We start from the raw sequence: 72,089 nt of genomic DNA, 5'->3' as shown, positions 1-72,089 counted from the left end.
AGCTTTAATTTGCTCATTCCACTCAGCAAAGGGGATGAATAGATTTTATTGTATCATAATTTACATGAAATCAGAGTTAGGAAAGTTTAATTATCCTCCTGCATGAACGATGCTGACATCCTTGTGAGCAGGGGGAAAACACAGGGACGTTTGTAGAGCCAGGCTTAGTTGATTAGCTTATTATATATGCCAGCTATGTAAGTTCCTATGAGCAAGCACAGACACGTTCATCTGAAAGTCACCAGTTAATGCGGTTAGCAGACACTGAGCTGCTACGACTTACCTCCATAACAATTTACTGACAAGTTATGAGAGTTATGAGTTAATAGAACGTCTGTGTACATACGGTATGTTTACTAAAAGTAACATGATTTCTTAACTTTGTCTTACTATTTTACTTGATCAAAAAGTTGTAGGCTTCAGAAAGCAAACATTTTTGGGGAATATATCTACTAAATCATAACTAATGCCTTTTTTGTAACATTAATTGTTTATTGAACAATTAAACAACAAATAAATCTGGAATAATAAAAAGGCTACAATCCAACTAAGGCTGTTATATTTAATGTATGAAAGAGGAGGGCTTCAACTCCCCAATTAAAAATGGATTTACTGAGCTGCCCAGTTAAGAACAGCAATGTATGTTCTCTCTATGGCCCTCTCTCCAGGTAGGTGACTATAGAGCACATATCAACTTGTTAGTGACACATCTGTATTGTCACTGTTCCCCCTTTAAACAGCTGTTTTCTACCCGGGAGAGCAGATGGTGAATTTAAGATGTGCTTTCACAAAAGCAGTGAGCATTTCAGATCTATATGTAGAAGGGAATCTACTGTCATACAATGAGATGTGCGATCCACATGATCAATTGTTGTCTGGACCTCCATTGTCGAACACTAAAGAACTAACTCTCACCCACATAAATGTCAATAGTCAATTTGTTGTTTTATGAGTAATTGCTAATTATTCAAATGAACAATTTTCAAAAAATCTATAGAGGCTTGAAGAATGAAAGAATGATACTGTGAACAGCTTGTTTTAGGTCCCAGACCCAGTCTATTAATAGGAAATACAGGTTACATTACAAATGGTTCATGCAAACATATTTTACACCTAGCAGGTTAAGTTAAATGTTACCTAACGTTCTGGAAGTGCAAGAGAAGTATCTGAATGCATTGTTTATGGGAGTGTACAAAGCTGCAACGATTCTGGATACTAAGACGTAACTGTGCAGCAGTCACTGCTCTATCACTTTGGACTTTTACAAGTCAGAAAGATAATTGCACTATTGTAGAAGAACGTGGGTAAACCCTTAATGGAACATGGATAATGGGAGACATGGTAGTGGTTAGCACTGTTGCCTCACAGCGAGAGGGGCCTGGGTTTGAGTCCTGGGCTGGACGGCCCCTTCTGTGTGGAGTTAGCATTTTCTCCCCCTTGTCTCCCCCTTGGCTTCCTCCAACAGTCCAAAGACATGCAGGTTGATTGATGACTCCAAATCGCCCGTAGGTGTGAATGTGATCCTGAATGGTTGTCGGTCTCCATGTGTCAGCCCTGTGGTAGTCCAGCGACCACAGGGCTGACCTGTCCAGGCTGAACCCTGCCTTCACATACATATTTTAAATACAATGTCATGAGGCTCAGCTAAATTTAGAATCTCAAATGAAAATGAACACAGTTTGACATAGTGTGTTATGTAATTGTATATAAAAGTAACAATTTGTAAAGTTAAAACATTTTCCTTGGAGTAAAATGTAAAACTTTACGAAAAGCCTTTTGTTTGCTTGTTTGCTTTTGAGAAACATTTGGGGCTGGAGCATAGACTGTATATAAGTCAGCAATTCAAAATTGATGGGTGACAGGTGGTGTTGATACATTGGGACCTGGACTGAATCTATTTCTTGTTTCTGGCAGGACTACAGTCACTACATTGAAGGTCCAACACACAGTGTAAACATTCACGCACCTCTCAGGTAGTCGATCCTGGTCTGATGTCATCCACTCCTCTGCTGGGCGGCCTCGCCTGTAGGTTTGCAGACAGTTATTAGTGGCAGCAGCAGCAGCTCATATATCTCAGGACGTACATGTGTTGCAGTCGGTCACGGCTGCGAGTGGGAGAGAGTCAGAGGCTCAAGAGCAGAGGAGGAGGCACATCAGTCTTCATTTGTTCAGCTGCTCACTCACATGAAGAAGTGGCTCAGATAAGACACACACACACACACACACACACACACACACACACACACACACACACACACACACACACACACACACACACACACACACACACACACACACACACACACACACACACACACACACACACACACACACACACACACACACACACACACACACACACAAACACACGCACACACACACACACACACACACACACACACAAACACACATACCACAGCGATGTGTCATTACTTCCAGCAACATGTAAAAGTATTATAATAAATAAACAAATAAATGAAAACATTTAGTACAATTAAATAGTTTTAATTAGTTACTTGAATCCTATTTTTTCTATTTTCCAAAACTCTATTTATATAAAAATGAAATATGCAATTACATTTCCCCACCTTGCCTGTAATGTGGACATGGTTTAAAAGGTACCGTTCTCTGATAAGTGATCGGTTCCTAGTCATTAATCTTTGATGTTGATAACTGATGCTTTATAGATGTAAGCCATCAATAAGAACAGCTTTTGGGTTGATAGGTATGTATGGGCACTTAATCAATTTATTTACACCATATTAATTGTTTAATAAGTATTACTAACATCTATCTTTGCATTCTTACTAAATAGAAAGATAAAAGAAAATAGTATTTGCTTTAATTATGGTTTATAACTTATATAAGCAAAAATCATTGGTTGTTCTATAGTTATACGACAAATAAACTCTAAATTAAAGAATATGAAAGTTGTAAATCTGTTTATTTTTCCCTGTTTTTTGTACTTCGAATTGAAGGTCATTTAACCTTTTTAATCATTTTTTTTTCATTTGGGTTTAAATACATCTGAATGGTGAGATCACTGGAACAATTTGCCTGCAGAGAACACTCCAGGTATAACCTGAGGGGTCAGATTACAGCGCGCCAAACAGGACAAAGCTGGTGTTTGATTGATTGCTTGCTCACTCCGTGCTGCTGTCATTGTTGGAGCAGCTCTGTCGGCGAGGGCCACAGCCCCTGACTTATGACCACCATCTCCTGCTTTAATGGATCCATATTATTTTAGTGGTGTATATATTTGCTTAGGAAGGCTAATACTGGCTTCTCAAATTTAATATACGGAAGTGTGTGCGTGTTTAGGGGGGGGGGGGGGCACTGACCTGGTGGCTGAGCCTTGCCAACACAAACTGACTCACTTCTTGGAATCTTTCGATTCCCCTAATAAATCAGAGCAGAGGAAAGAGCCAGCCAATCATGAAAACACTACACTGAGTGTGCGATTGTAAATATTTGTGCATTCTTATTGACAATGTATACATCATGGAGCTGCGGATACAGACCGTGTGTGTGTGTGTGTGTGTGTGTGTGTGTGTGTGTGTGTGTGTGTGTGTGTGTGTGTGTGTGTGTGTGTGTGTGTTGATTTTTCTAAGTGAGAGCATCCTTGCTTTAGCTTTATGGTTTGATTTAGTATTCTCTGGGTCTGCTGCCAGAAAGCTGCAGTAAAGGTTAACTAGCATGTTTTGACTCCTTTTCCCGTTTACTTCCATCTTACTCTGCATCAAGCAGCTGGGTATTCGAGTACACAAGCGCCAGCCAGCCTACATCAGAAATAATACCTGAACAATAGAATGTCTGTGGCATTTCAATGACTAACCCGGGGACAAGAAACCAGCGATGCAAAGCTAATCACAGATCAGAATTCATCCAATTGTTAAACAAAAACCAGCTATACTTCTTATGTGTTATGGTTTTGCCCATCACTTTTGTTGTTTTGATAATAATGGTTGGGTGTTTGGCATTTCGAAAACAACATGCAACACAAATTCACTGCTCAGTCGCTTGTTGCACACAAAGGGAGGTTATATTAATTTAAGAAAGTAGATTTTTAGTTGAAGACTAAATCATTTAATGACTTTATTCCTGTAGTAGCTAATTTTTTATTTCACTCTTGGCTAAATAAGCGTGCATCTTGTACCAGCATCTCTCTGCATTATACAGTTTGAACATTTTCTTCTTCTAAGTGAAGAAACTGGCAACGACAACAATCACACTGTGCCACCTATTGAACGTGTAGACTAGCATTAAATAAACGCCATTTTATGTTGACAACAATTTCAATTGAGTGTTTTATTCAAGATTTTTCTGATTATTTGTTCTTGGGTGAGGTTGTCATAAAATATGAGCAGACATTCAAACCTTCATTTGAAAACCTCAATGGAAGCTTCAAATGTAAAAGAAAAAGACGATCGGTCCAGCCATAACTAGTACTGTTTGTGCTTTGTGCATGGAAACATGTCCATCTCAGATTTCTGAAGGATAGGTGTTTTCTTTTAGTTTTTTGTACTGTTTTTGAATGACTGAGGGAAAATCTTCAGCACCAAGATATTTTACTGTAATTACCTATATTTACTGTGATACCGTGGTATGGTTTGTAAAAGGCAGGTAATGGAGTTTCAAATATATATCACAGATTATCCTGCAATGAGTTTGTGTGTTCAAAACATGGTGGTAAAGTTTGCATTTGTTAGTATGGCTTCATGCTTTGTGCGTGGCTTATAACAGTCCGTCTAGTGGTCGGCTGTTCGCAGTGATGCTACCTGACATTGCTTTAGAGGCACTATACTCTAGTGATGTATATTATTTCCACGCAAGTTTCAAAATGTACTACAAACATCTGTCAGTTGTTTGTATATAAATTGTTATGTACATGAGCGTAACCTGTCCCCTGCTGAGATCTGGGAAGCCGACAACATTACTGTCACTATGTCCAAAAGGAAGAGGTGAACAAGCAGTCGGACTATCATATACATTGTAATACAATCCTTTAATCCATTAATCAGGATTATTGAAAACACTTGAGGTCAATGCTGAAACCGGAGGTGGATCTGTTAATTGTTATGGATGTTTACAACAGGGTTCAGGGTTTTCCAACCTCTCTGATCATCTGATTTCTCCTGACCGGTTACAATCACTCTAAGCCTTGTTGCCACATTGACTAAACTTTGCAGTGCTCTCATTTCTGATAGGAATGATTGCCAAACGACCTCTGGTTTTGTCCCCAAAACGTAGAAAAGTTCTTCTCAACACACTTTGAAAGTCAAATGTTGATTTTCCCCAGCTAGTAGTACTGATAAGAGAATAATGAACTGTACAGAAGCTGGTTTATCAGAACAAAGCTCAAGTGTTGTTGCTGTCATTCACATTTGAAAGCCTGCCTGAACATGGACTGAAACAGAGCTGGCAGTGAGTGAGCGCCTGACAGGTCCCACTGAAACGGGGTCATTATAAGTACTGCCAGCATGGCAGAATGAGCTAAAAGTCTTAAGTTTTGACATTGCTTTTGTCAAGTTTCTCCAATTTCCATTTGTAAGAGCTTTTAAACCTCTTACTGTAACTTAAAGCACACAGCTAGAGTTTCATGTTTTGGCTGGAGGCGGTGGGGGAGCTGGCCTCCGGCCTGGAAGCTACAAATTCCAAGTTACAAGCGGCTGTCAGTCGTGTCCAGGTTCAGTAAAAGTCTGGAGAGCACAGTGGAAAACCTGCTGGGAAATGCGTGAATGCTGAAGGAAAATGCTCCTGTTAATGACAGCTGGGAGTCTGTGGCTCTACAGAAGAGGTGTGTGTTTGCGTTTGTGTGTAAGTAAACCACTGTACACCAACAGAATGATGTATAGGTGTCATTGTAGGAGGGCCTCTCCCATTAACCAAGCCATCCCGGCTACATAACCTTGAGACGTTGCTCAAACTGTTTGGAGAGCGTCCAGGATTGTGGATACAGGGTTTGACGGGTATAGCATTCCATAATCCATAAAACATCCGTTAATGTTGTGTTTCCTCTTTGGAAGCTTCCTCTCTGAGCTCTCCTTCAGTCTGAAGAATCAGTGAGTTGTGGTGGACTGAAGTCAGGAATGCACCAGCTAGCTTTACTCAGTAAACAACACAATAATCTGTCTTTACCAAAGACCGGGCACACTCTATAACAGTCTGCATGGGCAATGAAGTCAGAGCGCAGTAATGTATGTGTGGAGCTGCAGGCAGGTTGTGTGGGTATGTTTTTTTCCCGTGCTGTTTGCTTTAGAGTGGGTAATGCGGTCGTCAATCTCAGGGCCAGGGAAAAAACAAGTGTCGGCCAACAATAAATTATTTTTAAGAACTTCCTGGGCAGCAGGGACTGCAGTCAGAAAAAAACCAACACATTCTGTTGAATATGAATCATTTTCATTTCATGTTTTTTTCATAGTCATTTTAAAAATGGGCAGATTCAATCACAGAGCATAAATGTAAGCGTATTCTTATTGTTAGAAAGAAGGCTTTCTGAGCAGGTACAGAGTTCTGAATCAAAAGGCTTTCACTCACAATACACTTCTCGAACCACTAACTGAACCCTGTTACGAACTGAAAGTATCATTTCAAAGAATTATAATAGGCATGTCACAAAATAGACAATACTCTACCAACATAAAAAGTGTAAAGCCATGACAGCGGCACCTGACCAAGCGTCCGCAGTGACCAGTTTGGAATGATAACGGGCTGCTATTTATATTTTATATTTAATTATAATAATCTGGTCACATCAGGTGTCCAGGAGCTTCACTGCCTCTTCCTCATCTTGAATTTCGTTACTCATAGGACATACACTTTTTTTGTTTTTGCCATTGCAGCCCAAATTGTGCTTGGTTATATTTATAAAAATCGCTCTGTGCATTAAGCATTGCAGTGCATCACGGAAACATTGATCTCAAATCAGCAGACAGGAAAAACAAGGCATGAGCCCAAGTGCAAAACTTCGAAAAGTTTTCTTGTGACCTGACTGGAGTACAACAGCACAGCCCTACATTGTGGGTAATGTTGGCACCAAGTTACCACCAAACCACAGTGGGGGTTTCTGGCACAACTTCACCTGCTTCCAAGGTGTATGGAAAAGGGAAAAAGTCTGAAGAGGTTACATCTCCAAACTTGTAGTACTTAACAACTTTATTGTTTAAACCAACGTTTGTCTATTTGATGTGGCATACTTTAAGAAACGCAATTTAAAACGTTTTAATAAAGTGCTGAGAATAGGAGGACAACTAGATACATCATAAAAAAATGTACATAATAACAAATACATCATAAAATATCATCATAAGAGAACCATTACTTAACCACAGTAAGAGATAATAAAGAAACACCATAAAACTCATTAATTGAGAAGTCCTCCTTCATGCCCCTTTGCATTATCTTGAAATTAAGTCCAAAATGCTTCTCTCTTTTCCTGAGAAATTTGACATTACCACCTCTTAGGATGGACTTTATCACCTCTATGCCTATAAACAATAAAGATGAAATGTGGTATTGCTTATCATTAAAATGTCTTGCAACAGGACTGATGACATCATTCCTCTTGATGGAGCTCAGCAATGTTCAGCAATACTCAATTTCTCTCTCCCTGTAAAACTCTCACAGGTTGGTAATGGTTAGGCATGGGCTTCCAATGGGAACCCTTGGGTAGTGACTGTACCTTTTGAGGTAAGGCATTCATCTCGAATGGTTAAGATCAGACATTGACCTTGAATGGTTCAAAACCCCAAATAAATGTTGCTATTCACATTACATTTTTGCTATATCATAGCAAAGAAGAATCTACATACTTAAATAGTTGGATTGAAATACTCTTCTATGCTGAAGCGAGCTAAATGTGGTGTAACCTTATAAGGTGTCTGACCTTTACACTAAGCCTTGTCTGCTGCAATGCTAGATCATAATGAATCAAAGGAGGAATGCAACATAAGGCTCATGGGCGAGGGAGCCACCACCAAACTCCTGGCAGTGTTTAGGTGATCCAGAGCAGAGTGCAGATATGGAGGTGCAGGGCGTGGACAGCTGTTGGGTCCACGGGGCTTTATATGATAAGAGCACTCAGTGAGGGAAGGGGCTATCCATGTACTGTACCAAGCACCAACAAGCGTGCACTAGAAGAACCTGAGGGGATAAGAGATAAAGTCTAAACCCACATGGATGCTACTATCACAAGAGCAGGCCTCGTTTTTTTTTTTCATTAATCATAGATCTGTTAGCTTCCATTTTACGTTGGAATTGAAATATTCCTGTGGCAAAATAGGCAGGAATGTGCAATAGCAAACATTGAAGAGGAACAGAACACAAGTGTGTTTATTAGTGTAAGATAGTCAACGCCATGCAGAAGTAATGTAAATAGTAAAACTCATGTTACGTGTTGCCTGATGAGGAGAGACCAACTTAGACAGACGAAGGAGTAGTAACTAAAAATCATGATAGAAGATGTGCTTTTTATAGAAGATATGCTTATTATACTGTTTTGACATCTTGGAGTCTTCAGCTTTCAGAATCCCTAAACCAACTGTATCTTTTCCGAGGTATGTCTTATTATGAAACAAATTTAACCTCCCTAAATATACACGCAAGTTGAGTTCAAAAAGTTGGCTTTGATATGTGAGGTGATTGATAATTTTAGCATCAATCTACAATTACATGCTTGATATCGTTAGGACTAGAAATTCAAAGCTTTTTAATACACCTATAAGAATCTTGCATCAAAACACAAAGCAGCCGCTTCAAAGAGGAAACCAGGCAGTTAAACTTCAATTTTCACATTTTGAGGGGACCAGAAATATGTATAGATTGTCTTTATGCCTACTTACATTAATTTAATTGATTTAATTAACTTTCTCAATATTGTCCAACGTGACAGAAATTTACAATTTCATCTCATACAGGTGGAAGCATTAGCAGCTTGACACCAACACCAATCAGCACACACCTGTGGACAGTTAGCGTATAATGGTAGCTACATACATGAGTGATTCATGCTTAACTGCATTACTCTGCAGCTTGTTGAAATAGCTGCTAATGAACCAGTCTAGCTTCTGAGCATGTGTGAATGTGACAGGTTTTATTTAAGTCCCAGCAGCCTGGTTTTAGGTACGTCTTTGGTTAAACCCACTCAATATTTATTTATCTTGTTTTGCAATCATTTTATTCATTGAAGTTCTGTAATCGTAATCTGTTTTTATGTGCCAATGAGGTAGTTAATCTGATTTATTACGAGATGGCACAAGTTTGCATTATACATAAATTGCATATACAGCGGGTAAAATAAGTATTGAACACGTCACCATTTTTCTCAGTAAATATATTTCTAAAGGTGCTATTGACATGAAATGTTCACCAGATGTCGGTAACAACCCAAGTAATCCATACATACAAATAAATTCAGAAATTAAGTTACGTGTAATAAATGGAATGACACAGGGAAAAAGTATTATTTGTATGTATGGATTACTTGGGTTGTTACCGACATCTGGTGAAAATTTCATGTCAATAGCACCTTTAGAAATATATTAACTGAGATAAGTGGTGACATGTTCAATACTTATTTTACCCCGCTGTATGTATTGGGGGGAAGCTACGGAAGTGTGAACCTGCCCTTAGTAGAATATATAGACTTTTATTTAATACGGTGAAGATTTCCATTTTGCATGATATTAAATCTAATTAAACATCTTCTAAACAAAGTATACCTTCACAGTGACTTCCTGAAGTCTTATCATCACAGTGAGGTTGTCAGGTGTGCCTGAGCAGATATCAGAACCAAAATGTTTGCTTATTGACTGTATCTAGAGCTCTTTTGGTCAATAAATATCCCCAACAAAAAAGTTACATCCCATATGTATATATGTATGTGTATAGATTACCAAACAAAATAGATAAGAGGTTTTTGAGGTGTATCCAAACTCTGAACTAGCTGCAAGGGGAGCCTTTGATGGGGGAATACCTAACTGTCACTTTTCCTCATTTGTCCTCCTCACCCCATCTGGCCTCCACTCTCTGTCACACACACACACACACACACACACACACACACACACACACACACACACACACACACACACACACACACACACACACACACACACACACACACACACACATACCTCATCCACTCCAAATTCTCAAAATACAATACCTGTGCTTGTTTAAGGAGTGCGGATTCCTGTGGTGAGAATAATGATAACAATGGGAGTATGCCAGCTCTGGAGGCAGTAATGCTCACCCCCACAAAAGCCCCCCGACTCAGGTCTGACCATGGAGGAGGCCAAACCCTCGCTCTGCGTGCAGACACACAAGAAAGAGGGCATTCATTACAACAAGTCCTTCTTTTATGCGCTCTATCAGTGGATCTGGACCAGAGCCAAGCCATGAGCCTGCAAGGAACAGTTCTGCCTGCCGCTGGAATGTGTGGAATAGTGTGAATGTGTATTCAGGTGTTTTATGTGTGTGTAGGTGTGTGTGCACATATACAGCAGGTATGCTGTATTTGGACCAAAGTTGTGGACCGACAGACGTCTCCAACTTCAACATCTTCAGTTGAAATCAGTAGGAAGATATTTTAATGCTTACTTCCAAATCTATAAATCCCCAGAAGGCACCCGTCTACACACTGTCTGTGTGTGTGTTATTTTTCCACCAAAAAAAAATCCACAAGTCTTAATGAAGACCGAGGAAACAGAGAATAAAGTAAACTGTCTATACAGCTAGAAACGTCATCAAAGGAGCCTATACTATCATTTATTATGTGTTGTTGAACAAAATCTAGGGGAAAAAGAAGTGAAAATACAGTTCTGTTATTTCAATCAAATAATGATGTGACCTTATGCCAGTATATTGTTATCTCAAATACCAGCATCTACTATCAGTCGGGCTACAGTTTCTACATCTACTACGTTCCCTTCCACGACACATACTGTAAAGTTTGGGAAAGTCACTGAACCTCCAACTGCAAGAACTTGACAGTAGAATACTACAGTTATGCAGCGTAGTTTCCTGTGTGAATGTGTGAAACTGTCATGTGTAATGTGCAGTATATGCTTCAGTCATATCAGCTCTCCCTGGAAACAACAAATTGCACTGAAATATGCCACATTGAATGCAGGGATCACATGATACAGCAGAACATGTCTTTTTGGACTTAAGTGTGATATAATATATAGGGTTTGGATCAGATGTGAAGTGACTCTGATGGTTCATATCTCACAAACGTCAGTTGAGCTCCTGCTATCAACAGAAGAATGACTGTACTGTACGGAGACAGACAGCTCAGCTGCTGTCGGAATGGTGTGATTGTTTTTATATTGTCCTTTTCAACACGAGACACAATTCATTTCCTAAAATAAACCTTTATAGTAATGCGATACCTTGGCATATATATTTGAAGCTGCTCTAATCAATATTTTATATCAACAGTGGATGAAGTTACTCTGAAAGGGGCCTCTCATGACAGAGAATTGTCATCAACTCTGCAGTTCCCCTCAACTCCACTGAGCTTCTTAGCATCTACAGCACAGTTGGTTTTGGTTCTGTCTTGTAACTCTCAGCATTGTCTCTGCCTCTGCTAGACAGTCAAGTGACAGTTAACATCTGTTCGTCAAAATGTCATCACTTCATTGCATTCCCCATGTGTGTGAATTGTTATAATAAGCGTATTCATTCTTGAGTTATGGTCAAAATGTGTTTTGTGAGTTCACAGTGACCTTTGACCCCCACATTCTAATAGGTGGATGTTAATGCTAACTTGGGCGACCTGAGAACATGGGCAGGTGAACAGAAAAGTTACAACCACCTTGTGTGATCTATTTATTTTAAATGTCGCAATACAATAATGTGGTAACCCTGCTGAAACAGGATGAAGTATCAGTGTGAACAAAAGGACCAATGATACATGTATGCCCACACAGAAATAGACAAGGCGGATGTAAAGCCGCATTCATAAGTCCAACATAAAGCGAGAGAGTGCTATATCGCTGTTGTTGCTAGGCACCATGACATCTATCAAAAGCATGTGGTATACCCAATTAGCCCTCTGATCTCTTCATGTGCCAAAACACTTAAATAAATGCCTTTACGTGTTGATTGTTTAACGAGCTAATAAGTTTCACATTGCTAACCAGGATCCTTTAGGAGCTTGATCCCTGTAGCTGCTGCAGGTCAACTTAATGTTAACATCACAGTGTGAAATGAACTTGTACTGACGGCCGTTATCCGCCGAAATTCAGTAATACAATACAATACAATACAACTTTAAAGTAAAGTATGCGATCAGGACATCATTAATGCTTTTTTAGTCGACGATCTCTCATAATGTTATATTGTAAACAGCCAATCTGTGTTTAAATTTACAGGAGAAAACCAGTTAACGATGGCAGAACCGCTAACACCCAACTCACAAAGGTTCCATTTGGTTACATTATGATGCCTTCAGGCTCTGTTCAGTGAAAATAAGAATTGGGAAAATTAAATTGTAACATTGTCAATATGTGCTCGTAAAATGTAGTGTTGGTGATAAACTTAAATAAATCCAGTAGTTTAAAGGAGATGTTTTCAGATTAATATAAAATAGACATTAGAGATGAATTATGAGCTGTTTAACTTCCTAACACTAGCTCTAAGCAGATTATAATACATCATTAAAATTACTAATGACAATATTTGTTTGATCCATAAAAATATGACCTTTTATTTCTTTATCATTTGAATTGTGTTTCTTTCAATATAATCTTTTACTATAACAAAGTAAAAGATAACATTTAAAATTGTGGATGGTTTACTGACTTCAAAGCCTTATTTATAATCGTTTGGACTGTGGTAAAAAATAAACACTCTGGAGCATTGCAGACTAGCTGCTATAATCAAACAACAAAGGGAAATGTATCTGACAATATAGATCATCAAATACGGCTATCAGCAATTAGTATTGGTGGCAAAACATTTTTATCAGGTATCTCAACATTGTATTTGCTCCCTTTTTCCTTTTGGGCTGATCCAATCTCTAGTACATAGCAAAGGAGGTGCATTGAGCTTGTAATGTTCATTTTTTGAAAACAAAAATAAAAAAGCAAATTCCACTCTTACATCGCAATCATCTACGTTGATTAAACATGTTAAATGTATCCTGAATTATGAAATGTTTTATCTCTTTTCATTGAGTCTCGGCATGTTAAATGCACCCCTCTCTCCGGAGCTCCATGCTTTAGTCTGAGGGCCGCGGGGCATTTATCCGGGCCAGATAAATAATGATCACAGAGGGGCTGATTTCCTAATGCTGATATATGGCTGTGACAGGACAGGTGCTGGCTCCACAGCTTCTCAGAGCCACGTCAATTCATCTACGCTGTCGTGTGATGAGCCAGCCGTGAATTACCCAACACTTCCTCTACGGCACAGTCCATAAACTGCTGATACCTCCGTCTCCTTCTGGCAGGATAGAAGTATAGGCTGTAGGAACTTTTTTATATCACCTCTGTGATTCCTGGGAAAACTGATTGGTGATAGGTGTGAAAGAGCAACTTCCTCTTTCACACCTTTCACATCTGAGACAAAGGCTGATGTAAGATCCAATCATTTCTCTGTGGCCATGGAAGGCAACTCGGCATGGAATGGACCCTTGAAAGTTGTAATAATTCAGGTTAAAACAACTTCAATCTGATTTGAGTGAGTTTGGCCAGAGTTTGGTGATATTATGACAAAGAAAAATGCCCCAAATGATCTAAAACTGTATGTTTTTAGACCAACTTGATCAATGGGCCTCGCCTTCTGCTCCAGATGCACAGAGGAACCCTTTGGCGTCAGTATGGGATGCTCAAGATTCCAATGTAAACCCATCTGCATCATCATTAGACGCCAGAGCAACTGTTGGGTATGAAGACCACGAAAGTATGCGGAGGTTGGATGGGTCAAACAAACACAGGACTTTCACCCAGAAGGCCGCTGTTCATGTCTCTGTGAGACCATGTCAACGTTGAGTTATTTTACCTTAGTTTAGTTGTTGTTGTTACATAACTTCCAGACATTACAGTTATGTAACAAATATACTTATTTGAACCCAAACCTTCTTTTTTCCTGAACAGAACCAAGTACTTTTGTCTCGTAGGTAAACCTAAAATCTAAGTTAACCTATGTTAGAAGTTTTTTGTTTTTTTAAAGTGACTGTATGAATGGAACAAGCAGCAACTCACACAGAGTCCCTGACACATCCAACACTGATATTAGAGGGGTACACAGAGCATCCTAGTTGGAAGTGAAGGGCCACTGACAAGGCGTCAGTATTTGACAAGTTTGGAGTGAGAAGGTATGAACACTGTTGTCTTGAATACAACTGATTTTGATGTCTGATCATCTGAACTTAATGATGAAATGTCTTGCCTCTGTGATTATCTAGCTTCAGCAGTGCCAGCATGTTGTTTCCTGATTCATTTCCTGAGTCAAATCAGGAAATGAATCCAAATTTTTCCTCCGGCCTCTAGGATACCCATAAATACATATGGGTTTGTGGTCCAGGTCAAACCGTTGCTTGGCAGCACCTGGAAGTTGCCCAATAATCTTTTCAGATCCACATTTGTTTGTTGTATGTCTGTCCTTCCTGGAAGAGGGACAGACAGTGTTGCTCTTCCTGAGGATAAGATATATTTTACTTGATTGTCTAAGGAGAGTGGGTTTTGTATGCTGTACAGATTGTAAAGCCCTCTGAGGCAAACTTAGAACTTGTTATTTTGATCTATATAAATAATGTTGACAATGAAAAAAATAAATTGGTCTACATTTTCAGTTACACATATTCAATTTCAACTCTTAACATAATCGGAAAGTTCACCCTAGTGAAACAACATTTTCTTTGGTCCAAACCAAACTTGTCACTGCAGAACTACCTCTTACAAACCATATGTGATTCATCTGAGGGTGCAGAGCCTCCATTAATCCCATTAATCGGCCCGGTGCCACCTCACCGAGAGTTATAACGCCGGGTACAACCCGCTGGTAAATAATTGGAGCAGAAAGTGATCCTACCTCATTAATACAGCTTGAATTAGCATCAGTCACTGGCCTACTTAACGTAGAGCTATGCAGCCTGGTGCGATGCAGAGGTGTGAAGGAGACAATATAAGAAAAGGAGAGCTTCTGAGGAGCTGAAGGGTACAGGTAAGCTGCAACATGTGCAGAAGCCTAGTGAGAAAAGAGAAAACTAGTTGCTCCAGAGCAAGAAAGCTCCACTCTGCTTCCTGACCCCCCCACCCCCCAGACCCTTTTTCTGGTGCAACCATCAGGTTTAAATAGCTACTTAAGCAAAACTTGAGTTTTTTTAAATATGGAAGTTTTTAACAAGCTTTTCCCAGTCTACTTTGCAAGCGAAAAATATGTTTCACACTGTTTCAAGTGATTTTATCACTAGTCCACAAAATATGAAAAAAAGAACGAAATTGTATTGACAGTAAACACGTTAGATTTAACAAATAATACAGCAACCACAATTTTGCTCTATATATCTCTATAAATGTTTTGTAACGCTGTCTTCAACAAATTCATAATTTTTCATGCCTTGTTGTACATTCTGAACAAATAATACAGAAAGTTATTTCTTTGTTAATGTAAAAAGTATCAAAAAGGAAATAGTCTGCTTTGGACTGTTAATCCATGATGTGGTCTATCAATATGATGTGTATTGAACCTTGTTCATAGTTATTTTGACAGTAATGCATGGGGAAGATGAACCTCCTCTGTTGGGCTGCCAATAAGGCTAAAAATATGTTTGGTAGTGCATAAGATAATCTTTTTAGTCAAAAGTTTTCTTTGGCTGATGTGAGCAGAAAGAACGACAGTGATTGGAGGAAAGTAACATAATGCACTGTGGGGACAGTTGTGGCTCCCCTCTTTCCCACTCTTCCTGTTCACTGGTGCTGGTCGCTCCAGCCCTACTTTCTCAGAGTCTCCATCTGCCCATGCCTCTGGTTCAACTTTCTTCCCATCCTCTCTCTTCCTGCGTTTCTTCTGCTTTGGGTTTTGGCCAAAGTCTGAGGCTCATCTGGATGTTAGATCAAGCTAGTCTGGGCTCCAGCCCTGAGGCTTTCTCCTGGCCAGATCCTCTGAAGCAGACCAACAGATTGCTGTCACCTATAAATGACCCTACCATACAACAAAACGGCAATGTGAAATTTGTTTTCGAGGGAAGTAAATTATGCTGCTCTTGACATATCTCAAATTAGTTTTTAATGAGTCTGTGGAAATCCCCATAAGGAGGAGGTCCAGGTCCTGGTCAAACAATAACAGGCTTTCACTCAGGACGCTGCTGTTTGTGTTCCATGAGAAACAAAACATAATGTTGCCTAAACAGAACTAAGTAGTAGTTTTGTTGCTTAAAAAACCTAACCAAGCTCTTTTTTTTTGCGTTTTTGATTTGTTTTAGTTTGGTAGTAATTTTAAGCCAAGCCATGATTTGTTTTACTAATCCTAACCAAGTAGTTTTGATGTCCACGTTTGAAACAACCACATGTTTCAAACTGTTTCAAACTGTGTCTGTAATACAGGAGAAAATGTTTCCCCATGAAACTTAATTGAGAGAGCAGCTTAGTTATCTGTCTTGCTTTCCTCTCTACTCCTTATTCTCCTCAGGAGGAGGGGGAGGATGACAATGGAGTTCACAGTTGTCTTCATTCATCTGTGCTCATTTTCCATTTAATGTGCCATTAGCCAGTCTTTTACAGTGACCACATTCTCTCCCTGTACTGCTGTGATGATACTTTCACAAGCATGTATCTTTGTGTGTATTGTCATCCAACCATTTGTCTGCAAGTTCTTAAAAACTCAACTAAATGCTAAAATTATCTGAAATCAAAGCCATGGAAATGTTTAAAGGGCTAACTTAAAGCACTTTTGATAAATTGTTTAATACAATTGATGAAATTAGTTTAAAAAGAGTTTTGGACTACTCGTGTTCCCAGCTTATTTTGCAATGCAAAGCAGAAGTAATTTGTTTTGTCATTTTTTCATGTGGGCTGGTTGCCAAGTTCTGTGTGTGAAGCACTAACATCAAAACTAGCCTTGTTTCCATAAACATATTTTAAGCACATTTTGAAGTATTGCATTGTAAGAGCTGTATGGAACTACAACATTTATTAAAACTTCCTTAATTGCAACAGTTTTACGCTTGTTTGAGGTGTTTTCTGCCTTTGTCTTAACAAGTTGGTGCGCTTGATAAGAATTGGTAATCCTGACATAGAGAACATTTAAACCACAAAACTGATAAACTGATTTCACACCCTTGCTCGTGTATTAGCATTATAGCATTCATCATTTTTTCGTCTCCAGTCAGCATTACACATGGCCAATACTAGCTTATATAAAATAATAATTACAACTTTTTTGTTTCGTAGATGGTAAGATGGGGGTCATGTATTTGCCATTGTAGGGAAAAAATTGGGAAGGTCCAATGAGTCATGTTGGATCTTAATTAGCCAATAGCTTTTGTCTGTTTCAGGGAGAGTGAGTATGTTTGTTTTCAGGCTGTCAGACAAATGGGCTTCTGGTCCAATTGGATATTTTTTGGACTACTGGGGAAAGTAGGGCTTTCTGATGAAACTAGGCATTGCATAGCCGAGTTTGTTTGCTCCAAACCAGTTGATGGAAACGTGGCTAATGCACAAATCTTCTTTCGAAAGATTGCCTTAAATTTGCTTGAAAATTGAATGGAAACAAAACTAGTAGGAAGGACAGATTAGGAATAGTTTATTGACACTTTTTGTGTTTCCTTGTCAAGTACTTGTAAAACAGAGGTTTATTCAGGATGTGAGCAAAGTGCAGACTAAAATAAAGAAGGTTTTAAAAGATGATTTTGACACAGGGCCCTTCTATAGAACAATGCTTCAGGATTAAGTCGTGCAACTGGTCTTGGCCGCATATACTCTGTGGGCGTCTCCAAGCACACCTGCTACTTTGGTTGGTGTTAGAGCAGCAGCGAAAGTGTGTGAAGTGGATGTATTGTAGATCAGATGATGTGGTAATCAGCCAACCACATCATTGGCCTCATTGCTCTGAAAAAGCTGTGCTAAACCCAGTGAGCAACAACTCAGCAAATGAAGAAAGGCCTCTCCAGGAAATCATACTGTTGTCTGGATGGTGAAAACACAGCACTAGAAATCAGAGACAGATGGTGTGGGTTTTTTAACAGTTACTTTGTACAATGATGATAGAAACCACTAATTAAAAATAGTTTGATGGAGTCTATGATCACATCAATCTTACGCTATTTCAGTAACAAAAAACAGACACTGAAAGAATCACTCGTAATCGTTCACAGATAAATCCAGACTGATGTACTGATGTCCCTGCTCTTACTTCATTAAACGTTATTCATTTTTTGTTGATTTAAACACATCCACTGGTTTGAGAGTAATTAATTCAAATAGTAAATTTTTATTTCAAGCATTATTCTGGCAGTTTTTAGTCTGTTCCTGTAACGGAATAGGTGAAAAGCGGAAGAAACAGATGTAGTTCTGTAAGGTCTGCACAAAATCTAAGAGCAAATTTCCACTAAAATACCAACAACTGGCTTTGCACTGCCTCATTTAAATAAACCTTCTCCTATCACAGATGTGCCTCAACATATCACAGAGATGAAAAGAGAGTTTGAAGGTCAGCAAATTACCTAACAGAGCATTCGTAGCGCCGCTTGCGCTGGTGGTAGTGCCGCAACTAACTTACTATTGGCAATTTCCTGAATGAAATAACAGTTATTGACCTATAAATAAATGACCAGAACCTGCTTACAAAGAGTGATTGTTGGAATTTGGTCTTTGGGGTCTTGACTCTGGGCTGTTGTCCATCTTTAAAATGATCACCCAGAAATTTAGTGTTGTGTATACAAATTGAAGGTTGGAATTGAAATGATAATGGAATAGGTGAAAAGTTAAATTGAACTGAATCTTTTTTTTAAATGTTGACTTATTATGCTAAAGACAAGTATCATTTAAACTGTTCTCACTTCCAACGTGTCAGATATCATTGATTGGTTGGTGTCCCTCAGCGTTGGATACTGATGCACCGAGGCACCTTTCAGCGTCTGCACAAGACGCATCAGGCTTTCAACCAACTTCAATGTAAACCTATGATCATCATAATTAGACGCATAGAGCAACTGATGTAGTATGAAGAGCGAGACAGTCAACATAGGGTGAATGGGAGGGTTGAGGTTAGATGGGACAACCAAACATAGGATGTTTATCCCAGGAGACCGCTGTAAGTGCCCCGTGTAAAACAAGGTCAATGTTGATTGAGGGTGTTCTTTTTTTTTAAATAGTCCTTTTAAACAAATCAAACTTGGTCCTCTTAAAATGGAACAAAAAGTGGACCAACAGAAAAGGGAATCAGTTTTATTTCAGATCAACTTGTGCGTTCAGCTCTGATGTGACTCTGATGTGACTCTGTTCACTCTATAGTTCCTACCTTCATCACTCTGCTGGATACAGAATAGTGTCCAGTTTCTCATAAAAGGGGCATGTGTCTTTTATGTCAGACGATTCTCCACATTTTCTCATTCATTACCTTTATGTGATATTATTGTGAAAAGAAATGATCGCCTTCAAACAACTGTACATATATTTGAATTCCCGACAAAAACATAATTTTAAAGATTGCATTTGAACACATCATGATAACGTTATCGTTTCTGCCAAGTGCAATTTTTTATTGAATAGAACCAGAACAGAGCTGAGGTAGACCAGAAACAGAACTGATTACTCTTTCAAATTACCTGACGATGTGAACACAAAAAGAACAGATTCTGTTTCTTTGTTGGTCTTCTTTTTGGTCCACTTTGAGAGTGGTTTGTTTTAAAAGGACTATTTGTGAAAAAAAAACTTATTTTGCCAAAAGTTGTTGTGCAATAAATGTACTTATTATAACCCGGACCACAATCCTTTCATAAACCTAATTAGTTCATTTCTTGCATAAGTTACAAGTTACTCACATCCCTGACACGTCCAAAGCTGACTTTAAGGGGATCCTTGGGCATCATCGTTTGAGGCTTAGTAAATAAGCCTTCATTCTCAGGAAGTATTGAAAAATCTGACTTGTTTTCAGTTTCAATGCTGCTTCAATTAATGTTTTAGTATTATCTATTGGCTGCCCATAATATAAAAGCTGTCACAGTGGATTCAATAGAGATCTTTCACCAAAAACTGCAGTTATCCACAGACTTTTCTTTTTCCTTTCAAGTCATTGTTTTGGTTTTAGAGCTTTGCTCTTTTTCTCGTTATGTTCGCTCTCACTGCTCTCATCAGCCTTGTTTCCAGCAGCAACAGGCAGCTGTTTCCAGAGAAAAAGGTTTTAAAAAGCCATTGCACACTGCCTTCTCAGCAGCAAACAGCAGACACACACAGTTAGAGACCAGGACTAATACTCGTAAGACTATTTCTACACTGTGGTGTTGCTTTACTTAAAGCCTCTACAAGGAACTTCAAAGCAGTAGTGTTTCCGAGCACCAGAAAACCTCTAATTTTCCTGCAGCAGGGTCTGACAGTCTGCACCGCTCAGTCCTGGTTCTGGTTCTCCCGTTCCTCCCTTCCCTCACGCGGGCCCAGCGATATGGCCTGGGTTTCCAGCAGCGTGGTGTCGGTGTGGGCCTCAAAATACTTTTAAACCTTTAGTTCATCTATCCACTCTGTTTGCTGGGAAACAGCAGTCAGGTTCAAGTGTCAGATACCTCCACTGTACTCCAGCAGGTAACAGTGGTGATGGACTAAAACAGAGAAGAAATGTCGATGAGAATGTGATTTTTTTCAATAAAATAAATAGTCCGTCATGGTGAAATAATAAAAGTTGCATAAGAGGAGCCACCAGCTACCAAACTCAAATAGCTGCGAGTATACCAGTGTGCTGTGTAGACTCAGCCCTGTGCAGCTGTGAGAAATCTGCTGCTGGATTTACTAAAAACAACACAATTGTGACAGTAATGCTACGGGAAATGTCACGTCTGCTTTTTCTCAGTGTGTTTCCTAGTTTATTTTTTGGATTGAAAACTGGTCAAACTTTAGAATAATAGGAAGTCACAGCAGGCCGGCCACAAGTGGGTTTTATGAAACGCTTCAAAGGCTGGTAAGTGTAGAAAAAAAAGCTGTTGGAGAATGAGCCGTTCTTTAAACGCAACCCTCCGTGGCCAATTTGACCCTCCGAAAACCATCCATCATGGTTTCCCAGGTTCAGATAATGTCATCGGCTTGTTGACATCAGCAGCAGACAAGATGGCTCTCTGGGGTGAGGGAGTTCGGTATGCCACAGTGCACCCTTGGCTAAGCCTAAAGCTAAGAGTAAATTGGCTCATCCTCCAACATGTAGCACTGCTGCTGTCGCCCAAACATTAGAATTACGGTTAGTTTTTTCAGCAGCTTTGTCAGTAATCAGTTCAATTTTCAGATTAAAAATAAAGGAAAGGGTAAAGCTGGCAAAACTATATGTTTTTGTGGTAACACTTTATAGTAACTGCACGCTATGAAGCATTTGTTAAGTGTGAATACTATAATATTATTTAGGAGTTAATGGTTCATAAGATCATTTATAAAGTGTAAGTTAATAATTAATATATTATTTAGATCTACATTTATGCACTCATTTATAGATACAGTGATTTACACGTGCACAAATAATTAAGTGGGGTGTTAGTAGATGTTTTTTAATCGTGTATTAATACTGCAATTCATGGTTAATTCATATAGTTAGAAAGCATTTACAAGTTGTTAGTTAAGTATTTTGTGTGACCTGATATAAAGTGCGGACTATCTATGCCCTACAAAGCATTTACAAATGACACGGAAAGGTCCGTAGTGCCTCAAAACTCACTAAAGTACAATGTACTCGTAAAAACATACCATTTAGCCATTCATTAGTGTAAAAAAAAACAAAGACGGATTCTCCTTCTGGAAAACATGGCTAGATTTAAAACATGTTTACCTATACAACTGTATCCATGATGTAAAAGGAAGATAAGAACTCTTAAATGCTTTCTAACTCCCTGAATGAATCATCAATTGCTGTATTAATAAATGTTTTAAAACATTGGTTGAGAAAATGTTTTGAGACTTGGGATTCTTGGGATGTTGCTGGAATCAGGTATTGGCATCCTTTCAGTGTCATTTATAAATGCTTTGTAAGGCATAGATTGTCCTCACTTTAGATCAGGTCACACAACATACTTTACTAACGACTAGTTGTGACTACCTGAATTAATCATAAATTGTAGTACTAATACACGTTTATAAAACGTCCATCAACATATCTTAATTATTAACTTACACTTTATAAATGACCCTCTCTCTGAAATGCTCAGACATTAACAACTCCTAAATAATTGGTTTGGAATTGATATAAAACTTAATTTAGAAATGGGGAATACATTATTTATAAAGTATGAAAATAAAATAATCAATCACATTATAGATGAGCTTATTAATCAAGAATATAACATGAATAAATATGTTTATTAATTGCATACTAATGAGTATTCATGTAGGAACAATGCTTTATTAATAATGAATTAAGTGTTTATTCATACTTTACTGATGCGTCACATCGTGCAGTTATTATAAAGTGTTACCGTTTCTGTTAGAGTCAACACTGTGTTGGTCTGTCTCCCAATGCCTCACTTTCCTAGCCTCCAGGTGGCTCTCAGCCCCAAGCCCATTGTTTCCCACTGAAGACATGATTCTTTGGAAACAGCTCGCCAATTTTTTGTTTCATTTCTAAAAAGGCTAAATAAATTACAAAGGCATTTATTGGCCACTATATTCAGTGATGGATTTTGCTAATCCTCAGTCTTTAAGGGAGCAATGTACGACAGAAAGATAATTAATAGATCAGCAAACAACTATTGTCTATACAGATGTAGAGGAGGGACGTCTGCATGAGTAGAGAATGAAGTCTCTCTCCCTTTGTGTGTGTTGTTATCAGAGCTTTTAGTGCATGTTAATGGATGTTAGCGGGCCCCTCTGATTAGCTCTGATTAGCTGATGATTGTCATGGCAGAAACTTAGCAGCCAACCTCTGGTTCCCCCTCAGGTTAACACTGTTAGCTCTGTCACCCAGTTTGCCGTCATTCGTACTGTTAGCGCTGTTTACATCATTAGTTACGAGCTGCTTGAGAGCCGTTGAAAGCTGCACCTTTAAACCTCCACACTCAGCTGCTACATGTGTATGCGCGCTACCTTACTTTACTAAATAGTTTTCTCATATAGATTATTTAGGGCTCTGTACCCCTAGGGTTACTTGGTAGTGGCACAGTGTTTTTTGTAAAAAATGTTTATTTAAAGTAATGCATGAAAAAAAGTGAATGTAAGTTAAATTAAACAACATTTTATATTCAATATTCCTATTTTCAGAGCAACTGCTAACTGCCGAAAACTGACAGCTAAGACAGGCTGTGCTCATCCAGTGTGCCTAGCTATACCTATTAAAAAATATATTATGGTTATCCCACAAAATGAATTGCTATGAAATCCATGTAAGGAACCAGAACCAAAAGCCCACACAGGGCAGGTAAGAGGGGAGGTGGATGGGCAAAACAAAAACCAATCCTTCACCCAAAAGGGCGCTTCTTGTTCCACATGTGGAACAAGAACTCACCGCTGATTCATTTATCACCAAACTTGCAAACTGCAGTAACCACATTGCGTAGTTATTTAAACCCTAACTAGATCTTTTCCTAAACCTAACACTGTAGTTTTGTTGTTTAAACATAAGTTAGTATTGACAGGTGTTTGTACTTTTGTATAAAAATGCATGAAAAATAAAATATATGGACCGCCGATCCTCTGATTGGAGGACGGCCCTGCTCTACCACTGAGCCACAGTCGCCCCATTCATTAGATAGCAATAAACAAATATTCACCATAACGTATGTTCAGCTACACTTTGCATTGGTAAAGGGGTACTTGACTGAAAAACTATTTCAAATTAGCATTGTTGAAAAAAAGTTTGAGAACCACTCGATTATAGGATCACTGACCTGACAGATTGAATAATCAGCACAAAGACAGTACATTTTACATTAATTAAGTGTATAAATTCAGGTTGAAATCGTGTGCCTGCCTCACACACATTACACACAATGCTCTGCTTGGTCCACTTTACATTCGCAACACAAATGGACCTCACCAGAGTTCAGTATGAAGTGGACTCTGACCAGTTGTTTGGTCCACAGCAGTGTTCTATTTAAAGCTTGTACTTTAGTCTGGGTATGAACAATGTGAGACATACAGTATTGCATGTTTCACACCGCACAGTACTGTGTCAGTGTGGTTTGAGAACCACACTTTGAGAACTAATTCGAATTTGGGTCTAACTGGCCTTGTTGATCCGGTTCAAACAAATATCAAAGAAAAACTTGTACACACACCTCACTTTGTCCGCTATGCTTGTATATTGTGCTTTGATGCATATGCCGATGCTTTTCACATTATGCTAAACTGTTCTCTACCAGTGTTATGAGGTGACAGTTAAATACCCCATGCACAGAGGTGAGCCTGATCTCCAACTCAAATCAAAGAGTCGGTTTCCCACCCCAAAATAAATAAATAGATAAGAGAATATAAAGTCAGTGAGTGTAAATGGAAGGTTTGACTGGGCGTGACCTTCAGTGAGTGTCTAAGATCTCGGCAGGGAAGCCCCTTTCATGCCTGCTGAGGGTGGAAAAATGATGAGAACAATATCATCCTGGGAGTCGCTGAAGACAGAATCTTAAAAGGAATGGCAGCTCCAGTGTAAGGAGTGATGCAATTTGATTTCAAATAAAGAAAAGATTCACAGAGATGCGAGGCGAGGTGAGGAATGATTATGGACTTCATGTTCAGCTGAAGGGAGGAGGAAAATAAAACTTACAGACATAAAGAGAGGACAGTAAAATGTGAATTCTGACTTCTTGCATATTTCTAAAAATATTCTGGCTTTATTCTCGTAATATTACTACTTCTCTCTCAAATATGATGGCTCTCCTTCAGGAAATCCAATGCATGGCTGAAGTTTATGGTTCAATCTTTGAATAAGAAATGTTATACATTTTTGACGACACTGAAAATATTAACATTTTATTCTAGAAATATTCTGACTTGTATCGTGTAACTTTTTGACTTTGTATTGTAAATCCTACAGGTTTATTGGTGAAAATGATTTGATTTGTCTGTTTTTGCACAAAAAACAGCCTATGATGAGAGAGAAAGAGAACATTTCACAAAATGATGTACATATTTTATGAAGTATCTCATTCAAGTAGTCCAGGACTCCCTGATCAAGTTGCAGAGAGACTTCAGGGACATTGAAAAACTTTGGAGCTGTTGAATACATTTTTAATCTCAAGAATATTCTTGACTCATCTTTCTTTCATAGTCATGTTTACGGTTTATCAATAGGTCAGTGTTTCAAATTCACTGCTTTAACCAATTTTATTTCAGCCAGCAATAACAGAAAATTGAAGAACAGGATTCTCAGTCTCCTACCTGAAAAATAACCCAAAGAGATGGAGGATTCAGGGCTTTTTCTTCCTGCTGGATAATCCACCACTGACTGAGCCCAGTCCTCATTAAAGAAACCCGACACCGATTGAACTGCCAGTCGCCCTCCCAAGTCCTGACAAAAACCTCTTTGTTGTTGTCTCTGCTGCTCTCTGTCTGTCTGCGATCTACTTTTCTATTAATAGTAGAAGATGCAGGGGAAAGGCAGCAGTGCTGCATGGTCAAAGGTACAGTGGAGGAGAGTGGGCTGCGACGGATGTCTGTAGCATTACATGTTAGGCAAATTATGAATACTCTGTTAAAAAGAAAAATATATCATGGACCACACAGTTCTTCCGGGCGTTCTGCTATTACAATCATATTAAAGTCATTTAGAAATCTCCAGTCAAAACAGGCAGCAGAAATAGCCAAAAGCGTCTTTGTGCCCCCCAGAGTCAGATTGGTGTTCTACGACCGCCACGCTACGAATTCCATGTAATTATTAGAAACTAAGGGAAAATAGTAGAGTAGTGTGATTACATAGTCTGTAGACAAGAAAGAAACACTGGAGGCCGATGAGTCAGATAAACCCAGGACTATCAACAAGGAGACCGGTTTTAGTGTCCCAAGTGTTGTGGAGTTATTTTGTATCTACGTCTTTTCTGCCCAACCATGATGTTTTTCCCCTTAACCTAACCAATTGGTTTAGCTGCCTGAGCCGAAGCAGGTTTTTTTCTATGAGTTCACGTTCACCAGGAGTGAACTGCGACTGTGCGTTGGGCTACCTAGTGCTTTACAAAGTGAATCCAAGGGGTCCGACAAAGTGTCAGCATGTGACGAGAGTGGATTAGACATCTTGCGCATACAGATGCTAAACAAGTGCCTAAGTGTGTTGGTATCAGACACCCAGGGCCACTGAACAAGCGTTGTTATTTGACGCCCCGGGAGGCAGACCAGACTGTTGTCCTGCACCTGGGTGGACCTGAATCCAAACCGTCTGGTACAGAATAGAGCTACCTAAAGGGCTGTACAGAAATTGAGGACAAAATGACAAATCTTCAGTACTGTGTCTGGGAATTTGGGGTTTCTAACAACACATTTTCACTCGCAACTCATGAAAAACCGACGCTTGATCAGTGGCCCTACTCTTCAAACTATGGAGTTCTTGGTTACCCCATATCATCAGTTCTGGACGTGTCAGGGACAGTTTGTCCGTTTCTGTTAGTTACATGCATAGTTTTTATGTTTAGATTTAGGAAAAATATTACGTTACAACGATAGACAGCGTTGATTTGGTTTCACATGGGACACTTCAACAGCAATGAAAGTCTTGTGTCTCTTTGACCCATCCAACATCAACTGCAGCATATACACATTTGCGTTTTCCCCTTTTCCAAGGCCAAAACAGTCAAAGCTTGTCTGTTGTGAATTAGAATGAGCTCATGATGTGTCTCTGCTTCCATCTCTATTTACAGTGTAGTGCTATGAGTCACCAGGCATCCATTGCGCAATCTGACAGCCTCGAAAATGTATATGGGCAGCGTGACATGGCTTGAAACCAAGATTTTATTAGATTTGTAATGAACTGGCGAGATTTTTTCACGTGTAAAATCACTCGAGTACCACTTTGAACCTGCTTCATTTTCTCAGAAAAAGTACTTTGACATGACATGACTTTGGTGTCTGCTCTACGCCTTCCCAACCGACCGTGTTTATTTGGAAGCATCGCACCCACCCTCTGGTTCCCCCTTAGGTAAACACTGGTAAACACTTTATGGTCTGTTTTACTCTAAATGGAGCATAATTTACTAAATGAACATCATGCTGTATTGAAGAAGACTTGAAACTAGAGATTGAGACCATAAACTCATGTTTACAATGTTTACTGAGGGAATAAATCAAGAGAGAAGTAGAGTCATTTTCTCACAGACTTCTATACAACCAGAGGAGTCGCCCCCTGATGGACATCAGAAATGATGCAAGTTTTAAGGAACTTGGCTTCTCTCTTCAGAACAGGGGGTTGCCCCCTGCTGTAAACTGTCAAATAGCTACCATGTGGCTATTCTCACATGGGTGCCAAGAGACTTTTACCATAGTGCTGTTTGTGTTTTGTCAACAATCTGTTTGGTCCTCCAGCCCTGTGGGGAAATTGGTATCATCTATTATATGTGTAGCATATGTCTGGGTTTAGTCATTACTAGCTGACCCTACTGTTCTTATGGTATCCTCCACGTTCAACCGAACGTTCCAGTTATTCTATAATGTCCAACTTTCAAAAGGATAATCTTTTAGTGTTTTATTTAACAGTTTAACATCACAAGTAGTGAGGGGGGGAGTTTGGGCACCCCATAAAAACCAGGTAGTGGACTTCTAAGACAAGTATTTAATTTCCATTTTATTACTAACTAACAATAATTTAACTGCGTATTTTAGTCCCTATAATTACGACAAGTAGATTTGCCCATTCATTTTCTGTTTTGTAAAGAGATCCCAGTAATCTGGTCGCATATCTGGGTAATCAATTACTCCACAACCATGCCTGCACTAAACCCTCAGAGCAGCTGTCCAAGTCGCTGCCAGCCTAAACAAACACAAGCGCACACATACACACACACACACACACACACACACACACACACACACACACACACACACACACACACACACACACACACACACACACACACACACATACACAGGCAAGTAAGATTACAGCGACAAAGCACATAGGAGCAGAGCTACTGCAACATCGTTGTGCTATAGCCACAGACACATGCACTGTGATGAGCTGCAGACAGATTTAGCCTGCGTTTTAATTTAATAGATTGGAGTGGTAAGAGGCAGCAGCAGATGTGGTGTTTGGCAGAGAGTGTTGGAAGCCAGAGAGTTGTGAATAGAGGATACGAATAAACCAAAGATTGCTGAGAGCATGGTTGAAGGTTAGCAGTCATTTTAATAGCGATGTTTTCAAAGATGTACACTGATGCTTTATGTTAGGGGTTCAGTTACGTCTCAGTGTGTGTGTGTGTGTGTGTGTGTGTGTGTGTGTGGACGTTTTTGTATCCCTCTGGATGTTTGTCTGAAGGTGGAAAAGTCGGTCTCATCTGGGCAAAGCAGTGACGGTTCGAATATACAATAATATATTCCTCCAAATCAAACAACATGGTGTAGAAGCCGTTCAGGCGTCTCGGTTTCTGTTTCATCATCCTGCTGGATGTTTGAGTCTGAATTTGCCGCAAAGAATCCGCCTACAAGCAGCAGCCCTTCATTAAGGAGAACACACTGCGAGTGTAAGAGCGTCTGTCTGCCACAGGAAATACACAACGCACACAAACCAAACACTGTTTGGAGAAGTTGGTGACTTGACTCATCTGCTGCAGGATCGGTTCAGAAACTACAAATGAGAGCAAGCTAAAGATTTCAACAACAAACTGATGAAGCAAACTTCAAACTTATAGTTTTTTTCTCTGGAAAATAAATTGTACAAAGAAAACACATTTTGTTTCAAAAACAATGCTTTTATGGGGACACTTTTTTTCTTTAACACTGCTGAAACAAAATGTAAAATATAACTCTCAATGTATGACAATTTCATTTTTATTTATATTGGCGTACTGGGGAAGCAGCAGAGAGTGAAAGCAGAGTGAAAGAAAAAGTGCCAGCAGACAATTACTTTTGGCGTCTGTCCAGGCGTTCTCCTCCATTTTGTTCTCCGTAGTGCTCTGCAAGTAACAGAGTAACAGAGTGGATTCTGCTCAGAACTTCCATAAATCCACAGAATTGAGGAGCCAGAGCATCCGGACTTGGATGAAATCTGTAGAAATCCAATTGGAATCGCATTTCAAACCACCTCCATATGTTCTTTGGATTCAATCTGCAAAAAAATACATTTCATGTGGGGTTTTTTCTGTCAGGACTTTCTAAAATCAATCTGGATTAAATCTGGATTTAAAAAAAAGGATTTAAACTGGCAGTCTGAAAAAGGCCTAAGAGAAAATGACTCTACTTCTCTCTTGATTTATTCCCTCAGTAAACATTGTAAACATGAGTTTATGGTCTCAATCTCTAGTTTCAAGTCTTCTTCAATACAGCATGATGTTCATTTAATAAATGATGCTCCATTTAGAGTCAAAATGACCATAAAGTAGGCATAGCGTTCTTGCTTGTGGCAGATAAAAAAAAAAAAACTACATGTTTTATCAATTTAGGGAGGGACTACAACAGGGTTGTTCCATCTTTGAGTCGTCCTCTCGTGTCACTTCTGCTTCCAAAAAAACAAGATGGCGACAGCGAAAAATATGATTAAAAAAAGAATAGTCAACAGACCAATGGGTGACGTCCTAATGACGACAACATAACATTCACATCTCACCACAAAGAAAAAATATATTTATTTTTTGTATACAAATCATCTGTTGTGATCTTTTTTCTTCTCCCCAAGCTCACACCCACCCGACCATACATGTACACAATGTTATTCATATGAAATTGAATCATACTGCATATGCTCCCTTTAATATTTGGTTTAACAAAGTCTAAGGAGCGTGGTGTTTTTTTGGGTTTGCATGCAAATCAATCACACAAACTAATTAAAACAAATGTAAGATGAACAGCTGAGAAAAATTAATTACATCAGTTGCAATTATGCCCTCTAAAATAAGATATCTGTCGTCCTCAACTCAAAAATGAATTTCCCAGCCAGTAGTCACAGTTTTTAATGCAAGAGGAGAAATGCTTTTTAAATCGCAATTATTATTATTAGTGGGTTCACAAACAGTGTTGATATCAAACCACATCAACAACATGTGGACAGAACCAAAATCATAAACAGCATTTTTGATCATTTTAGACTCATCTTAAAATTCCAACTTTGTTTATAGTGTCAACCAGTTGAGCGTTGCATTGTGTCACTGAGGCCTGTCATTACATAGTTATGTGTTCAATGAAAATAAGACACACCTACACACACCTCCACGAAATGGGGAAGAGGGAGGGGGCTGTGAGAGAGAGAGTGAGAGACAGAGAGAGAGAGATAACGAGATAGAGAGACAGAGAGGGATAGAGAGACAGAGAGAGGGAGAGAAAGAGAGAGACAGAGAGAGATAAAGAGATAGAGAGACAGAGAGAAAGAGAGAGAGATAGAGAGACAGAGAGAGAGAGAAAGAGACAGAGAGAGATAGAGAGACAGAGAGAGAGAGAAGAGAGAGAAAGAGAGAAATAGAGAGAGAGAGAGAGAGAGAGAGAGAGAGAGAGAGATAGAGAGACAGAGAGAGAGAAAGAGAGAAATAGAGAGAGAGAGAGACAGAGAGAGAGAGACAGAGAAAGAGAGAGAGAGGGAGAGAGAGAGACAGAGAAAGAGAGAGAGACAGAAAGGGAGAGCGTCCGTTCACAGAGAGAGTGAGTCTCGGGGCTCCAGGAGGGACCAGGCACTCTGTGGAACAATTTACCCAGATTATGGACTTCACGTCCCGGGTTGCTGTCGGCGGAGCGGCGGGGGTCAGGCTGGGAGCCTCTGTCTCTCCTCTCCTGTCTGCTTCATGTCCTCTCCTCTTCCACTGAGGGCAGAGGAGGAACTTCACCGGCATCTCCGCAGCAGCGCGGCCGGCCGGGAGTCTCCGGCTGTCGGCAGTGTGTTTGACGGAGGCGGGGGGGACGGAGCGGAGCAGACCGCTGGTGACCTGAACTTCCCTCCTTCCTTCCCGGCTGCTTTGGGTCGGGACGGTCCCCGTTCAGCGTAATGATCCAGTTCTCCACCGCCAGAAAAAACGAGTAAGACCAGTCGGAAGATGCGGCGGGAGCTGGGAGCGGACGCAGCGGGCATACTGCGGACTGTGTGCCCGGTGTGAGCGCAGCAGTCTGCGGAGAGAGCAGCTGAGCGGCCGGAGGAGCCGCAGCAGGACTTTCTGTTTCCCTCAAGGTAAGACATTTATTTGAATTCATTTAGACTAGGTTATTTATTTATTATTTGTTTATTATTAATAAATACATTATTAAGTTTATTTGTCAATCTATATATATATATATATTTTTTTTATTCCCCTGTTTACAATTCAGGGAATTTCCCTTTAGAACTTATTCCTGTCCAGATAATTATGAATAAACAGTTAAAGCCAGAAATAAGCGAGAAAAAAAAGCTGTAGCCATTTAGGATTTACTTTTCTGTAATATTACTACATCTTTTTTTCATTAATACCATCACCCACGTCATTTGTTATTAGGTGTGAAATTAAAAACAACAATATAGACAGGTTCCTTGGATGCTGCTTTCTCCAGGCGCAAACCAAATGAACGAGCCGGCAGTTTATTCTCCAAACTGGGGCAGTGCTGCTTATCAACACAAGTGGTCTCCCTTTGATAAAGCCTACGTTTAAGATGAGCACATTAATAAATAAATATATCACAGATAGGATGGATGCCAGACACCCTGCTGATAAAATAGCGTGGGGAGGTCGGGTCACCCTAATTGGACTGGGTTTGATGCCTTGTTCGGCCCCCCCAAGGAACATTACATAACTGTTGAACTGCCTTGGCCACAAATCAATGCAATCCGTCAATTGGCTGCTGCTGCAGCGTGGTGCCATTGTATTAATCATCACTGCCACCCAGCTAACATCCTCTAATAATACATTAGCATCACCTCCTTCTCTGGAACTGTATCGGAGAGTTAACGCAAAGGTGCAGCAGTTGAGGGACTTTTATGGAAGTTCGTTTCTTCCTCAATCCACCTCAATAATGAGGTTTATGTTTGGAAGCCAACTAATACTGATGCTGGCGAGAATGTCTCCACTGTATTTAAATTGCATGACCTTGCGTTGCTCAGTAGCACCTCTCCTCGTTGCAAGAGGCCCGCATCGATCTCAGTTTTGTCCCTGTGCAAGACATTTGTCTCGTCTTATCTCTGCTGACAGGCTGCATTCATCACCATCCGGCACTCCTCCTCTCCTCCAGCACGGCTAAACTTAATGAATAAAGGGAATCCAGGGATGCAAACTCCAATTTAGCAATCATTAAGAGCACACATTTGGCTCTGTAACAAGTCTTGTGGTAGTACTGTATCTGACACCCCCTCTTTACCCCACTCATTAATAATTCACCCAAAAGATGAGTCTTCCCTTGTGCTGTGGGGCAGGGCACTATCCTACAGGGTCGACTGCGTAACAGTCATGGTGCTCATCAGCGCGCCAGTTTCCTCTTTCCCTAGCTCACCTCATTGTACGCATTCTGCCTTTGGCTGGCGTATTTTTGATCCTTTGACTTTGGTGGGTTATGTTTTTAATGCTCTTTGTTTAGGTTTGTTGTTCACATCTAGGGAAGGAGAAAAATACGTTCTAGGCCAGACAGCGTCAGTTTCCATTTTAGATCAGGGATCACGTTATTGATCTGCACACAAATGTGTTTTTCCCACCATATCTTCACACCTTCACCCTCAGTATATTTTCAAATATCCTTTTCCACTAGCTGTGTGTCTAAGGAATGAGTAATCTGTAGGTCATTTGTATGCACACTGCTCTGCTCTCCCATTTTACAATGATTTGCATTCGTGGAATAGCAACGGGAAATAAATCCTTTAGTCGTCAGTGAAAATTCAGTGCATTTTGAGAAAAAGATAATACTGATTTTCGCATGGTTTCTTATTTTGCAACAGGTTTCTGGAACCAAATGTCAAGTCAAAAGAGAAGCTTTGTGGAACCACCAGTGTGCGACGTTAAAGGGAAGGAAGCGAGGAAGAGGACATCCGATGATAACCCTCTGGTGTGTTGTACATGGCTCTGCTGTGAGGAGAGCTCTACCCGGTGGTAAAACAGAAGCGAGGGTGAACATGTGATGGACTTAAATAATGTCTCCCAGCTCAATTATGGACAGTGGCTGGTGAAGGAATCATATTGCTTAATGAGACCATTACTCTGTTGTTGGGAGGCTTAGGACAACTAATTACCAAGGGATTACTCAAGACTCTCTCCAGCACCGGGCCGGACATGGTGGTGTTATTACGTTAACAGCCAAAATCCAAGGACTGTTCTGTTGGATTTGAATCCTAATTGTTCACATTTTTTCTCTGTATTTTTTCTGATCCGTTTGAAATGGAGATACAGTGGCGTTTATGGAATAAGGACTGGGCCTCCTTTATACGGCCGTGGATACCTATACTGTTAGGCCTTCACCTCCAGTTCTCCCGGGCCTCCAACTGTCCCGAGGAGTGCCGCTGTGATCGCACCTTTGTTTACTGCAACGAGCGGAGCCTGACCTCAGTGCCTCTGGGAATCGGTGAGGGTTACAAGACCCTCTACCTCCACAACAACCAAATCAATAACGCTGGTTTTCCCTTGGAGCTCCACCACGTGGCCTCTGTGGAAACTGTGTTTCTCTACGGCAACCAGCTGGATGAGTTCCCCATCAACCTGCCCAAAAATGTGAGGGTTGTGCATCTGCAGGAGAACAACATTCAGACCATCTCAAGAGCAGCTCTGGCTCAGCTTCTGTGGCTGGAGGAGCTGCACCTCGATGATAACTCCATTTCTACTGTAGGTGTGGAGGAAGGGGCCTTCCGGGAGGCAGTAAGCCTGAAGATGCTCTTCCTCACCAAAAACCACATGAGCAGCGTGCCTATTGGTCTTCCAGATGATCTGAAAGAGTTGCGGATGGACGAGAACCGGATCGCTGAGATTGCGGAGGAAGCATTTAGGAATGTGACCCGCCTGCAGCGCCTCCTGTTGGATGGGAACCTGTTGACAGATGAAGGGATTGCACCAGGTACCTTTCAGGACCTGGTCACCCTCAGGGAGCTGTCCCTGGCCCGCAACTCACTCACATACCCTCCCCCGTTCCTCCCAGGGGAGGTGCTCGTCAAATTAAACTTTCAGGAAAATCAGATAGACAGGATCCCTGCCAGGGCATTTGCAGGGTTGCACAAGCTGGAGAGGCTGGATATTTCTAACAACCAGCTGCAGTCATTGACAGAGGGGGTCTTTGATGGCCTCCGCGGTCTCAGACAGCTCACTGTTCGGAACAACCTTTGGCTGTGCGATTGCAGCATCAAATGGGTTGTGTCATGGCTCAAATCCCTGCCGGCCTCACTCAATGTGCGCGGCTTCATGTGCCATAAACCTGAAAAGTTCCGGGGCATGGTGATCAGGGAGCTGAGTGCTGAGCTGGTCCAGTGCCCACGGAGCACGGCGACCGCACCCCTGTCCTCTTCATCAGCTGACACTGCTCTGATCCCATCCCTGTCCTCTTCCTCAGACTCCCCCCTCCTCACTCAGTATGTTTCCCCCTCCTCCAGGCAGCCCTTCCCCACGTTAACCACCCACTATCCTGTCTATTCAACCAGAGAGGGGGGGTTGAGGACTAAGCAACCTCTGGACCCCAGGAGGGAGACTTTGCAGGTCACATTTGCCATACTGAATGGCTCGGCCATCCACGTCAGCTGGGTGGCCGCCTTTCCAGTCACTGCCTACAAGGTGACCTGGGCCAGGATGGGCCCCAGTCTGACAGGGGACACAGTAAGGGAGAGGATAGTGGGTGGGGATCACCGGGGGATCCGACTGGCTAACCTTGAGCCTAAGTCCACCTATCGGATCTGTGTCATTCCCTTGGACGCGTTCAATAACTACCGGCCCAAAGATGACACCGTGTGCACCGAGGCGGTGACCACGCCAGCCTCCTTCAGCCCAGACAACAACAACAGCAACAAAAAAGCGTCGGGGCCGGAGCAGGCCACGCAACAGGATCCCAGCTCGCCTTTCTTGCTGGCTGGGCTGATTGGCGGGGCTGTCATTGTGGTGCTGGTGGCACTCCTCAGCATCTTCTGCTGGCACATGCACAAGAAGAGCCGCTCCAAGTCCTCCACCAAGTGGAAATACAACCGGGGCCGGAGAAAAGATGACTATTGTGAGGCAGGTACCAAGAAAGACAATTCTATCCTGGAAATGACTGAGACTAGCTTCCAGATAGTCTCACTCAACAACGAACAGCTCCTCAAGGGAGATTTTCGCATTCAGCCTATTTACACCCCTAATGGGGGCATCGGCTTCAGCGACTGCCCCCTGGAGAACAACAGCACAGTTTTCTGCAAGAACAATGTTCAGGATGCAGACTTTTGTGGCACATGATGGTTTGGGAGAGCATCAGGAGCATTTTTACTGACAACTACACACACTTTACTGGACACTGTATAATGTTAATATTATTTGAAACCCCTGTGTCTTCAAGAAATGTAATTTATACAACTAACTGGATGGTATTTTTTATATGACAATGTTGGGTTTATAAGTTATTGGTTTTTGGATTTGTGCTGTTTGAGTTCTGTGCACACAGACATGTACAATCAGGTTTCATTTATTAAGTAAGTATTAAGGCTTGGTTTGTTTTTTTCTGAATTTCAGTAAAGTTAATGATTTTGAAGTCAGTATATACTGTAACCAAGACATACAGAATCCAAACTGTAGCTGCAGTACATCATACCAGTACTGAAACCAGCTAGGCCTACTCTGCATGAGAGAGGGAGAAAAGAGACGGGCACAAGTCAGCCACACTCACCACTAGAGGGCGGAGTTTTCTGGAAACCATACAGCCCACTTCACTTTTTCTGGGACTGTTTTGAATCAAGTCACCGCAGTTATTTGGCATATCTTGTTTCATTTTCACTACAGTCGATAGAGATGCAAATGATTGGAGTCCTGCTCTAGGAAGTGGACAACTTTTATGCAAGTGGGATTCTTCTCTGCTTTAAAGGGAAATGTAAAGGTCACACTCATTAAACATTCACAGAAAGTGGCAGACTGCAGTGCTTTTTCCTGCTTTTCAAGATGAATGCATTATCACAGTTAAGGGGTCACGTTATTAGTGCTGGCTGTGTTTGATGGTGGGTATCACAGTGAGCCGCTACAAAGAAGCACATCTGCCCTCTGCTGTATGTTTAACTCATTAAGAACCCACTCTTCTCCTTTTGTTCTGCAAAAATAATGTTATGGTAAAACAGTATATATATATGTGCCTTGAGGTTATCAGCTTACAATGTCTTTTGAACCCATGTTTTTGCACAAAAGGTGTATGTATATACATTCAATTGAATTGTTGTTGAGGAAATCTCTTGCTCTTGATTATTTATTTACCTCGTTACACATTTAATTAAAAACATATCTCCAAAATTGAATTTATCCCTCGTGATCTGTCCCAGAATGATCACTGACTCAAACTGTTACTAGTATGCTCAAGTGGGGAGCTCAGCGGTAGTAGCAGGGGTCTGCTTGGAGAGGGAAGGGTCCTTTGAGGACGACTAGTTCAAGCTCAAAAGTCACAAAGAGCACCTAACTTAAAATAAACTGAATTGAATTGAATTGAATTGAACTTCTACTTTACACAAAACCATATTAAAGCAGCCTCGATGCTGAACCGTGGGCAGCTGTGGGCATGGAAGTAAGAACTAAAGATGTCAAACAATAGTATTTAATGAACAGGAAAGTCTTTAAAAGTCTGTCTTAGAACCATGACATTCTTATTCTCTAAAGCTGTCCAATAAGCCTTTTACAACACAGGAACTTAATGACCTAAAAACTGAAGCTTCCCATTCCCCAAAACCTGTAACCCTGTAGGTTCGGTCTTGGTTATGTTATACAAACCAGAAAATTCGGACACGCACTTCATTTATTAAACACAGGTCCTGCATTATTTATTCAGGTTGTTGTCTTGTAAACCAACTGTGGCTTTCCTTCCCACAAAGAAGACCTGGAACATGGATTCAGCATCGATGATTGAGCAGTGGAAAATAAGGAAGAGTGCGAGGGCCAGAGTAGAAACGAGAGCAGAACCTGTGACAATGGTCTACACATAGAAATAGAATAAGAGTAGAACGGACATTTATACCATTTATACCACTGATGTGTGTTGTCACCATAACAACAAACGACAATCTGCCTTTTCTTTTGACCTGACTCATTGACCACTACAAACAGTTCAATGTCCGTTCTACTCCTATTTCTCTGGCTAACAACTAGAATGGGGGTCCCGTTTGGGGCCACAGCCTCAAAGAAGTGGGGCCAGCCACACTTCAGCATACACGTGAAGCACACATACTGTATGTCAATTACACTTAAACGGTCACTTCACCCAGTCCAGCAAAAATATATATTTTTTCTCACTAATGCCATCTTTCCCAAACCCTTTTATGCCATGCAACCTCTTTGAAGCAGAAACAAATTCAACCCCCCCCTACATTTGATTTTTGCCAACCATTAGAAATTGAGTTAAGAGTTATTTCTTTAACAAACGTATGAAATGCATTTTTTGATAAATGTCTCTCACATTTGGTTATTCAAGAAATGATGAGTGAGAGAGTTAGGGACATTTTACAATTGGGACTGTTTCTCCAGTAAAAATGAGTTCCAGTGAAAATTGTTTTTGATTACTTTGCTAGTTTTCAAAGCTTTCACCACTCTTTTTGCTTCCATTGGGTTGGAGGCTGGAAGGCTTATCTCAAAACCTGACCAATACAACTTTAATGGCTACAATACCTATGGTAACTAAATAGCTGGAGTGAGATCCATCCATCCATCCATCCATCCATCCATCCATCTATCTATCTATAGGGCACTGCACATTAATCAACATTTTCAGTTTCTGCCTCAATTTGCTCATGTGCTCATTTTCATCTGTGCTCCCTGGGCAGTTTATTACAAATTAGTGGCCTAATGGGATCAACACGATATATTAATGCGGGTGACTGTGGCTCATAGCAAGGTTGTCCTTCAATCAGAGGATCGGCGGTTCCATCCCCTACTCCGCTTGTCCATGTCGATGTGTCCTTGAGCAAGACTCTTTACCCCAAATTGCTCCTGCAGGCTGTTCCAGCGGTGTATGAATGGGTGTGAATGTCTGATAGTTGTGATTGGCAGGTGGCACCTTTCCTGGTAGCCCCTGTCATCAGTGTATGAATGGGTGTGAATGGGTGACTAGAAAAGCGCTATACAAGTACAGTACATTTAGCATTTACAATATAAAGTAGCAGATGTGTAAAAAACAAAGTATGCAACCACAGGGCTACTGATGATGGTTGCTCATGATCACAGGTTTGGATTGTTTGAAGCCATCTCTTATGTTAAAGGTTTGGTATTTGTGCTCTCTCTTAATTCAGTGAAAGACTGCTTCAGTAGTGCGTGGCTCTGACTGAGAAGACTCTGGCCCTCTGGTTGTGGCCCTTATTGCCCCACTACTATCCTTCCACATTATGAACTGAGTCAGTGTAGGAGGGGCAAGCCCATGTAAAGCTTTATAGATGACGCAAGCATCTGTAAATGTTTTTAACTATTTAAAAGTTTTAAATTTACATTTATTATACTTTTGTACTTTAATAAAAATCTTGTGTGCACAAGATAAAAGGGGCTTCGTAATATCAACTATGTTTTAAAAGGTCTCTTGAAGTATCTTGAAGTTAGAAAAAAAAAAGATTCTCCCTACTAGTGGTATCTAGCCTTTGTTTTTTTTTTGGGGGGGGTATTAAAAGATCTTTAAGTCAATGTCCACTTACCAGCTCATATGGTTTACCAGCACATTGTCTCTGGAGTAGACTTTTGAGGTGTGTTCATTTTCCGGGGGATTTCCTTTTTCAGGGTTTTAATGGCAACATACCAGTAATTGTAAGTGAAAAAATATATGTGTGTGTGTGTGTGCGTGTGTATGTATATATATATATATATATATATATATATATATATATATATATATATATATATATATATACTCATCATACAATACAGCTCAGTCTGGTAATAATGTAATTTTACCTTATATAAAAATTGCAACAAAAGCTATTTTTTTTATATTGTACCACTAAAGGAATCTTTAGTGGTACAATGTGTAATCATAATAAATAATCATCACTGATAGCATGCGCATCAATGTAGGCTTGTATGGTCACTGAACTATGGCTAAAAGCTTTGGGTAGGATCATATTTAGGCTATTTTCATAACTTTCCTCTCATACAATTCCTTACAGATAAGAACACAAAATCCATTGAGATTGTTTTTGTTGCAATATGTGTGAGGTTGACCCACATTTTAAGTTGTCAAATGCCCGGACCAATTTGTCTAAAGTTTGGTTTGATTTGTATTATCGTGCTTTGCATGTGAAGACCATGAGCTGTATAGTAACTTCAAACGACTTGAAAGCCCTTGATTCCACATTTTCAAATGTAAAATGATAACCCTCTTTCTTTTAATCCTCGCTAATTAGAGTTGAAAATGTATCTTTAGAAGTACAAGAACAGTATGAAAGATGCATCAGTTGTGAGACTGGATACTGTACTTCCTTGGTTGAAGTGCCTCTGGGACATCCGGATCTAATTACTCTGACTTCTTCTTTATTCTGTATAAAGTGTGTTAGACAGTATTTAATCTTTCTAAAGCCACAGATCCATATTTTTTGTCAGCGAAGCAGACATTAGATCTTTCTAATATGTCTTAGTAGATACACACAGAGGCAGGAACAAAAGAAAGCAGAGATGGCTTCAACATTCTGTAGCTTCCCTTCCAGACCATATTTCTTATAATGCCAGTGAGACAAATCTTTGGATAATTCTGTCATTACAACTTTTGGCTTACCAACCTATCAGTAATGCTAACTTTGCTGATATGAGAAAAATAGGGGGGTCAAGAAACACGAGCAGTTCCGATCATCAGACAGCTTGTGCACTTGTCCAGGTTGGTCAAACTTATAGTGAACAACAAAATGATGACCCAAGCTGTCTGTTTTAATCAAAGGTTGATGTTTACAGACACACTTCCTGCTTCAACTTTGACCACTAGATAATCTGGATGAACTGTTGGTGTGTTAACAAGCTGTCTGATTATGTGACTGCTCGTGTTTCTTTTTTTCTTTTTTAACAATGTCCCCATTTTTTTACATCTCAGCAATTACTTCGGGGAATACAATGGACCTCCATCACCTACCGTTCTTCAGAAGAAATTTCATCTTAAGACCCACTTAAGTTTTCATGAAGAGTCTGATGTTTTCTTATTTGGAATTTGTTCTTAGGTAAGAACAGAATCCTCACACATTCATGAGCACACTGAGGCACATTTGAGTGCTGACAGGTTAACATAACTTATTGTGTTATCTTCAACTATACAGTTTTTATAACATTATTTTAATACAATTGTAATGCAATTATATTTAATTATAATGAATTATGTTTTGTTTAAAAAAAAGCACTACACTAACACTTCAACACTGAACGAGTAATTGCATATCGTGCATCTTTTCTGTTTGATTTTATACCGACTACTGAAGCTATTTTATGTGTTTACCACCTTATTTTTAAACTTTTTTTTATATTCAAAGTGAACAACACATATTTTATTCCTTGTTTAAACATACATGTTCCCCCTAAATTCATATCGTCTCACTGTAATGACAAATAGCCTCAGTTTGGAAGAAGATGGTTTGTACTTCTTACATTATTTGTTCAGTTTGAAGATCAACAAGATCTTAAAGCATTTGAAATAATAATAGTGAGTTGGTTGGTTTCTAATTAATTCAATGTACAATGTATTCATGTCCTATTTATGCACATTACTGACTATGCTTTTTCCCTGGAGTCTTTGTGCTTTCTCGCCTCGCAGGTTCCCATGAATCGTTGAGGTTCCTGGACCGTGGTCTCCTGCTGTGGCCCTGCTGATACCCACCGCTACTACCATTATTATTATTAGTCACATTACTATTACTATTCCCTATATCATTATTATAATTCTACTATGTTCATTGCTTCTGTTATCATTATTTGTGATTTTGGGCTATACAAAATAAATTGAATTGAATTGAATTGAACAATACAGTTTATAAAATGAGTTGTGATTCAAGATATATTTTATATAATATTGCTTTGCCATTTTAAACATTCTTGCTTTAACATTATTTTTTTGTGGTTTCCTTCATAATGTATGATCACAGCCCAGCAATTTATAATCATACATTTTCTATTTCAACATCATGTATCATCATTTTTATTAAATTACCGATTTGCAGATTTCCAAACATTATAAACTTTGGTCCGGTGCTCCTTCCTCTTTATAGATGTTTGTTTGGGCTTTCTTGACTTAATGATCACTTCTCAATTTCTGTGCGTGCACATGCCCCTAAAGTCTCATGCCCTTTGAACTGGATTGGCAGGGTGAACAAACTTAATAGACTGGAATTATGTTTAAAAGCTAATGTGACGATTTTATACCAGGGCCCTTAATGGATAAGGGATTATTTTTTTAAGTCTGTCTTGCTATATACAGTACACACTACTGTCTCTGCCCATAAAGCCATGGATTTTGTCCTGCACTGTATAATCTTCAGTCTTTATTCCTGCAAAAATGCATCCCACAGCTCAACTGAAGCTCATGTAAGGCCTTAGCAGTCAGGGTTAGATATATCAACCAGATGTCTTTGTCTCTGTGGGACAAAGAGTGTGTTTCAATAGCGCTGTTACCTTCTCCATGGAGGAATCCTCATCAACACGTTAAGTTACATTCCAACTCTATGAAAACTATATATACTCAAGGTACCCATACTTTAAACATGCATTGTATAGTTGCAATAACCAGTATTGGTTGCAACTCATCAGCAGTTGCAACTACTGATGATCACATATTTCAATAATTTACTTTTAAACGGCATATCCTAACATTGACATTGTTTTTTTTTTGCTCATTCAGGCAAATGGTTGTGTCACAACTAGTATTTTTGGAGTCTGCGTGTTCTATTTAAAATCCTCCCCACGGCTCATAAAGTTGCCACACAAGATCAAGTGCTGAGAGGAAGTGACTTTGCAGGGATAATCATTTAATATGATGAAGATAATTTGAAACTCTTTGTGGAGAGAGGGAGTTTGGTACTGAAAAGATCAAGTTAGAAAGATACATACTTGATTTGTGATAATTTCCTGTTGGGACAAAGCAGTTATGCAGGATTCATGATAGATGCACATTCATGATCATACATCTCTCTTGCTTTGTTCCCTCAGTAAACATTGTAAACATGAGTTAATTGTCTCATCTCTAGTTTCAAGTCTTCTACAATACAGCATGATGTTCATTTAGTAAATGATGCTCCATTTACAGTCAGATAAACCATAAAGCAGGGTATGCTTTAGGGGTGTGATTGAAAGTTGCTACCACTGGGTTTTTAGGTCTTGTGGTAGTCTGTGTTTTGTCCTACAACTTTTACTCTTTCATAATGTGTTTTCAGTTCTTGCAAGTTAATTGTAACATTTTGTTTACCTAAAAATGTTTTATTCAGCGTTCAGTTGAATAAACTCCAGGCTTCAAAACGGCAGTCTCCAAACCAATGCTTGACGTCACGTTAACTACATGCACTTCTCATAAATGCTATGATAATGCCGAAGTGCTTGAAAAGGCAAAAAGAGATAGTGCTCAGGTTATTAAACCCAATTTAATTCAATAAAGAGCTATTTTGTCAATTCAATCTTTTTTAACCCAACAACCAACTTTGTCTTTAATTATCCAATTCAATTCAATTCAGTTTATTTTGTGTAGCCCAGAATCACAAATTACAAATTTGCCTCAGAGGGCTTTACAATCTGTACACATGTGACATCCTCTGTCCTTCCCTCTCATTCACAGGAAAAACTCCCCTAAAAAACCCTTTAACAGGGAGAAAAAAGGAAGAAACCTCTGGGAGAACGACAGAGGAGGGATCCTTCTCCCAGGATGGACAGAATGCAATAGATGTCATGTGTACAGAATGAACAGCATAACAGAGATACAACACATTCAATGTATATGACATAAATGATTCATATAATAAGAGTAGTAAGCAGAGTAACGAGGCCAATGAGGCCAGCGAGTCATAAAGATGGGAATCTTCTGATATCCATCCCATTTGATGCGATTGCAGCATAACATGAATAGTTTGTGTACTAACAACAAAGACAGACACTTTGACAATTAGTATAACACATGTGTATCATTGTTCCGTTCACTGTTAACTACTCCATTGGCTCAGAGGATGTGTAGACTGTCAGGTACTTCTGATCAACAATCACCAGTCACATGACAGCAGCGATTGGTTGGTCTCTGGTTTTATTATTATAGTTTAATCTATAATAATACATAATTTATTATGTATTACTTGATACCATTTTGTTTTATAAATCTGAATCTGTAAAGTAACTAAAGCTGTCATATAAATAGTGCAGTATAAAGTACCATATCTCCCTCTGAGATGTAGTGGAGTAGAAGTGTCAACTTGCATAAAATGGAAATAGTCAAGTTCAAGTACTTTTGCTTGAGTACAGTATTTGAGTAAATTAACTTAGTTACATTATGGATGAGAGAAGCTGAACACACACCAGTGTTGGAGATGTGCTGACCATTGTGAAAGCACAAGTGTAAAGTACTATTTCCTTTACACTTAGTTACAGTCCACCACTTTCAACATCATTGTATTTAATAACTGTTTTACCAACTCTAATAAATAAATGATGCTAATTCCTTAGATATCATATTTTTGATATCACAAAAAAGCCCGGGCTTCAGAAATGTTGGAGATTCCATGCTTTAGTTTGATTTGATTGGACAAGGTCTTTTTTGTGCATTGGAGGAAGTTTTATCTAATTCTGTCGTTTCTATACAGCTTTTCTAAAAGGAAATCGTCAACATGCACATACAAATACCTGAATGGAAACACAGTCACAATGTCAGACAGAAACCCTGGTCTTTAGGCCCCGTTGAGACCTCTTTGACGTTTAACTTTTTCTGATAGAGGGTGATTTTTAGCATTCTAAAACCTAGGTGTAATTATTTAAGAACACCTTTCCACTAGGTTACATGCATCAGGGCAGATCTGAGTGCGGTTCTTGCATGACTTTGTGCTGCCTAACCACAGGCTTTATTTTCTTATTTTGTTTATTGGTTTATTTTTATTGAAATGTTTTTACACATCTCGTTATTATTTAAGAGGCATTTATTTGTTATGAAGGAAGCATTTTATTCAGTGAGATTTGTTTCTCTAATGAAATATTTCTGTATCATGTGGTTGGGAGCTGGGGAGCTTTAATCCGCCACATATGAATACCTTGAAAGCAGTCTCCCAGACAACAACAACAAATTCAACAAATTCATCATCATCATCATCATCATCATCATCATCATCATCATGACAAGTGAGCAAACTCCATCTTGTTCAACACAGGGAACCACGGAGATAACAGGACTAAATAGCACGACCCAGACAACAGGATAAGATGTAGGTAAAACAGTCTTTACTTACAAACATGGACACACAGGGTTTACATACACTGGGGAGGTGTAGGTGGTTACACACAGGTGGGATCAATCGGGTGGGGCAGACCATCACGAGGGCGGGAAAACACACAAAGGACAGAAGTGAAGTTATCTGAAACAAGAGGAGAGGTAAGTAACACAAAACAAAACAGGAAATACTAATAAATGATGAAATAAGGAAAGCATAACTTAGGAGACAGGACGAGACATGGCGTATCTCCTGATGAAGCTAGCAAGAGGATCTTGAGTTAAGGTTATTTGTCAAACATAATAGATACGGGTCACATCCTCGTTTTTATTTCAAGGCAGTAAATTACTTAAACCCCAGCCACACTGAAAAACAGAAGGAAAGAAGACATATTTACAAAGAAATAATGCAGCATGGTCTGCTTTACTTAATGTAATTATTTCAGGGTTTCACAGTTTATTGTAAAGCAACAGACCTGCGATAAGAAATAATACACCTAAACCAAACTGCTGTACTTTCCCAAAGGAAGAGATTCAGCCTGTAAAATGTTGTAAATGGTTTTAAACCAACAGCAGTGGCGGCCTGAATTAAGTGTCTTTTCCTCTTTAATTCATAGTGGATGGATAAAATAGCCCTGTGATTCTCAGGAACGTTTGGCTTCCATTTTTGCTGGTCATTACTGTGGTCAGCTTGCATTAAATTGCATTAGAGAGCCACTAACAGCCTCCACCCCCTCGTCACACACACGCACAAATCTACTCCACACACACAAGTATTGATCTCTGGAGCTCCACTGGATTATGAAAAATGGCTACCAACCTTAATGACACTTCACCTGAGATGGACTGCCTCTCTCCACGGCTTTGGTAGTGAGGTGAAAATGCGTGCACAGGGAAATCAGCGGTAAAATGTTGTCCCAGCTTGTCCCTGTATCTTCTTGCATTGATTAACTGCTAGAACTGAGAAATAAAGGGATAATTTATGCTTAATAATACGAATGGATTGCATAGTGGAGGGTCATCTGGTGGTGTTACAGCCTCACATCATGGCTCAGTCCTTTCATCAAAGAGTAAATGTTTGCACTTCAGTGATATTGGGGATAATCTTTCATTTGTACAGCAGTGTGTTAGCCCTTGAATTTCATCAGCGTCACAGTGAGAGTGAGCCATATGCATAGAAACAAGGTTCTATGAATAAATGGTTTTATTTACACATTGTTCTCAAAATCAAATAAAACCAGATTAGCCATCAAGTGTACCTGAGGCCTGTACTACAAAGCGAGCTCATCTCCATCAGGGTTTCTTTTCATCATCTAAGTAACTAACCCTCACAACGACGGTGGTTATCAACTCGGTAAGGCTAACCAGGGTCTTTCAATCTGTTTCAACACGTTCACATAAAAGAGATGGGGTTCGCACCATATAACCAATCAAAGACAAGGATGAGTCTACCTTTCAGCACTGCAAGTATTTTATAAACAAAGAGGAAACAGAGAAATAAAAATAAGGAGAAAGTCAAACCCCCAGGCTAAAAGCAACAAAGTTGCAGCTGTCATATGCAGGAACGACAGATGGCAATACGATTGGGGATTGTATGACAAATTTAGCCTTATTCTTTAAGCTGCAACCTCGGTGGTGTGAAACAAACTTTGGAGAAAAAATAAATAAAGAACTTAATTCACATAAATGGTAAACAGTCTTACTTTCATATTTTATAATCACTCACAGCATATAAAAATGTACACATAGCAAATAAACGTAAGGCAAGGCGTTAAGTCTGCAGTACACCAGGCGCACAACTCCAATATATCGCACAGAAAAATACAACTGAAAAAGGGTTCAGTAGAGTTTATGAATGACGATAAGAGAATATATACTAATTTTGTGTGATAGTATTTCTTAAATGTAATTTAAGGTGCTGGTAGATTGCTGCTAGTCCTCCAGTAATACAGGTGCTTAATGGCTTAACATGCGGAGGACCAAATAGTTTAACAATTAAGGCTAAACACCAACACATATGGATTGAAGCAGAATATTTTGTTACATGTTATACATGTTGTGAAAATAATGATAACATCTATCTTTTTATAATTAGTTTTGATTTTTTGTCCTACAATGCCCTTGGTTATCCCAAATCTGAAAGACTCTGAGTCTGCAACAATCCTATGCAGCCATTTAATTCTAGAAATAGTAAAAAAACTAATAATTTTAGTGTAGCCTCATCATTATCAAATGTATATGTCAATGTTATCAATTAAGCTGCAAAGTATTTTGTTCAGCCGCATATTTTTTATCAGTTCCCAACTCTGTTTCGCACTGCGGGGGCTGCAGTTAAATATTATCATACACTCCATAAGATACATATAAATCTAAGCAACACATTCATTTAACGGAATACAACAATTAAATTATAGACAGATCTAACATGCTCTAGAAGCTGAAGTGGTATCATGTCCTTGTTAATTTACACATTCACATGCACTGCAGATTTTTGTACTGTCCTTACTGCATTTTGGAAGGTCAGTGTGTTATGTTAACTCATTGTCCGCACACACAGTTTTGATTGGTCAGTAGGCAGTGCCTAATTATGAGTTGATATGTTATCTTAAACATTGATTGAGAGCAGATTAGGTGTGCAGCATAAATTACCATGGCAATCTACCCAGGTAAGAAGCGAACCACAGCCATAGGACTGAAAACCCCTGGGTCTACAAACCACAAGTCAACTTTGGAACCCAAGGCTTATCGAACAGGGTGATTGAAAAACACAGAACATTTGTTATTTCATAACATTTTCATGGACCTCCAATATCTCAGCAATCTCAGCATTAACGTATACCAAAAGATAATCCTGAGATAGTTATCATAACTGTATTGTTCGGTTTCAACAAATTTGGCAATGTAGATCTGAAGCATATCCTTGGGCACTTCCAAACTTGGTGTTATTTATTGGTTATATTTGTTTAGTTTCTTTGTTTTTTTCAAAGATATTTAAGTCATATAGCTTGTAGAGCACAATACTATTATGAGTTGGTGTAAATGAAAAATATCAGAAAAATATTTGATACCAATTTCAATTTAATAATTTTATTCCTAAATGAGTTTTAAATATTTAACAAAATTGCAAAAAAAGAAATGTAGTTGCATAATACACCACTTGCCAGTTCTGTATGTAGAGATAACATGAATGTAAAGTGTATTTCTGACATCAAGACACTGACTGAAATTGAAATCTTGTGTAACAAATACAGACAACCCAATCACTCATTAACAATTCAATTCAAATTTCAAATTTGCCTCAAAAGTCATCTAAATATATATCAGGATCTACAGCTGTTTCTAATGTTACTGTTTTGAGGATCGATCGGTACTGGTTGAGGGCAGTAGATATTCATTTTGTCTTTAATAGTTAGAATCTCATCATTAAAGAAGTTCATGAAGTCACTACTACTGAGGTTTATAGGAATACACGGCTCAACAGAGCTGTGACTCTCTGTCAGCCTGGCTACAGTGCTGAAGAGAACCCTAGGGTTGTTCTTATTTTTCTCTATTAATGCTGAATAATAGGCTGCTCTAGCATTACGGAGTGCCTTCTTATATATTTTAAGACTGTCTCGCCAGACTAACCGCGCTTCTTCCACATTGGTGGAACGCCATATCCTTTCAAGTTGTTTGCTTTCATGTTTGCTTTAATTCGCGGGTTTGAGGGTTATACTAAACCTCCTTTCCTTTTACACAGGAGTAAACTTACAACCCCACTTAAAAAAATCAGAAAATGCAGTTTCAGTTATTTTCAAACTTATCAACTAATGTTGGCTCAGCAAGTACTAGCGCTTACAGTATCCATAATGTTATTTTTGTAGCATATTCTGGTATCCTATGTCAATGCTATTTGCTAACGGCTTTCTGGTCCTTTCCGTTGAAATAACCGGGGAAAAAACGCAGATGGAGTCGACCTTCTAAAGTTCTGTCCGGGGTTCCCGCAGTGGGTAGGAACACTATGCTGATCCAATCCTGTTTTCCCAACAGCTGTGTAAGTTGGTGGTCTGGCTCACTTTCTGTTCTACTTCATTCGACCTTGACACAGCTCTGTAGAGTCCAGTTGACTCCTCTAATCAGCCTGCAGCCTCAGCCTATTGTGTGTTTGTGTGTCTCTGTGTGTGCATGTGTGTGTGCGCTAGCAGTGATGTGAGTCCTGGTGTGGACAAAAGGTTAGTTATAGGATGCAGCCTTTCTGGCTCACACAGTGTGTCCTATTATCACCAACATATTGGACTGGTAGGCTACATTACTCACAGTGTTGGCACCGCACCAACAACCTCAGCTCTCTTTCATCATCATCTGCAAAACTGCAGTTTTTCTATGATGACACACTGAGAGTATTAAGAAAAAATCTAACAAAATCAGTGAGCCATGTCGGCTGGATCAACCTAGGGTTTAAATTGCACAAGAGAGCCACGAGATTCAAGGAGAGGCCAATCCACCATTGAGGTATCTCTTCATATCCAGCTTTTTCTGTATTTACATCAGATGACTTTCATTATAAGCTGGCAAATGAGAAAAAAAGGACTGCCATACTGGACATACAGTTTTTTTCTGTTAAAAATCCTGAGACCTGAATGTGTGCGTTTTCATTAGAAATAGTGGAAATGCTAGAAAGAAAAAAAACAAGGAAAAAAGAGAAAATAAAGTACAAAAACTTGGCTAATAAATCAAGACATACTTAGCATGTGACTAAGGATCAGTGTCCAACAATGCGTTATTTTTCCTAAGTCTGGTGTATTTTTTAAGTATTTAAAATATTTTATTTAGCGTATTTGTGCTATGCTACAAATGTCAGCAGCATGACGATGAGCTGAGAATCTATTCTGCTCAAAACACAAAGAACAGCAGATGGGAATGGTGTTAGTTTTGCAGGTATATAGTCAAAATCTGATTAAAACTTACCTGATTATGGTACTCTTTAAAAAAGCTAAGTTATTACAGTTCATCCTGAGGGGAACATGAACGTCAGAACCAAAGTTAATGGAATCTGTCTAATAATGGAAGTCATTCAACTATTAACCAAATATGTCAACCTGATGGTGGCATGGAGGAGAGGTTTGGGCATCACCAAAGTCGGTAAGGTTCAACCTTGGGAACCATGAGCAACATTTCAATACACTCTTCCTTTGGAGAATAATTGAATAGAAAAAAAAACAACCAGAGAAAGTAGAAGCCAAGTCAATCCATGAGAGGGTCAGAATATCACTGGCATGCTTCTTGGGTTATTGGTAAATATTTAATGGTAGTCCGGATATTTCTTACAGTGGCGTTTCCTATTGAGAACTGTGAAGTATGCCAAGAAAATCCCTTGGATAATGTTATAAACTCACTCAATTTAGTCTGGAAATAAATCTGCCCATAAATCTGACCAAGCTGAAGTACCTGAAATCGTCTAGTCATTTGATTTTTGTTTCAGTAGCAAGGATTTTTTTATCTGCATGTTGCAGCTGCAAAGTATTCAATCCTGAGGGACCTCACGTGCAAAAATGATAAGAAACACTAATCTTACCATGTCAATAAATAGAAAACATATTTGTCTGAGAAAGAATTCTAAGACTTGGATAACAGATCACGATAGAAATAATAAACATTGACTTGTTGGCACGTTAATGTGGTCGGATTTGGGTTCAACACATATCCTCTAATAGTAGTAGTAGTTATTTTAGTGGAGGATATGCAGAGTGCGGAGAGCAAGGACAGTAGTGAAAGCTAAGTTGGTGAATGCTCTGATTCCGATGGTTGAAACATGAGGGAGGTGTGGAGTGTCTCACAGTGAATGTTCAAGCTCTCAAGACAAATTGGATTTGAGAGAATGAAATCCACTCATCTGGCTGTATTTTTTCATTGTTTACAGTATGTTTCTTGTCCTGGCACTAAACCTTTTCCAAGCAAGCTGACAAGTGTGATACAGATGTGTTTTATGATGGATGTTGCCAGTAATGCTCAGTGAGAGCGTCTGCTTGCCACTGCAGTCACACACATCAGGGATGAACTGCTGTGTGAGCACCCATCGATTCTCCCCAGCGTTACATTCATATAGAGATGAACAGCCCTGATAGATAGCAGAAATCATTTTCTGATTCATTAGATGTTAACCTTATGTGGGGTGTATCTGTTCATCCTTCTGATGACGACACACAGAGATCCTCCCAATTTAGCCTATTGACACTGAGAAAAGGGAGATCTATGGCCTCTCTTCACTTGTCAATAACAACACTGATTGTTGCTCTCTGGTTTGATATAGGCTCTTGTTTACTAGCTGTTGCAATGGGTTGAATAGTTCGATGTGATGTTCTCATCCAAGCAAAAATGTAGTTGTACTTTGTCAATAGTACTACTAGAGTCTAATCATGCAAAGTCATTCGTCATTTGGCATTTGGTCTACAGCAAGATAACAATTTTCCCAGAAGGACCAACCAAATCCAACAAGTCAACCTTCGTAAAAAATACAAAGGTTCTTTTTAAGGCACCTAAAGAAAGACTTGACTACTATAACCCGTCTTCTGGTCTGCCACCTATATTGTTAAGTCAGGTTTAGGCAACTGAATCCTCTTGGTTTATGTTGTAGAATGCTCCTGACCATGATTGAAACAAGCTACTGTAGACTGTTGGTAAGAGAAGGGATATTAACCACGGTCTCTGAGGCAAATGTCAGACGCTTTTCATGCCCCGCCATCCAACCGGCAACCCCCCTAGTGCTATGACATCTTCTTGCTGCTTCTGCTTTTTTTTAACATGACATGATTCCCATAGATAACAGACTGATTTTTCTCTCTATTTCTTTCCAGGGAGAGCAGTCTCAGTGATTCCATACTTCTCTGGTGACCCCCTACCTATTATTAGCAACATTATTATGACAATGTTTTACATGTTCTAGCCCTCAGAAGAACTAACACTATCTAGTAGATCGATTCCCGTAAAATCTATTGAGTATGGCTCCCAAGAGGATGAACCTTTTCTATTTAGCAATGCGTTAAGATTTTTCTCATACAGCTTCGCCAGTACATCTAATGGACTAGTTAAACATATATATATATTATGTATAACATACATAAAATAGGATGAGCATATTCATTATCCTTCAGGGGATCACTCTGCATAATTCAAAGAATTAACCTTTTATACAATTTCAATGTGTTTGTATTGTAAGGCGTTAAAAACTTTTTTGCTTTCCTTAATTTTTAATATCAAGATTATGACTTGAAAAAAAAAGTTGAACATTTTGTGCACAATGCTTTTGGAGAGTAAAAAATGTGAATATGGATACTTTTTAATGCAAAGCTAGGATAACCACATATCGATTTTAGCTCCTTACTTTAAGGAACAGTGTTTAAGTTTAAGTGGCATATAGTGGTGAGTTGCAGCCAACTAAATACCCTTAGCTCACACCTCCCTTTACCAGCGTGTCGGAGAACTACGGTGGCCTACATGTAGGGATAGGTATCTTTAGGAATCCATTACTACTAGGAGCTACTCTTATCAGTACTCTTCTTTTTAATACTCTTTTCTTTTTCAGTAAATTAAGTAATTCATATCTCACTGGAAACAAATCTAACATGTCAATGAAATAAACAACATTTCTGAGATGAGTTTATAAAGAAAAAAGAACATAGACATCAGTCAGTATCAGTCATTTCCACCTTTTAATGAATGTGCTTGTGTCCATGTGTAATAAATGACACTAAAACAAAAAAAAACAACCAATGAAAAACACCTGTAACGTTGGAGCTTATCAATACTATGGTCTTTCATAATTTCAGATGGGGGCCCGTTTAATACAGTGTTTTGATATGCATCCCTACCTTCAGATAACTTAAAAACATGAAAGGCTCTATCTAGACACCTGCCGGTGCAAAACGGCGGACTATGAGAAGAGGAGCCGCTCCATATGTGGAAATAAACAGCCGTTCTAAGCTAACAAAAACAAAACAATTCTTAGTTTCTGGTCATACACTAATGCAAACATAGTTATGAATATTATATTCCATCTCTGCTAATAAATCCCCCTAAATGTTACACACTGTTCCTTTATTAAAGGAATAGCTTGACATACGCTTATTTGCTTATTAACTCTTGGCAGTGAAGTAAGTGCATTTCCCCAAAAATGGCATCTATCCTTTTAATGTACAAACATGAGATTCATCTTAATGTTCTCATCTCACAATTCAAAAAGTATTCCATTAAATAGATTTATATAAGAAATACTGAGCAACGCTACTACATAAATCCTCCATGAATTGTTTTCTACAGCCATATACAGTACATTACAACAAAGATTACATTTACAGTATTCCATCTTTCACATATTCTCAACCGCAGTGAAAAGGACGTTTCTTTCTATGATAACATTAACCCCCCCCCATTTTTTTTTTTTTTTTTTTGGGGGGGGGGGGTTCATGTAGTCTGAGTGTTTCTGCTCATTTCATGTCCACTGCACAGTATTAAAAGAAAGACATGTGGCTGCTCAGTGTGGAGGAAAGGCCTTGAAGTTTAGGAGGGGAGCTGAGAACACATCTCTCTCACTGCTGAGAGAGAACAAGAGTTGCAGCGTAGAAAAGCGACTCAGCCTTGGCAATGGAAAATCCCAGCGAAACCTCTTATCCTCCAACTCGGCCCGCACTCTACTCTCCCATCTCTCTCATTCCCTCTCTCTTACTGAATGAGATTCTTTCCTGAACATTCGTGAAGACCGCATGTCCTTTCTGATCTGCTGCTCAGTAATGACCTCACCTCCCTCCCTCCTCCTTCCCTCCCTCCTCCTTCCCTCCTGCCACCCCTTCAATCCAGCCTCTGTTGCCTGCATGTCATTCATCACTGCTGAGACACTTAATGAGAAACCTTAGCAGGGCAGAATCAGGGAGAAAGTCATTAAGATTCAATCAATACTCAACACAAGAGCATATTAGAACATGTGCTGTTTCTCTGTTATGTGCTGTTTCTCTGTTATGTGCTGTTTCTCTGTTATGTTACCCAGAGCAATAAGGGACGTGTTAATGTACAGAGGATTAGATTAATACATGTGGGTATAAAAAAAGAAGACTTAGTTGGCCTACTGGCAAATAATCATTTGAGGGAAATATTAAATATAATTCAATCTAATACAATATTCTGTCAAGTAAGATATTTATGTTACTAGACTGCTAATTAAAGTTTCTCAAGTGATTCTCTAGTTGCTATATAAAATTGTTTTTTTATTTATTCTTATATACTTTTCAATTCAGTTTATTTTGTATAGCCCACAATCACAAATTACAAATTTGCCTCAGAGGGCTTTACAATCTGTACACATGTGACATCCTCTGTCCTTCCCTCACATTCACAGGAAAAACTCCCCTAAAAACCCCTTTAACAGGGAGAAAAAAGGAAGAATCCTCTGGGAGAGCGACAGAGGAGGGATCCTTCTCCCAGGATGGACAGAATGCAATACAGAACTCAGCTCTTGTACACCAAAATGGATCTCAAGTTCTTTTTTATGAACAAACCAAAATTGCACTTGATGATGAGCAGTATTTTTAGTACTTTTTTTCTGCAATCAAATGAAAAGGGTCAGAAATAGATCTTTTAAGACGACAAATCTAGAACGATGACCATGACGAGTCTACAGCCGCGCCTCTGTAAGGCTGTACTTATAGGCACTATGGAGCTTTGAGCTGAATGCCAAAATCAGTGACTAACATGGTCAACAGTAGGACCGTGTTGAGGAGATTTACTCAACAACTATACTACAATTCTATTTAGAATGCAAAAAAAGATTGTCTATGTCCAAATACATAGTACGTCAAATGTAGTATGTCAAAAATACCAGGATGTCCTCCTGCATTTTACTTTTTGCCAGAATGCTTTTGGGGCTATTCTGATCCACAATCCTTCACACAGAGGAAGATACGTCACATTGACTGGGCCACTGTGCTAGCATGGACAGATTACAGGTCAATAACAGGTATCACATATATAGGATCAATAGGGTCAAAATTAAGGGAGCAATTTTAAAATGAAGCAGTATGTCCCAGTTGTATGCATACTGAAAAGTCAGAAGGTCACGAAAGGCATAATTAGACTTTCTTTGTTTAATATTTTCACTGTCTTACAAATGAATGTTATTCTTATTTGCTTATATCGGTGTGAACAGACTCCTAGAAAACATGAGAAATCCATAATGATAATGAGATACTGACTAGAAAATTCCTTCAGACCTCCAGCAAGGAGACGGCTCACTCAGGAGTGATGGTTGCCAAGGCCTCGTTTTTAAAGCGATGTTAATTAAACCAATGTTCTTCTCTTTTTTACTTTACTTTACCGTTTTCTTTTCTAATTACACGTTTCGGTTGTAATTATGAGTCAAAGTTATTATGCATGTAAAAAATAAATAAATAATTAAATGTTAAATAAGAGCATGTGAACATAAAAAACTAAAAGTTAAAACGAGAGCAATGGGTTTCTCCCCCTTTTGCACAAAGATATGTGGATCCCTCATTCCATTTATAGAAGACAGGAATGAGTTTCAGCTCTCCCTATGCTAATTGGCCAATGCTATCCAGTGCACAACCAGTGAAGCAAGCATTAGGCTAGGCCTCGTGTAGGCTACTAGTTCATAATAAGCTGGCTGATGAATTTAACGTCTTTAGTACCCACAGGTTGAACCGTCTTATTTGGGGCTCGTAAATCATTCCTAAGAAAAATAATTTCCATCTCACTTGCTTTTAGGGGTTTCTTCAATATAGGAAGAAAACTACAATTACCACCTTGCTATATCTATTATTCTTTTCTTTTTACCGTATTCACCAAGGGTGTCTCCCCTTCACAGTTTACAAACCAAAAAAAGACCCTGCACAAACTGAAGATACTAAGCTTCTACAATGCTGGGCACTAGTATGTCCCATCGCACATCTACATCAGTAAAAAGCATTGAGTATATTTTAGGAGTGGACGAGAAACAATATATTGTGAAAAACAAATAATGCTAACTGTAGACAGGAAGGAGTGTGTCTGCACTGTTCAAGTGGAAGGGGTTTCAAGGGTGAGGAGATGAAGTGGTTTACTCCTCATTTAATAAATAATTACTTCCAGGATCATTATTATATAACCTGGAGGTAAAATAAAGAGCACTTAGCCTGTGCAATGTTAATGCAGGGTTGACAAATCACATGCAGTTTTTCAGTGGAACCAGGCAGGATGAATCTCTCCAGTTTGAGGAGCTGGATAACACTACTGATCAGCATATTGTATTAGTGGAAGTCAAGAGTAAAAGTCATGATGATGATTATGATGATGATTATGACATTGAGGGCTCATTAGGAATTCATCATCCCTGCCCCGGAATGTCTAACCAAAACATTTTTCACATGAGGGTTGGGTTCTGTACTATCAATTTACAATAAATACACTGGCAATGTTCAGTGAGAACACAGGAGGTGATTTGACAGGTGATGAGTTTGTGTAGAAGCATTGCTTCCTCACATGCACTCGGTCTCGATCAGGCTGCATGGGTCCGTTAAGCCCACACAAATAAAATAGACATAAAACGGATCCGTTCCCATGTGTCACGTTGTCATTGTTGATACCAATATCAGTATTTATTTTATACATCTATACATCTATCAATGGTATGCTGCTTAAACTTTAAAAACATCAACACATAACAAAAAATGTTGATACTGTAGAGACACTGTCCCTAATATATCCTTAGTATTTCAGTTTCAAATGATACCACTATCGCCCTATATCTGCAATAAGCTATATTGTCCAACATACAAAACAACCTGGAAACTTTCAGTCAGGCTCTACTTTTATTGCTTGCTAGTTAAATCTATTATATAGCATCATGTTTTATTGAGGTTTGAATATACAATCTTGTTTTGTAAAGTGACTAATAGACTGTAGCTATAGATCAAGAGGAAAAGTACAGTGAAGAGGCTGATGTAGAGTTTGCAGTTTAAGCTAGTACAAGGAACTTTAATTTGTGTTGTTTTTGGCGGCCCCTGTGGACAAAAGCAAAGTGTTTCTGAGGATCAGATTCCCTTAAGAAAACCTTTTTACTGCAGCAGATTCTGATGGATCCTGGGCCTCCAGCAGCGTGGTGTCAGCGTTTGGCTCCCAGCAGGGAGCGGCGGGGTCGGAGAGTTGGACCCCCGTAAGTAGCAGCTAGGTGTATCCGATGCTTGTTTCTCCTCTCACAGATCTCTGATTCCTCTCTTCCAGTGACTTCGCTTCACGTTTCCTTTCTGTCTGTGAATTTCTGCAATCAGGGAGGAAATGGAATTAGGGCCTTAAGTTTTATTTACAACCACAAAGAGCAAGCAGGCTGAAACTGTGTCTCTCAATCGACCAGGTTTTGAGTGCTACGCACCTACAAACACACACACACACACACACACACACACACACACACACACACACACACACACACACACACACACACACACGACAAACAAAACACTCTCCATCAGTCTGAAATACAGCAGTCACCTGTTACTCCGCCAATAATTAAGTTGTTTTTACTATTTTTTCTATGGACACATTAAGCTTAAACAGGGTAATCACTGAGCAAAAAACAGACAAAGAAGAGTAGAATAAATGAAATGCATTACAGAAGATGTTAAATTAAACCCACTGAATACAAACTAAAAATAGGGTCGAACAATAGAATACATTGAACGCATAAAATGAAGCAAAATACAACATAAAACATTGCGGTTGCAGTGTACGCAACTATGCACTTCTGCAATTGAGCCAAAGTGAATTTCTTTTTTTGGGATCTTACACTGCTTATAATAAAGCCCTCCATAAAAAATACAGAGGCTACAGAAAGTAGCCCAAGAGTGTAGCTTGATAGCCCTCATAATCTATCTAATCCAGCCAATTTTAATGAGTCAAGAAAGGGCAGGGGATTAATTTAAACGATGGCTATTGATTGAAGCATTAGACCTGTCTGAGAGCAATTAAAGTGTTTGGGAATGTGCCTAAAATACCGAGCGGGTCTCTGCAGCGGGACGGGGGGGGAGGAAGTAACGGGGGTGATGGCAAACCGGACCTCCGATTGGTGCCTGAAGTGATGTCACGGCTGGTGGCTCACACACAGCCTCAGCTGCTAAATCACAAGCAGAGCAGCCGGAGGAGAGGGGAGGAGCTTCTTCCTGCTGGGAGACACACAGGAGGCTTTCATGTGTGTTAGTGGGATGTCAAGGACATGCTCCTGTTATCGCTTACAAGTTGATCATGTTGACATGATAACAGTAGCAGTGTGAAGAACCTGACTCCTGTGGTATAACTGTGTGAGTCTTTATTGAAAGGGGCAACCGGCTGCATCAAATAATAATAATATAATAATGGATTTTATTTATATAGCACACTTTAAAATACAAAGAAATCTCAAGGTGCTGCACAGGGTAAAACAATCACAATAATCAAATATAATAATAAAACGCTAAAAACAAACAAAAAATAAAATAAGAATTTAAATAAATGAATTAATTTAATCATAATGAAATCTAAGAATATCTATTAAAACTGAACAACCACCCAAACACAAGCAATCTAAATTACCAAGACCTTAGGGGAAGGCAGAGAGGAACAGGTGAGTTTTAAGATTTGATTTAAAAGCGGTGAGGGAGTCTAAGGCCCTGATCTTCTCCGGGAGCTTATTCCACAGGCGTGGCCCCAGTGAAGAGAAGGCACGATCTCCCATGGTAGCCAGCTTTGTCCGGGGAACCGCAAGGATGTTGGAGTTGAAATACTTCTTAAAGGAACAGTATGATTTCTTACTTTGAGAACGCATGCGCAGCGACATGCAGGCCGCAGACCAGTGTGAGCGTCAGTGTTCAACAAACACATCATGAACACACAGCACCACACATCTGCAGCCAGAGGGTTTCAGGTGAGGCCTTTAATATGTCTCTATGTGCATATAAGGGGCAGCTGGGGCTCAGGAGATAGAGAAGCAGCTGGATTCTCGCGATACCAGAAGTGTTCTCAAGAATACCAGAGTCGTGAGAGCACATGAAAATCCATCTTGTAACTTTTTTAAATAATACATTTGTGTCCGGGCCAATTAGCATCCTGTAAGGAACTACTGGCTGCTGTGGGAGGTGTGTGTGTGAGACGACAGGTGGAGGCGTCTTCACATCTCTGGCAGTTCCTAAAGAGGTTAGTGTAGATGGGTCAGTTCTTTCAGTCTTCTCCCAGCTGGCTTCCAACGAGTTTGATTGATGGATGGTTCATCCAATCACCTGCCAAGATTTTTTTGGAAAGAGCCTGGGCTTTTGGTTCTGTGTAACACAACATCATTGGACCCAACGTACGTATTGATGTGTTTACTGGACCTGAAAGTAACACTTAGTTATTAGTGTAGGTAGTTAGCTAAATGACTACCTTGCTAACAACCGTGGCTGAAAAAGACACAGTTTACTCTATTCCTTGAACTTTTGCCAGGTTTTTTACAAGACACAGCCCTCCAAACTCCTTTAAAGCACTACTACCACAGCTCCATACACAACGTGGAAACATGCCTCATAAAGGTTGCTAATCTATGATGGGATAATCACTGCTTGGGGGAGGGGTTTATTGAATGTCCAATTAGTGTGTATGAACTGCTGAACGAAGCTGAAAGTCTTTGAAGACTTCCATTGACTAATCAAACAAAGCACGCCTAAAGGTAAGACCTGACACAATACTTTATTTAAATCTTTTTATTTCTTACATCCTGTAATAGGTAGTGTTTAGAAACCTGAAAGATGACCAGGACTGATAAGGCATACTTCTACTTGATTAGAGGGGAAAACGATTCAACACATTATGGATTATTTCAAATATATTTAGAAGAACCCTAAGGGGTTCATGATAATATGAAGCTCAGCATGAAAGTGAGGTAAAGCTTTTAAATGGGGCTAAATGCTCTGTGGGAATAAAAGATATCCAGTGAACAGTATGATTACCATGTCATACAAGCTCTGTGGGTGAACTCAGCGTAGAGAAAGTGCTTTCCTGTGTCAAAAATCCCACTGCATGCATACATTCATGCCTCCTCTTGCATGCATAACGGCCATTTCAATGCTGCCGTGACCTTTCGCGTTCCCCCGGCGCCGTAAGGGAAGTGCCGAAAAGGCAAGACCTGCAGATTAATCACAACTCCTGCCTGGCACAGAGCTTTGATATTCCCCCGAATGGAAAAAAAAAAAAAGCCGAATGTAAGAGCGTTCCTGCAATACTACCATTCGGATTAAGTTCCCTCCTGTCCTCGAAATGTGCAGCTCGGAGATCAAAGTGTGAAGATTGTCAAGGCTCAGTTCTGCAGCTCTGCTTCAGCACAGATTCCTGCCGCCTCCCCGATAAAAAATGTCTCTCATCTGCTCAGTGTGTGTGTATTTGATGCATTTCCTTTGATTGCAAAGAAAGTCAATACCTTCAAGAACATTCCACAAAGCCAACATGAACGATGTTCAAATTAAATTGATCCGAGATGACATTTTTTCTTTTCACTCAACTCACTGTCAGTTATGGCTCCAGCTACAATATTCCAACATAACCTTGTCAAAACATAAGGGAGTGTGTGTTTGGACCAAAGTCTGTGGCCTCACACTGCTCAGCTCATTTACATGGAGTGAAGGTCAACTGTGTGCTCGTCCTCCTAGACGGAGCTTCTGTGGAAGACTTGAATTATTTACACTTCGCTCCCCACTCTTAGGATGATGGGTAATTGCGCTATTTTGCAGAAACAATCACAATATGAATAATATGAACAATGAATTAAGGTAATTACATTTTTATTTTACCTTTGGGTCAATGACGCTATAATTAAAGCTAGGGAGGTAATGTATTCTAGAAACCCATCATATTATATTTGTTAAAATCCCAACAGTAACCAATAAATGAAATGCTCCCAGCAAAAAGGAAAGAAGAAAAATAGGGCGGGGCTACTGTGATTGACAGGTTGCTGCCGCTACCAGAGACGTCCAGAGTCCAACTATGGTCACTTCTGTTCACTGTTTTCAAAAGTCAAGATTGCAACGGACAAAACACCGAACTTAAGGCTTTAAAACAGCAGTTCTAAAATCAGTGGGTGAGGTCATGATGACTACGTCCACTTCGTATACACAATCTATACTGTGAGTACTAACTACAGCAATGTTGGTTGTTTCCGTCCATGATGATCACTTTGAGGGAGTGGCTTTTGAGGGAGGCCTGAAAATACGGGCTGTCAGTGTTGCTGACTTCAGGGCTTTCTCGCTAGATATGGCAGGTTCTGGAGCTGGTGCTGCTAGCTACTGTCATGGAGAAGAGTTGACTGCACTGTGCCTGAGTTTTGGTTGGATACTTTACAAATCTATCTTACTCTTGCTGTTTTGTTTTTTTCAATGTTACAGTCCCTGGCTTTAAAGGTTAAAGAGTGACATTTGATAATGAAAATGAACTACTTCCTATCATTCTTCGATCATTTTCCCTTTTAAACACTACTTTTCCATCAACACTGTGGACTTTCAAGTTCCTCCTTAACAGGCATGTTGCCACATGTAAAAGCTGTTAACAACTCAAGATGGTACGGTCCCTTTGGGGAGGAGCTTTACAGCGGACAGGGGAACAGGAAGACACTTTGTTAACTACAGAGCTTACTTGTATTCTCCTCCATGGAACATTTGGATTTATTTCAGTAGTTGATATTATATGACGTGGTTTTGTGCACAATATGTCGGTGCATTAACATTTCAAGATGATGTGTTGAAGCATATTGTGAGCCGCTGCTTTGGGAGTATTTTCGGGATGTTAACATGAAACCCAAAGGATTGTCTTAAAGTGTATGGAGACAGAAAGTGAAGCAACATTCCTGTTGCCAAATCTTGAACATACTGAGACAAAATCTTGAACATACTGAGATAAGGCAAAATGTTGGTTGACATCTAAAACTGTTATATATATTTTTTCTTTTATTTCATTTAGATCTTTTTTACAAGGGAGACTTGAGATGTCTTAAACATGTCAGTAAACATTCTTGAACAGTGGTGTTTGGTCTCTGTGTGTATCCTCATACAGTTTGTATGATATCTTCTGAAAAGTTATTTTGATATTTTTCATGCATTTTCCTGCAAATATCCAGCAAAGCGAGCTATCAATACCCTTCAGTGTTTAGGCAACAAATCCACTTTGTTAAGTTTAGAAGAAAATTGTGGTTTGGGTTAAAATAACTACGAAATAACTAAATGGCATTTTTTAAGTTTGGAAATCAAGTAACAAATGAGTCAACATTGACTTTGGTTTATTTCACTCAGGACACAAAGAGCGGTCTCCTGAGTGAAAGTCCTGTGTTTTCTAACAACCTCTCAACCTTGACCTCCTCTTTGTGACTCTTTATACTGGCTTACGATTACTTTGTGTTATGTGTGTTAAAGCAGACTAATACGGTCATTCTATAAAGTCTCCTTTTTGGTTAAACATTTTGTTTACCTACATGTACAGTATGTACATTTCATATTAAAGCTTTGATTTATTTGATAACTGTCACCAGAAGTTTCCAATTTAAAAATGAAAGTTTTTTTTGTGCTTTGTGCTACTACGAGGCTCCACATCATTAGGGTTGGTTTTAATTTCGATTCTATTTCTGATCATGTTTCTGCTAATGGATTTGAGTTCTTGTGGAATTGTTGATCAGTCTTTTACTTGAGTGAGAAAGAAACTTAAATATAAAATAATCGTAAGTTGGTTTTTTTTGGTTACCTGTTGGTACAAATGAAAAATATGAATGAAAAAATAAATAATTTCCATCTTTCCATGCAAAAGTTTTTATTCTGTTTTCATTCAAAGTTTCATTACCCTTTTCATCCTCCACACAGCGAGGGACAGGGATTGATCCGTACAACTCTTATTCTGTGGCTCTATTTGGAGCTTCAAGAATAAATGATAGCTTTGTGCTCTGAGACAATGTCACATAAGGTCTGTGATCCAAATCGATTGATGTCAGCGGCTACAAAAAGTTACTCCACCATTCCATCAAGGTGGATCAGACATCATCAAAAACACCATGCAGAGAGTTGGTTCTTTTGTCTTAGAAATATGATGTTACATGAAGTATTTGAATTGCGTTCCCCGGGTCAGATTTAGATGTAAGAACAGCTGTAGCTGCTAATTATAGTTTTAGCTTGGTTTCTTAAAATTAAAGCTCTAAACGTACTGAATATTTGTTTTATATTTTCTTAAAATATTGCAGTTTCGTGTCATCTGGTGGATGGTTATCACAAAAATAACTTCCCTCTGCTACTTTACTGTCTTAACTGTCTTCATGTTCATACTGCAAAGATTGTCTAGGAAAAACAATTCTATATCCTTATATATTGAATTACGGAAATGTTTTGCATAAAAACTGACAAATTAAGAGGTATTTAGTGTAAGACAAAACAGAATCAAAACCCTTTATGTGTAATTTGTCTACACCACCTCTTTTGCTCCCTTCATAAATACGTCTGCGTCGTCTTTTGGTATTGGTATCGCTGATCAAGCATGTTAAATAGATGATAAAGGCCTTTATCCTACTAGTAAGTGTAGCATCTAAATTCCACGAGGCTGATAGCATGTAAAGCTGGTTTTGTCGAACTCACTGACAACATGCATTTAGCTTTACTTTCGTGTTATCTTGTGGCGTTCCTTTTTTTCTACAGCTGAAGCTGATAAACTGACGCTGGGGGTGACACACATGTTTTTATCACAACATGTGATAAAACAGCTCTTTTGACTTTTTGCTTTTATCTAGTTTCATTATATAAACAGCTAATAGGAAACAAAAGTTTGGGTAAAATGAAGTTATTTATCTCTTTGATGAGTGATGTCGCTCACTTCAACACTCTTGCTCTCTGGAGAGCAGAAACAATACCTCTGAGATTGAATAGATCGAGTTAATTGCTCCCATCAAATATCACACAACCCCTTTACAATTAGCTCCTGGCTGGGGGGGAGGGGGGGTTTCAAACATCATAAATAAAAAGGTTTGTCTTTGTACATCTCAAATAAACCGTGTCGGCACCAAGATTATCTGAGTGAACACAGAGTGAAAAACACACAGAGTAAGTGTGAAGCCCACAGAGATCAAACAGAGCAGAAACATCAGTGAGAAAGTCATCTGAAGGTAGATGCGCTCCCCTGCTCTCTGTTTCTATTTAATTTCTGATTATCACACAGATATTGGGTGTGATTATTACAGAGCGACGCCAAACGCCCATTGTGCTGTTTGCTCAGGGCTCCTCTCCTTGGCAAGGCATGGCTGATGAATATTTAAAGCTCTCGCTAACAGAAATAGATCGCTGGGGTCGTATGAGGTTTCTGCACAGAGGGCCCCCCCACCCTGTTCCAATGGACGCATTCAAGGACGCTCAAAAGAACTGTGGGTGCCATGCTGATCTGAGGCCAGCTCTAGCAGGAAGCAATCTTTTTTTTTAACAACAATGTAGCTGTAACACGATCAACAAGTCTGTGGTCCATTTATTTCCTACGTATATGTAGCCTAAGCTAGCTAGTAACCCGATCAGTGACTCTATGAACCAATGACTGTATAGAAAGATCTTATATATCTTTATTTTTTAACAGACAATCATGATTATGGAATGTTTAAGTTACAAACCAATAAAAAATAGAAATAGAGTTGACACTGTCCTTGGTGCTGAATACTTTCCCTCAGTCATTTAAATTAGACTTCAAACAAAAGTCTATGCTTCAGAGCCCGGAGGTTGAAATCTTTGAATCCATTTTTGTAATTAAAGAATTCAATATAACAACTATTACTGCTGATGTTGTCACTATCACTTTAAGCTACTACTAGTATCAGAGCTCAAACTAAGCAAGAGTTGCTTTTGCTCATGTCGACTATGGACACATTTTTTAACAGTAAGTGAATGGCTCTAAGCTAAGAACATCTGAACTGTAGTTATACTTGATTGTAATAATTATCTATTTAATAATATCTATCTATTTTAGTTCCTGGCACACACTATTCAAGGAGAGCACACACAGACACACAACCACACATATATAAAAGTAAAATAAACAAAAACGTATTAGTAAATGCCCAGCACATGTCAAAATAGGTGGTGTTGTTATAAAACCACCTCATACCTTGATTTACGGAGCACCAAACATGGCCTTATGCTCCTGTGTGTCCCCCGATTTGGTCCTGACTATAGTATCTGGACAACTATTGGATGGGTTTCTGTAACATTTTTACAGACATTCGTGGTCCTCACAGTATACATCCTACTGACTTTGATGATCCCCATCCTTTTCTTCTTGTAAAATGAAATTTGATTCTCATTCTCATTCCCCCATCAAGATCACTTGTACTAACTTTGATGACCTCGTAACGTTTTGTCTCGTGCCACCATCATCATATACATCTTTATTTCTGTTATATTATTATTGCTGCAAAATAAAGTACCTCAAAACTATCTGATACAAAACATGAAATGACCATGACCTCTTTTTGGTGATGACATGAACAAAGGACTTTTGAGACTGGAGTTAATGTGGACCTAAGTCCCTGATGCTTTACCTAAACCTTACTAAGTGGTTTTGCTGTCTAAACACAACATTCAATTCTTTCTGTGGTGCCCTAATTGCTTTTGTAGAGTCAAGACATTATTTTAACACATTTAGTGCCACCACATTGTAATGAAACGGCCCAAACGAAGCGTCTTTGACCCCTGCATGGATGAAATTACAGCTTCTTTTTTCACAGTCACTAAGAAAGAAGAAAAAACATCCACCAAGTAGTGAACACACCTGCAGGCTTAGAATATAAGCTGTCAAACAACTGTGGGAGATGCGATTGTATCACCTTCACAACGAAGGGTCTTTATCGGTGCTTTACAAAGCAGCTCGAGCAGCCACCTCGGTGCTGCCCACTCTGTCTGAGGATGAATCAGGTTAGCGGTGGATTAACTCAGGCACCTTGTTTGTGTAATGTACTTTATTTTCCTCAGAAAGCCTGCACCGGTGTCAGGAGGCATTAGCGCAAAATTGTCAATCATCCTCTCGCCGTCTCTCACCCGCAGCTGCTACTGCTCACTTTCTCTCTGTCAGACTTTCTCCTTGGAGATTTGGTGAGGCTGCGGGAGGATAGTAACTTCTAGAGAAGTCTCAGCTTTTGAAAGCTGATATGGGTAGAAATGAGAGTTGCGACAGGGCGAGACTTTGATCTACTTAGCTTGTCATAATCCCGGCTGTGAGGTCCCGGGTCTGGCAAGTGACAAATTGTCAAGTGCTTATCATGTCATCAGGGCAGAGTGATGGAAAAGCAGCTCCTTTCACCTTGAGCTAGTTGTCTGCATTACACAGACAACATATTTCTGTGTTGTACAAAGCCTTGGAGAACCGAAAGACAAAGCAATGAATCCACAGAGGACCTGGAGGCTTCTGAGTTATTCGCCCACCCTTTCATTTAAGAAGCATTTAATAGTTATCATCTCTCCGTTTTTAGAGAGAATGTGTTGATGTGACGCCTTTCCAAAACTGGAACAGATGTAAATGGAGAGATGTGCTGGCTCTGATGCTGTTTATCTAATGAATTCATGTAATGCAGAAATGGTCCTTTTTTTTCTGCCAAAGCCACTGTCAGTGTATGCCAACACAACCATAAAGTTGCTTTCCTTAAAATCGCGCTCCAGCATCATCGGGTCATTTACTCGGAGATGTTTACTTTAGACACAAATAGCTGTGAAATCATCTGCAATTAGAGCGCATGATCTGGGTCTGAAATGAATGGATAAGTGCAATCATTCCCTCCTCCTCTTCACTTCCCCCTTTTACTTTCCAACCATCAACTGTGACTAGAATAACACGTCTTTATATTTCAGGGTGTGGTGGTCATTGCTGTGCCGTTCCTATGATGCATTGCACAGGATCAACTTCAGTGTTTCATCATCGGGCCTAGGTAGTGATATGGTATTCCTTATATTTTCTGTTGATGAGGTTTGAACATCTGTCGGTAAAACTTTTTAAGCGACCCAGTCACCAGAATTTATTTTCTGCATTGTATGATATGATGAATTGCAGTGTTTCTGTTTTTTTGTGTCGCTCAGGATGAAAACAATGCTAATGAAAAGTCAATTAATATCCTTTTTTCGTGTTGGACACACAAATTAAATGCATGGTTAATGCTAAATGGACTCATACTTGTACTTTTATAGGGCTTTTTCTGAGTCTTCTGACCACTAAACGCGCTTAAACACTACAGTAGATGTCATCATCCACCCATTCACAGCCATTCATACACTGATCAGGGGTGACCATGCAAGGTGCCACCTGCCCATTCAATCAGATTGAAGGACAACCTGTTCTACCGCTGAGCCACATCAATGTGGATGGGTCAATCAAACACAGAACCTTCAACCACAAGGCCACTGTTCAACACTATGTTGTGGTTTTATGGTTTTGGTTTTGTTGTCTTAACTTGACTTTTGTTTTGAGGTAATGCTTCTCTGTCAAAAAAAAATTGTTTGGACAAAAAAATATGGACAATTCTTATCCCTGTACACGAAACCAATAGATTCCTTTTTGTAACTTTTTCACTAACAGTAAGATGGTGTTGACCGCTGTGTTGGCCACTAGTGCAATTAATTAAAGGTGCATTTATACATTTTTGTTATTAATGTGATGAATTTATCTTGTGAACAGGAGTCTAAGGGCATTTCTATATATTTTTCGGTCAAACTGTGGTACCCTAAACAAGGCTTGTTCCCTTGAGTTCACATTATGGAGAATTATGAAAGAGATTATGGCGTCATCTGATGAAAAGAAAGCACATGCATATTTCTTTATTGAATATTCACTGTTGCATGAATTCTAAGCATCTGGCTTCTGGGGTTTGGAGGACTAGACATTTCTATGAACTGACTTTAGGTAGAATCATTGCATTATGCAAATGTAAATGGAGCTGTAGAGTACCATCCTCCTTATAGGACTGCCTCCCCTCCAGTATTGTGAAGCACCCGTATGTGGTGACATCACATTGTCCGCTGTTAGTTGCAGGAGTGCCAACAGCTGAGCTGAATAAATTAAATGAGCTCTGACCTGCAGTGATTGCTGGGTACATTGGAGTGGATCTTAAGGCAGGACAGGAGGCAATGTCATCAGACAGCTTGACAGCTTCTTGGCGTGGTGGTCAATGTTTGCATCAAGAACCGTTGAGAGATGAGGGAATGTTAAATATCTTGCTGTTCATGGGGTTGCGGGGATGTCAACCATGTGTCCACTGTCTGAAGTATGGAATCAAGTTACATGTTCGTGAGCCATGTCAGCTCAAAATGGTCATTATGATAATATGGTGCATATATATTCAAAGACACAAATTATATTGCAAGATAAGTATCGCTGGCAGTACCAAAGGGGACCACCAAAAAAGAAAAATGTAACTTTGAACTTTGGTATTCTTACCACTTAAGTGTGGCACAAGAGAAAATATTGTAAGTTTTAACCTGTACAGTATCATTTTTAAGGAATGACATTCACACCCAACTTTTGTTGAGCTTTTACCTTGATCTTAATAAAAATATATCATGTGAAGCTAGAGATTTTGTGTAACCCACCCACGGAGAATAATCACTCGATTCTGCATTTCCCCTGAGCTCCCAATGTCAACTTATTATTAACTTATTATTATTATTATCTTAACTTTAAGATGACATAGACTCTATTGCGCCCTCATACGTCATGGGGTAGGGAGCTTAATTTTATGGCTGAGTCCTTACCACAGCGACCTGGGTTAGAGTCTGGTCCAGGGCCCCTAGTTGGATGTCATCCTTTCTCTCTGCCCTGCCTTTAAATGCCCCCCCAAAAAGAAACCAAAAAAAGCTTTTTTTGTCACAGTGAAAAATGTCCTTTGGCATCACAGTTTCTCCATTTTTCCACTTTCCACTTTTCTCCAATTCACAGCAAAACGACAGTTAAAACAACAACAAATACATTCATCCAGTTGAGTCTGGTCATGTCTGATTATGATGGGTTGAAAAACGGATTCCCGTGGTCTTCATGAGTGCTGTACAAGTCGGGCTATGAGTAGTTAGAAAGACAGATATTTCCCTCAGGAGTGGTTTGAGAGCAAAAACTGATCTGTCTCACTATTGTTAGTTCACTAGAACATGTCTGAAGGACTCAGAAACAAGGCCATAATATGTCTGTTACTGTGTAGGCTTCTAATGATATGAAACATATTTTTGCAGTTTTAGCCGATTCATTACAACAGTATTACCATTAGAACTGGGAATACGACAGCTGGTGTGATCTGGGTGCTGAAAAAAATGATCTTTAAAACATAAGTTCTACTGGACCATTAAGTTATAATGGCTCAACTGTATGCATCTGTATGTATTGCAGTTAAAGTGCAATCTTGAAATAAGGCTTATGAAGTTACCTACAAACTCCAAAAACTTCTAAAAACCAGCCTTGTATTAAAAGTCAAGTTGCCACCTATCAACCATTAACATGATATGAGGGTTTTTGATTATATTGATGATACTGTTTTTCTGCAGCAACTCAAGGCAACACAAGGCAACAAAAAATGATTGATGTTTTCAATCAAGCTATGGTGTGGTTTTTTTGGCTGTTGGCAATGATGCTGTCAAGTGGAGGGAGGATATGTTTTGCGAGGCCTCTGGAGGCTGATGGAGGTTTCCCTGGGACTGAGGATGCTGGCTGCTTGACAAGGACAAGGGAAGGCTCCCCGGAGAGCGCACAGGAAATGAAATATGGATTGACCAAATCTATTTACTGTCAGTACACTTTAACAAAGTATGATATCAAAGCAGTGGGGTAGCTCCTAATGGTCAGGAACACAGTGCTCAGAATGGCGTTCTTCACAGGCCGTGACAGAGAAGGATACTACACTGGTCTCAAGGTTTGAGTGTATTGATGGGTGTTAAAGAGTGGGGCTCACTGAATGAGTAGGTGGGTGGTGTTGACGGAGTGTGAAGCAATCAAGCATTGATCTGTTTGCCTTTCACAAATCCATCGTCCTCTGTTGTTCATGGGTGGTCAAGTAGAAAGTTGACTTTGTTCACTGCAATTTGTGTGAATAACTGAAGACTATTTCAACATGTTGTCTGACCTGAACTCCATTATTTGCTCTATTGTTTGCTGTACTGGCTCCACAACGGTGGAACAAACTTCCTACTGACATCAGGACGGATGAAACTGTTCAGACTGCACGTTGACCCATAAAATGACATACAAATTACAAAAAGAAGATAATAAAAGAAAGGAGGTTTGCTCCATGGTATAACCCTCAAACCGGCGAATTCAAGCAAACATAGCGAAAACTTGAAAGGATATGGCGTTCCACCACTGTGGAAGAAGCGCGGTTAGTCTGGCGAGACAGTCTTAAAATATATAAGAAGGCACTCCGTAATGTTAGAGCAGCCTATTATTCAGCATTAATAGAGAAAAGAACAACCCCAGGGTTCTCTTCAGCACTGTAGCCAGGCTGACAGAGAGTCACAGCTCTGTTGAGCCGTGTATTCCTATAAACCTCAGTAGTAGTGACTTCATGAACTTCTTTAATGACGAGATTCTAACTATTAAAGACAAAATGAATATCTACTGCCCTCAACCAGTACCGATCGATCCTCAAAACAGTAACATTAGAAACAGCTGTAGAACCTGAAATATATTTAGATGACTTTTCACCCATTGACCTTCAACAATAGACTTTAACTATTTCTAAGTCTAAACCTTCCACCTGTCTCTTAGAACCGATTCCAACTAGGCTGCTTAAGGAAGTTTTACCTTTAGTTAGCAATTCTTTATTAGAAATTATCAATCTGTCTTTACTAACGGCCCATGTACCACAGGCCTTCAAACTAGCTGTAATTAAACCTCTTCTTAAGAAACCCACTCTTGATCCAGAGGTGTTGGCTAACTATAGACCTATATCTAACTATAGACTATATCTAACTATAGACCTATATCTAACTATAGACCTATATCTAACTATAGACCTATATCTAACTATAGACCTATATCTAACCTTCCGTTCCTCTCTAAGATCCTCGAGAAAGCAGTAGCAAATCAGCTGTGTGACTTTATGCATAACAATAGTTTATTTGAGGATTTTCAGTCAGGATTTAGAGTGAATCATAGCACAGAGACAGCACTGGTGAAAATAACCAATGACCTTCTTATTGCATCAGACAAAGGACTTGTCTCTGTACTTGTATTGTTAGACCTTCGTGCTGCGTTCGACACCATTGACCATCAAATCCTATTACAGAGACTGGAGCATCTAATAGGCATTAAAGGAACCACAGCTGGTTTAAGTCGAATTTATCAGACCGATCTCAGTTTGTATATGTAAACGATGAAACCTAGTCACGGAGTTCCACAAGGGTCTGTTCTTGGACCAATTTTATTCACCTTATATATGCTTCCTTTAAGGAATATTATCAGAAAACACTCAATAAACCTTCATTGTTATGCCGTCTGGGGGCAGACACACTCACCACTTTTAAGAGCAGGCTTAAGACCTTCCTTTTTGATAGCGCTTATAGTTAGGGCTGGTTCAGGTTCGCCTTGGTCCAGCCCCTAGATATGCTGCTATATGCCTAGACAGCCGGGGGACTACCTAGGATACACTGAGCTCCTCTCTCCTCTTCTCTCACTCCTTCTTTATGTATTAATCTCCTATTTATGCACATTACTGATTTTGCTTCTTCCCGGAGTCCTTGTGCCTTCTCGCCACGCAGATATCCATGAATCAAGGTTATATATCTGGACTGTGATCGTGCCTCCTGCTGTGGCCCTACTGACACCCACTGCTACTGCCACTATTATTATTAGTCACATTACTATTACTATTCCCTGTACCATTACGCTTATTGGCTTTGCTTCTACCCCGAAGCCCTTTTTGCCTTCTCGCATCGCAAGTTTCCATGAATTGTTGTGGTACCTGAACCGTATTCATGCCTCCTGCTGGGAACCGACTGACACTTACTGCTACCTCGATTATTATTATTGTTATTATTATTATTAGTCACACTACTACTACTTTTCCCTATATCATTATTTTAATTCCACTATAGTCATTGCTGCTTTTATTATAAGTAGTCTTCATTTCTCTTTGTTACTCGGCTTACTACTGTGGTTATATGAATCATTTACGTCATATACATTGAATGTGTTGTAACTCTGTTATGTTGTTCATTCTGTATACATGAGGTCACTCATCTGCAAAACATGGTCATTGGTAGTTTTAAGCATTTTGAATTCCATATTAGTTTGTAATACTGTATGGACCACTAAAGCCCAACATTTAAATAAATGATATCTCACAAA

The 72,089-nt window shown here is 39.5% G+C and overlaps 1 protein-coding gene across 1 annotated transcript; it reads left to right on the top strand.

The window, feature by feature from the left end:
* The first annotated feature begins 33,580 nt into the window (after positions 1 to 33,580).
* si:dkey-87k14.1 (leucine-rich repeat transmembrane protein FLRT2) lies at positions 33,581 to 35,746 on the top strand. Its single transcript, XM_054614566.1, has one exon. It carries the CDS (start codon positions 33,581 to 33,583, stop codon positions 35,606 to 35,608), a length of 2,028 nt encoding a protein of 675 aa, XP_054470541.1. The 3' UTR covers positions 35,609 to 35,746.
* Positions 35,747 to 72,089: the final 36,343 nt, after the last annotated feature.

The sequence above is a fragment of the Anoplopoma fimbria genome, chromosome 15 (assembly GCF_027596085.1).
Source record: "Anoplopoma fimbria isolate UVic2021 breed Golden Eagle Sablefish chromosome 15, Afim_UVic_2022, whole genome shotgun sequence".
Classification (NCBI taxonomy): Eukaryota; Metazoa; Chordata; class Actinopteri; order Perciformes; family Anoplopomatidae; genus Anoplopoma; species Anoplopoma fimbria.
The sequence above is the reverse complement of the archived record's forward strand: the minus strand, read 5'-3'. Positions and strand labels throughout refer to the sequence as shown.

Bases quoted from the DNA above. Each gene is read 5' to 3' on its own strand.
- si:dkey-87k14.1 (XM_054614566.1), top strand. From the start codon at position 33,581: ATGGAGATACAGTGGCGTTTATGGAATAAGGACTGGGCCTCCTTTATA.